At 39.6% G+C, this 72,089-nt stretch overlaps 1 protein-coding gene across 1 annotated transcript; it reads right to left on the bottom strand.

Annotated features, from left to right (window-relative positions):
* Positions 1–3,626: 3,626 nt before the first annotated feature.
* On the bottom strand, positions 3,627–58,282 carry LOC127643064 (calcium-binding protein 7-like). The gene is made up of 5 exons (XM_052125614.1): positions 58,019–58,282; positions 13,257–13,400; positions 12,576–12,688; positions 5,760–5,910; positions 3,627–3,776 (listed from the first exon to the last, which is right to left on the bottom strand). Exons 1-5 carry the CDS (start codon positions 58,125–58,127, stop codon positions 3,646–3,648), a joined length of 648 nt encoding a protein of 215 aa, XP_051981574.1. The 5' UTR covers positions 58,128–58,282; the 3' UTR covers positions 3,627–3,645.
* Between the last annotated feature and the right edge of the window lie 13,807 nt (positions 58,283–72,089).

Genomic DNA, 72,089 nt, shown 5'->3' on the forward strand with positions numbered 1-72,089 from the left:
ATTACTCAAGGCAGCATCTTTTTGCATTTTCTTTGACTTGGTTAATTTGTCAGCATCTCCCGAGTAACTCTGTTTTGTCAGTATCAAGTAGTTATATAGTCACCCAGAAAGTTGTTAAGTGCATAAGCCAATTTTGAAACTAAAAAAATTTCTTACAAATAAAGCTAGAGCATAAATCAATGCTGTGCTTGTAAACACTCTTTGCTACATGAGTTGTTTTGAATAAATAATCATGCGTGATCAGGTTTATAAAGAACAAATAAAACAGAGACAAGGTCACCTACCAATCTGGCTGTGATATAATGAGGATTCCCTTATTAGTTTGTGCTATGATATTCTGGACTGAGTTTTAAATAATAGGTAGATAACTTTGCAATAAGGTTGTATAAGTTAACTTAAGTTTCATAGTTAGCATGAACTAATAATGAACAATGGTTTTACAGTGTTTATTAATCTCAGTTAGGATTAGTGTATGTACTAACACATTAACGTTGTATACTGCTGTATACTTTATGTTAACATTAGTTAATGCATGTGAATCAGCTGATCAGCGAGAGAGCAAGATAAAGGGGAGCCGGAGGTGCCAGTTTGAGAGAGAGAGAGAGAGAGAGAGAGAGAGAGAGAGAGATGCACGCAGCACGTGTGTCTGTGTTCATTTATGTTTTATGTTGTTTTAAGTTAATTTTTATCATTAAACCTTTATGTTGACTGCTCAGCTGGTTCCCGCCTCCTCCTTGCCCGTCCTTATTTGTTACAGTGGTGCCGAAACCCTGGTTGGAGTAGGGATGTGCTGTCTTGGAGTCCTTACCACTGCCATCCACCAGGAGAGCAGCCTTGGCCATCTGCCTGGGGACAGAGTGGTCGCTGCTGGCCGTTGAGAGCCAGAGGAACCGCTGCTGTCCACTGAAGAAGGGGAGGAGCGATTCCATCTGCCAGGGGCCGGAGGACTGGCTACCGTCTCCCGGGGAGGAGCGAGTTGGCGTCTGCGAGAGGGCGGAGGAGCTGTTGTGGACCAGGCGGCAGTGTGTCCGTGAGCCGGCGAACAAGTTCTTCTCTCTCTCCTCTCTCTCTCTCTGTGTGTCTCCACTCACCCTCTCCCCACACCTCCCCTCTTCTCTCCCCCCATGTTCACAGGAGACGGGGTGGACCACTGCCGGAAGGGCAGCGTCTCCCCTCCAGAGATGGGAGGGAGAGTTGGTCAGACTGGTGGCGCCCCAGCCTGAATCGGAAGGGGGAGGAGTGTGACGAGGAGGAGGGCATGGCTGCGCCATGATGATGCATGGCCAGCGTGAATTAGCTTATCAGCAGGAGAGCAATATAAAGGGGAGCCGGAGGCACCAGTTAGAGAGAGAGAGAGAGACGGATGCGGCCGAGCTGCATGTGTGTCTGTTCGTTTATGTTTTATGTTGTTTTAAGTTTTCTTATATCATTACATTTTACATTAAAGGTTCAGCCAGTTCCCGCCTCCTCATTGCCCGTCATTTATCTGTTAAAATGCATTATTAACTAAGATGAACTATCCCATACAGAAATCTGATATATGCAACATACATTTCAAAGTAATACAAATGAAACAGCAGTCTATGTATAAATGAACATTAACCAAACATAATAAACACTGTAAAAATATTGTTCATTGTTAGTTAATGATACCTAATTCATTGAATAATTGTAGTGTATACAACCTTATTGTAAAGTGTTACAAAATAATATGCTCTCTTTTTAAAGATAAGACATGTTTGTGGCCTTCTTGTTGCTTCAGAACACATTGTTAACATTCCCATTTATATTAATGAACAAGGAATTATGCCTGTATTATATGAGAAACCTGTGCATTGTTGTCCTGTGACTCCTCTTTGACTGTCACTTGATTCTAGTGCTTATGTGTGCTCTGAGATGGGTGTTGCAATCCATTGCATATTTTAATAATACCTGGACTTTCAAATGGATGTGTTACATGATACTGTAACTAACAGCTAAATCAATTCAGGGCCTGGGCAGAGTTTAAACTTTATGTTATCCTGGACAATGCCGTTCAACAGAATGACACACTTACAGCTGTTAGATATTCAAACCTTGACATAATTTTGTTCAACATTTTTGCATTATTCACACTTTAAATGTTCCATTTGTGCTCAGCTAATCAAACTGCAAGCAAACTGCTATATATATTTTCTCAGGAAAACACTGAACATCAGCACAAATGGAAACACTCATATGAAGGAACACACTGATGTAGCACAGTGTAATCTTTAAGGTTATATTAATACACAAATTTCTTACACTGTAAATCAAATGAAAACATCATGATCATCTGTTTATGTTTGGTGATAAACTTAAATGGATATTGATTTGATTAAAAAGTAACCATTAAACCATTTTCTGATATGTCAAAAAGCGGTAACACTTTACAATAAGGTTCACTTAATGCATTAGGCATCATAAACAAACAATGAACATTACTTACAGCATTTATTACTCTTGGTGAATGTTAATTTATAGATATACTACTGTTCAATGTTCATGCATTTACTAAGGTTAACATATACAACATTTAATGTTAAAACGTATTAGTACATGTTAAAATTACCACCATTAAGATTAATTAATGCTGTTAAATTATTGTTTATTATTAGTTTTTGACAGCTATTGCATTAACTAATGTTAACATGCAACCCTATTTTAAAGTAGTACCCAGAAATATTCCTTTTATGATGTGTTTTACATAATCATTTGGTATCATTTAATGCCAGTCATGTCATTTAAATCCGAAAGCTCCTTTCAGTTACATTTGACCCAACGAACAGTGTTGATCATTCGAAAGTAAGCCTGAAAATGCATAGTACAGTATATTTCAGGTGAAAAGAAATTCAACATTATAACATCACTACCGATCCATGTAAACCCCTTAAGTTAATAGTTCACTAGTGGTAAAACATCATTTATGGGTTGTTTCACGCCCCTTTTGGCTATACAGGTAAGAACCCACAATAGTTACTCGACAACACAAGACAAACATGACATGAGCATGCCCTAAACAGCCCTTAATCTCATGCAAAGGAATCAGTAAATTGGATGTTGCATTTCAGAAATGGCCTCCTCTCCTCCTCCAATGTTTCAAATATATGAGACAGGTCTTTGTCTGCAAAATTTGTTGTGTGATCTATATATATTGTAGATTAATGGATGCACAGCTGAGCTCTACTGGTGCATCCAGACTATTGTAAATCCATGCATCATCATGCATCGAAAAGAAGAATTCTTGGCTGGAGATATCCATACAACAAAATTTGCCATACCATCCATTAGTCTGTAAAATTTTTACTAAACAAATGCTCTAATGAGTTTTGAAACTCCTTTTCTCCATTCTTATATTCTTTAGAAGTGTTTGAGGGATTTGTTTTGATTCTCTGTGGGTAGGAAGGGTCAGACATTGATACGTATGTGTGCATTACATTACAAAACAACTGTCTATGAAAAGTTTTTTCCAGAGGAAGCTGCAACTCATCTCCAAAGTATTTGAGTCATAACAATTGGAATTCATGTATAGAAAATGAACTGTTCTGCTTCTTCAGTATGTGGTCTTTGTTTTTTTGCATTTCTGTCATTGGTGTATGTTTGCTAGGCTGTGATTGGTCCACTCAGTTAATTCATGCCACTGCGAAGCACCTGATTGGCCGCAATGAGCATGACACTGATGATGAAAGCAATCGCAAAGGCGCAGATCAGACTCTTCCGTACGCAAGTTTGCTTCACCTGTTGGGTTGGACTCTCAGCTGAAAAAATGGAGAGAAACAAACAAATGAGGTGAGATAAAGTTTGGAGGGGATGAAATGGGGATGAATGGAGGATACATTTAAATTTTAGGTAACACTTTACAATATGGGTGCATTAATAAGCATTAATTCATGCTTAACTAATGCACAGATAATATTAAGTTAATATATGACTCATGATTAGCCAAGCCATTAATTAATGATTGCCACATCAGCAACTAATAAAGAGTAGGTCTGATTAATATATTAAGTCATATATGAATTGCTATTAATTAAATGTGTCATCATGGATTAATGCCCTAACAACTTATTATAAGAACTAATAGTGTTAATTAATGTGTTAATTACCACAATGAGCCAAAGCCATGTATTTGCACTTCCACCCAATACGGGTGCACTAATATGCATTAATACATGCTTAATAACTGCATTATTACTGAAATTCAATGCATTAATTACAACAATTACTTAATTATGAGTTAATATCCATGTGCCTCAACAAGTAAAGTCATAACATAATGATATATTTGCAAACCATTAGTTAATAATTCACTAAAACAAATGCTGATACAGCCAAAGTACTGCCTAAAAAGTCATGACTTGAGAACTCATTTATCATTAATGACCATCACTGGACTTTATAAAAGCTGTTTATTTAACATTGGTTTCCAAAAACATTGCCTCACTGAAGAAAATAAAAAACAGTGGGATGCAGAGATAAAAAAGAGATATACAAAATATCACATTTTACATATATGCGATATTTTGTATATCTCTTTTTTTATTATTGTAATTAACACATGAATTTGCAGTAATAATGCAGTAATTAAGCATGTATTAATGCATAATAGTGCACCCATATTGGGTGGAAGTTCAAATACATGGCTTTGGCTCATTGTGGTAATTAACACATTAATTAACACTATTAGTTCATATAATAAGTAGTTAGGAAATTAATCCATGATGACACATTTAATTAATATCAATTCATATATGACTTATTATATTAATCAGACCTACTCTTTATTAGTTGCTGATGTGGCAATCATTAATTAATGGCTTAGCTAATCATGAGTCATATATTAACTTAATATTATCTGTGCATTAGTTTAGAATGAATTAATGCTTATTAATGCACCCATATTGTAAAGTGTTACCAATTTTTTAAAGTTAATAGTATTGTAGATACTACAGGATGCACATCAAGATGCTTGGCAATGGTTGTAAGATGTTACTTAGACATTTAAGATATTAAAAAGTTCTATTCCAAAAAGTCATTTGTGCAGCTGTGTAAAATGTTAGTAATTATACTGACTTTTTGGATGCCGTGTGTTACACCAAAATTAAAGGAAACGTCTTCATCGTATAAATCTCAAAATGCATTATGCACCAACCAATATGATGAACATATTTGAGCAAAATGTTGATTATAAATGTAGGCCCACTTATTTTATTCAGAGCTGAAAAGTATAGAATAAAAACCCCATCTAATTACAAATTGACTATTTAACCCAATATTTGTGTGTGAAGTATTGAGTTGTAATATTAGCAGCATGCTAACATTCTACTATTTTAAATCAACTGTGACCGTCAGTGTCTCTTGTACATTTATAACAAGGATAAATGGCCTTTGATCGTGTTGCTTCTTATGATGATCATTTCAAACCATTCACTTAAAAGTTTCCATTTCAGTAAGGATGTTGCCTTAATAGGCAGCTGCCAAAGTAGGTAGTAAACAGCTTGGCTCACCAGGTTTGGGAGAAGTGCTCATGTCCCCTCTGCACCATAGAACTAATGTAAGAACCTGGTCCTATGTATTTTCGACAGTTTAAGTTACTTTTAAAAGATAATATAATGCTCGCAATTCTTAACATAAGTGATCATGATAATGGTATTTAATGATTATGACAAGGGAACATTAACTTAAGTTTAACTTGCATTTCAGTCAGAGCTGTGTATAAAAAGATGTGAAAATATTCTTACTGTCAATGTCAACCTGGCAGTCCTCAGGATTTTCAATGTGATTCTCCTCTGTCATGATGATATTCTCAATGTCCTTCATAGACAGATGGTCACAGAATGTGTCGTACAACAGTCTCTTCAGCTCTTCCACAGTCAGTTTCTGCATATCACACTAAAACAGAGAGACATAGCTGTACCGATAAGACCAAAAGTGCACAAATTGGCCACTAATTTCACATTTTAAGCCTACTTTGTGGCCACAACTTGGACAAACTCCCTTTAAATCATTTAAGTCAACACAAAATTGCATTTGCATCCCATTTAACTTCCACGATGTGATGTATTTCCAAGTAAAGCAGGGTCTTTAATGGGAAAACATGTATAGTGTGTCTTCATTTTATCCATCACTAATTGATTGAATTGTGTACACAAAATAAATAAATAGTAGTAATACTAGACTCAACAACCATAAAGCCTGAAAATAAATAGCTTATACTCAGAAACGTAGAACATTTTTAAGCTTTACTTAATTTGCATTAATGTGTGCACACAAAATATTACAATTAATTTTATTAATTATAAAGTGAAGTTAGAGTTATACATAAAGTAAAAGAGTAATCCAAAGATTTCCTTGAACTTCTTTTGCTTAAAAAATCATAAAATGAAGATGTTTAAATGCTACCAACTTCAAGCAATCAAGTACATTACTGAGGTTATGGGGAATCCCCACAAACGTTTTTTTATTTATTTATTTTTTTTTAAAGAAAGTTGCTTCAGGAGCAGAACAAGTTATTACATTTCAATTCAAGATTACAAAGACAAACATTTTGTTTCTTTGGAATAACATGCATTGATAAATTTCACACAGTAAGACCAGGAACATAGGGTCAATTTTGATTTCATCTTGACTTTACACATAGACACCAATGCATAAACATTAACGTCTCTGAACTCTTATTTGCAAAGTGGAATGTTTAAGACGGAGGTCCCTGTAATTATTTAAGGTCAAGAGCACAGCTCAAAACTGCACCAGCAGCAAGATGTGATTACAAGCTCAAAACCTTTGGGAGAATCACCATATCGTTCTTACAAATTATATTCAGCTCTACTCACTCAAAGACAAGCAGGGAAAGAGTATGTCATGAAATTATTAATGGCTGTTGCTTAAAGTTATTATCTGGAATTGCAACAAATCTATATTGAAAGGTATGTAGATGTGTAGATTTTTAGAAAAGATAAGAAGACCATTAGAGGTACTGTAAGACAAATTTAATCTGTTTTGTCTCCAAAACTCTGCCCTTCAAAAACATGTCAGCCAACCCAATGTCAGCAATCCTGAATGCTTAAAATCTGCCACTTGCAGCTGGACTTCCAACTTGGAAACAGGTGCATGATGTCACGCAACCATATTGGCATCCAGGGAGATGTATAGAGATAATGACAAACATTCACTTTTAATAAATAATATCCATCAATGAGCCAAAAATGCAACATTACAAGAAAACTGAACTTGTTTGTCAAACATTTGCAATGACAGGAGAGTAAAATATGTTACATTTGACATTATATTGATAATTGTACACCTGCAAAACAAATGCTAGCATGCAGAATTGTTTATTCATTTGGTTGGTACTGTAGGAGACATATCTGCTGACAATCGCATACCTGCTAAGTTAAAGGGAGCATTGCCATTAGTTTTTTTTTACTTGGGTGACATGTTTGATAGCAATCTGTCCTTTGAAAATTACACTGGGCACTGAAGACACAAATCTGTAAAGTTTAGAAAGTGGGATTTTCTCCCATTCATCCATTTTGTAGGTCTTTAGCTGCATAACTGTAAGGGGTCTTCGTTGCCATCTAATGCACATAATAATTCAACACACATTCTCAATTGGAGACTGGTCAGGGCTACAGGCATGCCAATCTAGCACCCACACTCTCTGCTTACACAGCCATGCACTTGTAATCTGAGCAAAATGTAGTTTGAAGTTGCAGGGACGTCCCTGAAAAATACGGTGCTGGATGGCAGTATATGTTGCTCCAAAATTTGTACTTGTCTGTCTGCATTCATGGTGTTCTCACAGATGTGCGAGTTACCCATGTCATGGGCACTGACACAGGTTATATTTCTCCATAAACTAACATCTTTCCACTGTCACGTTTAGCTTGCTCACTGGGGCAATAATTTTATGGCTTGATTTTCACTATACAAATAAAATGAGTTGAATTGATGTCATTTTTTTAGGCATCGGGCAATGCAATGCCTAATATGTCGGAGATCAGAGATTTCAAGTCAGAACATCTCACTTCCAACTTTGAATGGAATGCAGTATCTCAATAGCAAATACCCGGCTGGCCAATGACCCCTTAGAAGTATGCAAAAATTTGTAAATGGTAAAATATCTACTATAATATGATATCTGTAATTTATAGGTTGTTTACAAAAAAATAAAGTATTTCTTCTGAGTTTGTCAGAAAGAAAAAAAATGCTATTTAGAATGGATGACAATGGATAAAGATGCTTTTTGGCAGAAGAATGGTATAGTTATGGCATCTACAGTACCAGCAGGGGCTAACTGGACCATGCTAACTAGCCACACCTTGACTGCTGCCACAAAATGATGTAGGCCTATACAGAGCATTTCTGATTACATTTAGATTACATCATTTAGCAGATACTTTAATCCAAAGTGATTTACAACTAAGGAACATCTCAAGCAATTTATCATTCTAGAGCCAACAATATTTTCAGCAAAGGCGATGCTAGACCCTATTTAGGAGGGCTTCAGCCCCCCTAAATATTAATCTCAGCCTAGAGTGACCAGATGTCCCATTTTTCCCGGGACAGTCACGTATTTTCAACTTTTTCTAGCGTCCTGACTTATTCTGAAAAAATCGTGTTTTGTCCCGTATTTCCTCTCTCCCATCACCTCTGCGGCTTTCTCAGTCACATGAGTATTGTAATCAAGAGGATACGGCTTTTCAATCTCACACCATGTTATTTGACGTGCATGACTGGATTAAACTGTCCAATCACAATCCCCTATCAATAGATGTCCAGTTAGTGAACTAATTGAAGAGTCAGTTTGAAAAAGCACACAGGTGAAATTGTGGCTGGAAAAATGTCAAGGAAGCGTGAATGTACATTAATGTACAATAAAAGAGATAACATTTCTAAAAAAAAAAGGAGTCACAGACAGAGCCTAGTAAAGTGAGGTGAGAGATTTGTGGAGCTCGCTTTTCCATTGCCCACGGAGGCTGCACTGACATCACGCAGCATGTTCATACAAAAAAGCATGTGGATGCTGCTAAAAGTAAGTGTGACACACCAAGTGTTAGTTTTTTGTGAAGCAAAGTTAGGAATCTGACAAGGTTCATGCAAGTGAAGGACTTTTTGCTTATCATTCTGTTGTGCATAGTTTTCGGTCAGCTGACTGCACTGTGAAATTGATCAAGATATTGTATGATCCAAAATTTTCTTCTGCCCGCACCAAATCTGAAGCTATCATATGCAACGTACTCGCTTTTGTGCAGCTGGACTCTCAGAAATGACTGCAGCATGGCAAAACACGTTTCCTCTCTCTTGGTCCAGCTCTTGAAAGAACACTACACATTTTCAATGGTCTACATCAGGGGTGTCCACACTCTTTTGCGTGATGATCTACTTTTAAATTACCAACTCAATAAGATCTACCAACTAAAAAAAACACAGTTTTGTTTAAAAAAAATGCTTGTTGGGACTACTGCATTTATGCCTACATGGAATTCATCTTCTAATTAATTAAAAAAATATATAATAATGTTCAATGTTGATATAATTCAGTGTTAACACTAAACCCAAAACACCTACAGCACAACATAAACAATAGCCAGAATTGAATCAGAAAGTTTTGTATAATCCGGGCATTAGCTGCTGGTAGCTAGCCTCAAAAACTGCTTGCTTCGCAATTTCGCGCCGTTTAAAGAAGCCCTTGGAAGGCGCGAACCTAGTTGTCATGGCAACTGAATAAACAAAAATCTCACCTGGTCAAAATGTACTCGTCAAGTGCAAGTCAGACAGAAACAAAAATATGGAAAAACATGATATTTATTTGTATTAAAATTTAACGAAATACATTTACATTTTGTGCGATCTACCAGCATTGTCTTTGCGATCGACTGGTAGATCGCGATCGACGTATTGGGCACCCCTGGTCTACATGCATACTTTCTTTCTCAATAAAATATGCCCAAAGTTTCTGGGAGACATTTTCAGGGATCCTTGCACTAAACTATGGATTGGCTTTGCAGTCAAGCAAACAGCACATTCATGACCTTAGAAAAGTATTGTAGGCCAGGCTGGAGGAATCATTCATACCCTCTGACATTAAAAAGCAGTTGGATGCCCTGGTTGAAGCTGGTGACATGCGAGCGGATGATTTATTTTGTGCAGTGAGGATCTTTTATTCAGCATTGGTGGATTACCTCCTAAATTGGATCCACTCATTAGAGAACACAGAAAAACTTGAGTTGGCTCTACTGAGAGACATCCCAGAGTGGAAAGACATTCAGAGCAGCCTTGAACACTTCTACTCCAGAATCCCCGCTCTCAGTTTGATTGACGAAACCACGCTCTTTGATAAGTGGGCTTGTATGAAAAACATTGCCACTCATCACATCACTGAGTGAACATGAACAAGACGGCTGTGTCTGAGAGATAGACAGATGTTTTTCATGAGCTGGAGAGCAATACAATCACTTTCGGAGTCTTAGCCAAGGTCGTGAAGTTTGATTTATGCCTGCCTGGTACATCTGCATCTGTGGAGTGTGTGTTCTCATTAATGAACGCAGCATGGACACCGGATAAATCTTGACTCAGTGTAACAGTCATGAAGGCAATGCTTTTCGTACGTCTTAATTTTGGACTGGACTGCTCTGCATTTTATGATAAGCTCTTGAAAGACAAGCGCACACTGAGAAAAACTGCACCCTATAATTTGCATTGATCTTCGCCTAGGTTAGGATAGGTCAATTAGATTTTTGCTGGGAGTGGGCTGTATCGTTTTCCACAAGCAGGAGTCTGGTCACACTATCTCAGCCCCCCTTAAAAATCTGTGAGGTTCAACACGCAAGGGTTTTAAACAATGGCAGCCACAATGCTGCACTTGCTTTTCCCACCAGTAAAGACTGACTAAAGTACACACCAATAGCATTAGAGTGCGGGCTGTGAAGGAGGATATAATTGGTTTGACTCACTGAACGAATACACCACATTTCCTCATTCGATTCATGAATGAGCGAGGACCAGCGTGTTTTAACTGATTGAAGGAGAAGAGGGATGTTGTTCGTTTAGTTCGGTCAGCTCTTTTAACAAAGAGGGAAATGTGCTGGATAAATTAAGAGTAAAACAAGTGACTCATTTCATCTAAAAATCATGGGGACAGTGGTGGCTCAGTGGTTGAGGCTCAGTGGTTGAGGCTCAGGTTAATGACCAGAAGGTCAGGGGTTCAAGACCCAGCACCACCAAGATGCCACTGTTGGGCCCTTGAGCAAGGCACTTAACTCCAGGTTGCTCCGGGGGGATTGTCCCTGTAATAAGTGCACTGTAAGTCGCTTTGGATAAAAGCGTCTGCCAAATGCATAAACGTAAAAATGACAATGTGTAATCAATGCGCTATGAATAACTGAATTATAATTGTTATTCAATATGTTAGATATTTAATCATTAATTTATTGGTTTAATTATAATTTACTCAGTTTGATAATCAAAGTGCAAATCAATGGAAAAATGCAGCTGGTCTTCACTAGGGAAACTTACAGCCTCTTTCTGTTAAACTCTGAATGACTCTAAAGGAGATGTGTGTGAGGATACTAAAAGGATGATTTAATGTAAGAGACAGAAACTGCCTGGTGTCCAAAAAAGGCAGATGATATATGTGCGTTAATCAGTGCTAGAAATGAGATGGAATTTGTATGTGGGTGGACATACAACTCTCCATTTTATAAGAATGTGTGTAACCAATGACTGTAATAAGGTTTAATCTAATTTAATATATTAATCAAATGAATGTAGAAAGGAATGATAGTTAGTCAATATAAAATATGTAACCATATGAAGTGATAGTGTGTTTAATACATATAAAAGGAAATAGTAATGCTTTTGCCATCATTGAAGCAAGTTGGGGTCAAGGGTGACCAGCTAGAAGGGAGACGGGGAAGATGAAACTAGGGAGGCATAAGATGATTTCATTAGATAAAGAGGCCATCACTCAAAGTGATAAGAAGAACAGAAACTGCATAAAAAAATGCATGATTCTGAAGTGTAATTTTAGATGCTCCATGGAATACCTCTGCTTTTTTACTCTGTAATGAAAGTCTATTTTTGGAATCACACTATACATACATACAGTATATATAGTATAAGGCTTTTTTAAATGGTTTCAGTAATTTTTTATAACTTTGTGTGTATTTAATAGAAAATTACAATATTCTGAATGAATATTAGCTGGCTATCTTGAATAATGTAAAAACACTTATCTAATCTCTATCTAATGGTGTCATTGGGGGCTGAGCCCTGCTTAGATTGAAATCCTAGTATCGCCCCTGATTTGCAGTATCACAACACAAAGTTTTAGGAGTAAGCTAGAGTAGTGAATTAGAAGTGAAAAAGTAGAGAAAGAGATCAATTAATTTGTTATTGTTTTTACATGTTTAAAGACAGCAATCAACAGCAATTGGCTAAAACAGCAATCATATATCAGAATATATACCAGATTGAATCTCTGTGTAGCACAGACAGAGTCAGCAGACTTTGTGCCTCTTGTCACTTGAAATAACAGGGAAGTGGCTAATAATCACCTTCCAGAACACAGAGTCAAAATCGGTTCCGTTGAACTTGTCGGGCATTCCGGCAGCTGTGAGTTTGGGCCCCAGAAGGGTAACAAATTCCTCGAAATCCACCTGGCCATCTCCTGCAAGTATAAGCACAATATGAAGATCCTATTGTTGTAATTTGCTCTGGAATATAAAATAAGTCTCCATGCATGTCTAGACCAGGCTGGACTGGGAAGAGAAATCGGCACAGGATTTTACATGGCAACTGGCCAAAAGGTTCGTTGTCCTTTTCTGCATATCGCGGCTGTGTGGATTTTTGCTTATTGCGGCCCATTCTGCACGTTTCACGGCCGACCCACCAGCCTGCTCGGTTCTCCCGCTGGCCAGTCCGCCCCATATCGGCCCTAAAGTGCATCGGCCCACCGGGAAAATGCCTGGTGTGCCAGATTGCCAGTCCAGCCCAGGTCTAGACTAATCAGTTGAATTCTAAAGTGCCATTTAGAGAAAACGTGTTATTGCATTTAAAAAAAAAAAGCTAGATGCAGTTCAATGATTGGACATTTTTTTTTAAAGTTACAGTTCTTTAACTGACATGGCATCTTAAAATGTGTGAGGTGCTAAAAAACAGTGAGGGACAAACAAGAAAGTAGTCGGAATGGAACAGGCTCTAAGCCAAATTCAAGTCAAGTATGTGCCTCTCCTCACCATCCATGTCGAGTCTTTGAATGATGACCTCTAGCTCGACCTCATTGGGCATGTACCCTAAAGAGCGCATGGCCATGCCAAGTTCCTGCTTTGAGATGAATCCATTCCCATCTCTATCAAACACCTTGAATGCCTCCCGGATTTCTGAGGAAGAGCATCACACATAGCATCAACCACACACTCTCATAAATCCGTAAGTTTTATACTCCAAATATTGAAAACAGAGTAAGAAATAATTACTCTTCAACACTGTTAAAAGAGACAGATATTAAAATCATTACACCAAAGTGACACTGAAAGAAAAGAGATGAATATTGGTTTTCCCAACAATAACTCACTTCCTGCTCCTTAAATACTCTCAGCATAGAGCTGCTCCTTTGCATCTGTAGATTGCTGCAATGCATATGGTTGGTTGAGCCATATCGTTTAGCCATATATGCACTATACATCATCATTAAGTCATTTGCAATTTTCCACTTGTCATGCTATAATGTAATATTCCTAATTATGAAATATGAGCCACTCTGTCAGCTAGATATTACTATGAATCCAAATAATGTATTCAATACGGAGCGTGGATACGAGTATCCGTTACTGTGCCTCGCTAACTTCGCTCTAGGTTTGATAAATGGTTAATTGGCACAGAGTCCAAACAAAAACAGCACATTAAATCTATTGCTCCTCTGAGTAAAGGAAATTATACAGAAAATATGAGCAAAATACAACAAATGACATTACTGCTGTCCAAATAAGACTACTGCAACAGATTCCGAAAGCAACTTTATTCTCTAAATAATGAAGGAAGAAGATTTTGAATGGAAATATACAAATGCTCATTGTTAGTTCGTGTTACTTCATGTGCATTAATACAACATTTGATATGAAAAATCCTGCTTTGATTGACAATGTAGTAATTATTAAGCAAAGGTGATTATTTAAGAGTTTTAAATGGATGCCCATCATACAGAGACTAAACCCACATGTAAATGGAAGGTTTAATGCTTATCAACATGTGTTTGCAAATATGTAGCCTACCAAACCCTTGTATAGTGTTTAAATAACAAAATTAGAATTGAGTCAATTTTGAAGACTGAGATTTAAAGCCGAGTAATTTTTTAAATGATAAAATATTTCTCCTTTCTCAGCTTAATATGCAAAAGCTGTGATGTTAGAACACTGCGCTGTTTGTTTGAAGATTCCAATTTGTAGTGGTATTATAATACACTACAAAAGGGGGAAAGCTCTGGAAAGCTGTTTAAAAACAATATTTATATTTGTAATTCCATTTGGTGATGCTAGTGGCACAGATATAGCACACCAGCTTTAAGGACAATGCAGGAAATACCATAGTGTTATTATGTAATAAATACACAATACAGTACAGTGGGGATTTCTTTAAGACTGCAAAGGAAGCTCAGCTTCCCCTATAATGTCAAAAAAATAATGGTCAAATATGTACTATTGTGTAAACAATTTATTGACTAAAAATGCGTTAGAATACGTTCATCTCGAAGACGAGTTCGTTCAGAATCAGCTACATTACATATAGCAGGTCGGCTGACTCTATTTACTTCTCATACATTCCCGTAAGCGTCAGTGCATTTCCCTGTTGAAGCCGAGCGTCCATTGACTTCAATGGGGCTGCTCTGAACAGTTTTTTCAGTGCTCGAAAATAGACGGTCATTGGATAAATGCTGCGATTATGTCCCGCCCACGGACGCTCAGCGTCTCTGGGGGTGAATGAGGAGTGGGCTTCCGCATGATGATTGGAGGATCTGTCGAAAGACTGCATCTCCTTTTGATTGACAGCGAATCTGTACTATAAGAAGTCACTGAAGCTATTTCGCGCTCAGTCCCATCGCGGATTTCTCAAGTGTAGTCGAAAGACAAACTGCTGCAACCTATTTCTTTATATTTGTTTGGCGAAATTGCTAGTCAATTTGCATAATACATTTCACACAATTATACACCACATTCCTTGTTTCAGTTTTACCAAGTTTAATATATTTTGTTTTAGAGCGTTCGTTCGTTCGTTCGTTCATTCATTCATTCATACAGTAGGTTTAGGCTAGCGTCGTACGGGTGAAACTGCGCACGATGGCAGACGGTGCTAATATTGTCGACCTGATTTTGGCGAAGCCATTTGAAAGTCTTCCTTACGAGGAAAAAATTAGAATTAAACAGCAGGGCAGATCAACACCTAAGATTGATTTAGTGCAAAAAATAGGGTAAATAAGTTTGTAATGTAGGCCGAAAATGAGCTTCCGCTCTTTGAAAGACCAGCAGCCACCACTGATACAGTAGTACTTCTTTGGAAAAAAGAACAATGAACTCTGCACGAATAAGTAATTTTATGGCATTTCTGTCAAGTTTGAGCCAGTTGTTTTGACGATAAACATAGAAACACTTCTCAGCAGAGTTGAAAAGAATTTATAAGAAAATTGGATCTAAAGAACATGAAAGGTGGGGGAAATTGTGGAACACTCTAAACTACAGTTTAAACTAGCAGAGCTCTATACAGTGGACTCAATGTTCAATGTGCAGCATAGCTTTTGGGAAACCCACCTCTGCTTGTTGCTAGGCAACCGCACAACAGTATATAAAAAAGTTGTACCTGTTCCTAAAAGTAGCAATTTCTGAAAAAATAATGACCTTTTTGAAAGTCAAAAGTACCAGCTGCTATCATGCATTCCCTATTTGAAACACCTTTGATCTTTGAGAAAAGGCCAATGGAAATTGGCGAGTGGAATTTTCATGCCACTCCCCCAGACAGACGGGAATAAAAGGAGTTGGCTCGCAACAACTCATTCAGATTCTTTCTTTGGAGACAAGCGGTTAATTCGCAGAGAGATAAATTTGCCACTGCCTGTCCTGTCGCCACACGTCTTCATGAAAGTTGTGTAGGTAGCTCTTGCCCCATTAAGGGAAGTGGGCATTCGCATCCGCAACTACCTCGATGACTGGATGATTCTAGCTCAATCTCGAGATTTGATGTGTGCGCACAGGGATCTAGTGCTTCAGCACCTCAGCCGGTTGGGGCATCAGGTCAATTGAGAAAAGAGCAAGCTCTCCCCTGTTCAGAGCATCTCTTTTCTCGGGATGGAGTCGACTCAGTCTCTATAATAGCGTGCCTCACGAGCGAGTGCATGTGGATTAACAAACTGAAACAGTTTCAGAGGCTCCTGGCACATATGACGTCCTCGGCAGCGGCCGCATCACTTGGGTTGATGCATATGAGACTGCTCCAGCACCAGCTTCAGACTCAAGTCACGAGATGAGCATAGCACCGTGGCACACATCGCGTGGCCATCATGCCAATCTGCCGCCACTACTTCAGCCCTTGGACAGACCTTTCATTTTTATGGGCAGGGGTTCCCTTACAGCAAGTGTCCAGGCACGTCGTGGTTATGACAGAAGCCTCCAAGCAAGGCTGGGAGCCGTGTGCAATGGGCACGCAGCCGCTGGCTCCTGGACAGGACCGCAACTGTGTTGGCATATCAACTGCCTCATGTTGTTAGCGGTACTGCTTGCCCTGCGGAGGCTTTTGCCATTGATCCAAGGCACAGACCCGTTGGCAAACATCTGACCCCGGGGGCTGCGCAAATGTGCGTTCCCCCCAGTGAGACAGCATGCACAGACTTTGTGCAAGGTCAGGGAGGACGAGGAACAGGCCCACTCAGACTTGGTTCTCGGATCTCACGCTCCTCGCCACAGCCCTTTCCTTGCAAGTTACCCTGAGACAGGGCTTCCTCTCTCAGGGACGGGGCACCATTTGGCACCCGTGCCCAGACATCTGGAATCTCCATGTCTGGCCCCAGGACGGGACACGGAAGATCTAGGTGGCCTGCCACCAGTGGTGGTAGACACTGTCACTCAGGCCAGGTCTCCCTCTACAAGGCAGCCATATGCCTTGAAGTTGCATTTGTTCCCAAGTTGGTGTTGGTGTTCAGGCAGGATTTGGTCTCCGCAGTGTCTTTTCCTCCTGAAATAATAAAAGCATAAACGCGCATAAAAAGCATTAAAAGGCCCCAGCCGAAAATTGAAATGCTGCGATAGAAAACATTGGGAGAAAATGCCGGATCTGGTGTGGCCTGCTCCGATACTAGATATGTCTCCCCCACCCAGGAATGTGGGAAATTATACAAAGTTTTTTGGAGTGTTGGGGGTGGCTACTTGCAGGCCGAGTGCACCTGTTATTGCTCCTGCATCGGCAGTTCACATAACACAGTTCAGCTAGTTGTGGTGTTTTGTATAGGGAACCCTAGTGTCACTACATCGACACAACGTTGAGTGAGTGACAGATCGGAAACGTCTTGGTTACTGTCGGAACCTCCATTCCCTGATGGAGGTAATGAGACGTTGTGTCCCTCTTGCCACAACACTGTACTACCCACTGAAATGTCCGGTACCCTGTCTCGGCTCCTCAGCACAATACCTGAATGTGTGGTTGCGAGTCAGCTCCTTTTATACCCGTATGTCCGGGGGAGTGGCATGCAAATTTCACTCACCAATTCCCATTGGCCTTTTCTCAAAGATCAGAGGTGTTTGGGGCTCCCAAGAGCGACCCCTAGTGTCACTACATAGACACAACATCTTGTTCTCTCCATCAGGGAATGGAGGTTATGACAGTAACCAAGACGTTAATATAAAATGATCCACTTTATAATACATTTACAGAAGTGTGGCTTCCAAAATATTGCTTTTCATAATATCTGTATGTATTTAACAAGTGATTCTGTTTTCAAATTACTAGATTTTAAAATATTCATCATTCAACTCTGCCAACAAGGTAATTCCAAGCAGCTGATATTTTATTTAACATTTTGTTCAAATCAACCAAGAACCAACCTGCCTTAAACTACACCTGCTGTATAATTTACATATTTATAACTTTCAGCCCACTGCTCATGAAATGTTCATAAAAATAAAATTATACTTTCTTTTGTCTTTTAAATGACATGGAAGAGATTTTCTGTAGACAACTTTTTTCTTTTAATCTTATAAATTTTTCATAGTTTTGTAAAAATAATTGAGTTCAAGTTGAGCTTGGCTCAACAATTTTTTTTTTTTTACATATCTTGCCAGGAACAGATCTGATTAAAGAATTGCCACAGGTTTTCATTGAGTGACATTGAGATTTAGTGACATATGTTGTTTAAGAGAAGTCTATGCCAAAGCAAGATGCTTTTCCAGGCTGCTGGCGATGTTGAGATTCATTATAAACCATTTTATTTAATCTGCATTTATTTTTAAATGCATTCTTTTAGTGGAATCCTGGAGGTGAACATTTTAATTTCTTTATTTCCTGATCTCATTATTGTTTGTAATTCATACGTAGCATTTACATGTACATGTTTGTCTGAAACATAATATCTGGATTAAAGTATATTGCCAATGGAAACATCTGAAACTTGCCTGTTTTTTATATGTACAGTATCTCACAAAATGAGTACACACATCACATTTTTGTAAATATTTGATTATATCTTTTCTTGTGACAACACTGAAGAAATGACACTTTGCTGCAATGTAAAGTAGTGAGTGTACAGATTGCATAACAGTGTAAATTTGCTGTCCCCTCAAAATAACTCAACATCGCTGGCAACAAAAGTGAGTACACCCCTTAATGAAAATGTCCAAATTGGGCCCAAAGTGTCAATATTTTGTGTGGCCACCATTATTTTCCAGCACTTCTTTAACCCTCTTGGGCATGGAGTTCACCAGAGCTTCACAGGTTGCCACTGGAGTCCTCTTCCACTCCTCCATGACGACATCACGGAGCTGGTGGATGTTGGAGACCTTGTGCTACTCCACCTTCCATTTGAGGATGCCCCACAGATGCTCAATAGGGTTTAGGTCTGGAGACATGCTTGGCCAGTCCATCACCTTCACCCTCAGCTTCTTTAGCAAGACAGTGGTCATCTTGGAGGTGTGTTTGGGGTTGTTATCATGCTGGAATACTGCCCTGTGGCCCAATCTCCGAAGGGAGGGGATCATGCTCCACTTCAGTATGTCACAGTACATGTTGGCATTCATGGTTCCCTCACTACTTTACTACTTTTGTGTTGTGTTGTATAAATCTGTTGTTTATTGTAAATTGGTATATGTCTCGTCACTGTCATGACTGCTATGCTGCTCGGAACTCCACACAAGACTTTCACCTACTGTTGCACTTGTGTATATGGTCATGTGACAATAAAAGTGATTTGATTTGTTTTCAACTGTAGCTCCCCAGTGCCGGCAGCACTCATGCAGCCCCAGACCATGACACTCCCACCACCATGCTTGACTGTAGGCAAGACACACTTGTCTTTGTACTCCTCACCTGGTTTCTGCCACACATGCTTGACACCATCTGAACCAAATAAGTTTATCTCGGTCTCATCAGACCACAGGACATGGTTCCAGTCATCCATGTCCTTAGTCTGCTTGTCTTCAGCAAACTCTTTGCTGGCTTTCTTGTGCATCATAATTAGAAGAGGCTTCCTTCTGGGACGACAGCCATGCAGACCAATTTGATGCAGTGTGCGGTGTATGGTCTGAGCACTGACAGGCTGACCCCTCCACCCCTTCAACCTCTGCAGCAATGCTGGCAGCACTCACACATCTATTTCCCAAAGACAACCTTTGGATATGACGCTGAGCGCGTGCACTCAACTTCTTTGGTCGACCATGGCGAGGCCTGTTCTGAGTGGAACCTGTCCTGTTAAACCGCTGTATGGTCTTGGCCACCGTGCTGCAGGTCAGGGTCTTGGCAATCTTCTTATAGCCTAGGCCATCTTTATGTAGAGCAACAATTCTTTTTTCAGATCCTCAGAGAGTTCTTTGCCATGAGGTGCCATGTTGAACTTCCAGTGTTCAGTATGAGGGAGTGTGAGAGTGATGACACCAAATATAACACACCTGCTCCCCATTCACACCTGAGACCTTGTAACATTTACAATTAAGCATTTGGCAGACACTTTTATCCAAAGCAACTTACAGAGCCCTTATTACAGGGACAATCCCCCCGGAGCAACCTGGAGTTAAGTGCCTTGCTCAAGGACACAATGGTGGTGGCTGTGGGGATCGAACCAGTGACCTTCTAATTAGCAACATTAACGATTCACATTAAACCGGGGAGGGAAAATTGGGCTCATTGGGCCCAATTTGTACATTTTCACTTAGGGGTGTACTCACTTTTGTTGCCAGCGGTTTAGACATGAATGGCTGTGTGTTGAGTTATTTTTAGGGGACAGCAAATTTACACTGTTATACAAGCTGTACACTCACTATTTTACATTGTAGCAAAGTGTCATTTCTTCAGTGTTGTCACATGAAAATACAGTATATAATCAAATATTTACAAAAATGTGAAGTGTGTACTCACTTTTGTGAGATACTGTACATATACTGTACATACTGTAAATACAACAATATAAAAAAAAATTAACAGGCAGATAAATGTACAGTGACAATTATTTTAGTAACAAAATGCTACTGTTTAGATATGTATGAGCCTCTAATCCCACTCCAAACCCTGAACATAACCCTAACCATTACTTTATTATATAAAAAATGCAGATAAATGTAATCACAATTATTTATTGGGGGGAACAAAATAGCAAAAAACTGTACAATGACAACATGCTTCATTCAAAGTCCTCTTTAAGCTGCAGCATATTAAGAAAACTCCTTTTTTGTCACATCAATGTATAATTTTTAGTAAATAAATGTAATGGCATTGAACATTTAATTAATCTAATTGATTATATATGCAATCAATTCATCCAGTTAATTCCATTAATTCAAAATAAGGATTCATAAACATTTGTATGTCTCTAAAGGTGTTTATACGTAAAATTATACTTACTCTTTAGATGCTGTCAATAAGTTAATACTGTACATTTCATTGTCTATGCAAACTCAAACAGAGTGATAAGAGCCCCAACGTGAATTTGCACATTATACTGCTTATTACAGAGCTACTTACCAAATAATAAATATATGGACATGAAATATTGATTTGAGTTGAAAGTATTTTATTTTGTGAGAAGAAAGTGACCACAGGGTGACCAGACACATGAAACTAGCATAGCTACTGTATGTAGGAAATCAGTTACCTTGGACAACAAACAATTATACAGTTTAGCAGTCACTAAAAATAAATATTTGACAACACAATATCATGACTGACAATCAGAATAATTTACTCCAGAGAGCTGTGTAATAAGCATACTTAGCATATATTTCTATATTGTTGCTTTTTTTTACGTTTTCTCCGTTAGGGATTCTTTTTTCCCTTTATATTTTATCTCAAACAACACAAATTTATCAAGGACATCAAGGGACCTCCAAAAAAGGATTCCCTAGCTCTATATGGAAATTGTCAGTCCTTTGATGTTGTTTGCTTGCGAATTTGTGCTCTGACTTTATGGTAAAATATTAAATAAATAAAGTAGGCAATGTTTCCCTGAAGTTATAGTCAAAGCACTTTTTTTCTTTTTTCTTTTTGCTGATAGGAACAGATGGGTATTTCTTAGTCATTGACAAATAATAGGAAAGATAAGTTAAAAAGTTCTTCAAAGAGAGCTAGCTAATTAATCGTTTTCCAGTATTAACTGTCTCTTTGTGAGCTCCATATAGAGAGATTAAACTAACATGGTCATGACAGCCAGTATAAAACAGTGCTCTAAGAGAAATAGATAACACATCCATACTTTTTCTGTCCTACAGTGAGATAACGGATGAATCACATTAAAACTTCCTCTCACATGGCATTTATATCTGATGACCATATGCTCAGTGATTTGCCAAAGCATTATTACATAAGACACTTTCCATTGTAATTACAGTGTTTAATTTTGGAGCTTAATTTTAAAGAGCATATGTTTTTTAATAATACATCTGCAGTGATATACATTATACTTACAGTTATTTATTTTTATTTTTTTATATATATATAAATGGATTTACCATTTACACAGTTTCGCTCCAAAATTATTTAGCGTAATACAAAGGTACACTCAAAAAAAAATTATCATCCCATGTCCAAACACTTAGGATTAACCCTTTCTTCCGTGAAATACAAAATGAGACATTTTCAACACATGGGAGGTCGATATGTTGTTTTTGAGAGTTCTGGTACCCTAGGATCAGCCACAATATGCTTACTGACTGACAAGCAGCATCTCCTATAAGACTTTGCATCAGCTCCAGTGTGTTTACATTCCCCTATTTTGTGACCACAAGCTCTTTGCATCATCAGTGTGGGAGACCCGGGTTCGGATACCGAATTGAAACCACGAAGTAATCGCCTTTGCATAATCAATGAGGAGCGCAATTCGGAGGATGCATTTTTCCCTCTAACATTAAATTTTTGCTCCACTGATGGTTAGGTTTAGTGTACAGTTTATAAAGCATGCCTTCCTCTACACTGTATTACTGACCATGTTTACATGCACTTAAGAAAACTGTTTATTCCAGGGTTTTTGTAGAAAGCAACATTCTGAAACGTCACGTAAACAACAACGCTGTTTCGTTTACGCCACTTATTAAGAGTAAGTAATTCAACACACCTGGTTTCACCAACAGAATGGGGTTTATGTGATCATGTAAATGTATTAGCGCCATTCTAACAAGTGTTTAAGGAGTGCGCATGTGTGTGAACACACCGGATAACAAATGTCAAAGGATGGAGCACAACAACAAGTTAACACAGTGGAAAGAATTCAAAATTTTTGAGAGTACAGTCGAAAAAGCACATACAATGCAACACTTAAACATTTATACACACCAACGTAAAACATTAACTATATCTTACGTTTGCGTTTATGTGCTCAAGCAAATCCAGTTTTATGTAAGAGGGAAACCCCACTATTGAAGCGCAATTCCGCTGCAGGTCGTGATAGAAAATGAAGGAACAACACAGTAACAACTCTGGAATATTTGAAAATAAAGCGGAGCACCAGAGAAAATGTTTGTTATTTACACAAGCGTCACAGGAAATTGTGTTGCTGTGGAGAAAGTTGCTTACAGACTGAGCTGCATGTATATGGGAGTAAAGATTATGCCGCTTAAACAGTGCATGTAAACAGGAACACCACTTTCTCGCTTTCTGGTGTTCATGGAAACGTAGTCACTGCCTGTACAGCTGAAAACAATTTGCTTCACAACTTGCTATTGTTGCCCCTCCGTACACATAACACCTGGAAAATGGAGCTCATGTACCCATATACCAAACAACACTTACCTCTTTGGCCACAAGGTGCAGTGTTTCAAATTTCAGTAAACAGAGACCAATTTTAGCTAAAGAAATGTCAACTTACTGTTTCTGATTTCAATGTGAGATCTGACTAAAATAAATTGCTCTTTAAATTGAAAGTGAATAGGGACTGGCACTGTGAAGCTCCAAAAGGTCGAAAAAAGCAACTCAAATTCAAATATTGTATAATGTATTCAAATTGGGGCATTCACATTCAGTTACATGACATGACAGATATTTGTCATCACTGATCTCAAACATAGCATAATGCATCTTAATCTCTATATTTGAAAATATGCAAACACACATTACATTTGAGAACACAATTGACAAAAGTTTTGACCTTTTTGTAGCTTAAAAACACCTGTCCCCATTTACTCTGATTGTTTATAAAAGTACAAAAGCAATGTGAACAATCTGCCTAACATCTCCATTTGTGCTCAACAACAGAAAGAAAACCATTTGGGTTTGGAACAACATAAGAGTGAGTAAATAATGACAGAATTGTAATTTTGGGGTGAACTAACCCTTCTTAAGGTGTCTGCAATTTCACACCTAAGAAATGATTTTCATACTGTACATATTGCATTACAAATCATTATAACATCACGCTATCAACATATCACATATGGCTTGAATCATATTCTACAATTCTCTTCAAATGCCCTTTGCTGTCCCTTTGTTGTTATGGGATTTTAACTGTTATTGAACCTATGTGTTTAATCCCTGTGCTCCTTTCCTTTAAAAGTCCTAAGAGCTTGAAAGGGCTTGCAGGATCTCTATCATCTGAAGGCAGGGGGGCTTCTAATACACGCTGAAGCCCTGTTTGATGTGTGAAGGTGCAGTTGCACTTCAAAACTGTAATGTGCCACACAGTTCTCATAGAGATGCTATTGAAAGAGATAGACATCAAAGTGTACATGTGGGGTAAAAGAACTGTCAACCCTTCAACCCAAACCTCCTTCTTTCAAATGCATCCATCCGTCCGTCCGTCCGTCTCTCGATCTGTCTGTCTATTCTATATATTCTTATTCAGTAATAAGGCCAAATTGTTTTAAGCTAACATTGAAAAAAGCAATTACAAATACACCCATTTAGTCCATAAGATGGCCTGCAGAAAAGCACATGAATGTTTTCATTCAAAGCAATACTTTTAATGACACAACTCCCACACTTGCAAATTTCTGTCAGCTACATCCCATAATCTTTCATTTCCCCAGTGTAGATCTGTCAGCTGCACCCGTCCCCTTCCACAACAAGCTTCCCTCAAACACGCTCTTTATGTAAAACTCTTAAAAATCTATTTCTACAGAGACAATCTTCAACTTTGTGGGTTGACAAATGGAGTGTGTTTTATATGCATGTTTAAGTCTGTGTGTGTGTGTGTGTGTGTGTGTGTGTGTGTGTGTGCGTGTGTGTGCACTCTGGACTATTTTTAAACATCTGTGGCAGGCTTAATCCATCTTGTGTGGTGAGATAGCATGGCAGATCTGAATATTACAGTAACCGTATTTTAACAAGACTCTGGAATAGGCTATTCACATAAGTATTAAATACAGCAGTAGACCGCTGGGTTGTGGGGGACTCGCATTTTACTTTCTGATACTATACTGTACAGAATAAACCTCCAGAGGAGACAAAATCACATAGCAATTTTGGAGTTGTGGAAAAGCAGCTGCAGGTGCCTTCCATCCACCTGAATTAAGGTGTCTAAATACAGCAGTTAAGCAGAAAGACTGGCAGTAAAATTATTTAATTCTCTATTGATAGTGTTTTACAGTTTTTGTAATTCTTTGTAATTTCGTCTATTGCTTCAAGTTTTCATGGATGACTTAATACTATATCATCACATAAATTTGTCTGCACAAAATAGTCAAATTCAAATTGAATAAGTAAAGTATTATAAATACAAATTATTAAAGGGATTGGCCAGGTTCAACAAGTTAAGCTCAATTGACAGCATTTGTGCCATTATATTGATTACCACAAAAAATATGTTTTACTCAGCCCTCATTTATTTAAAAAAAGCAAAAATTGCAGTTACAGTAAAGCACTTACAATGGACGTGAATGGTGCTAGTTTATAAACGTTAAAATAAACAAATTTTCAAAAGTATTATGGGAGGCAGGTTCTGCCAATTTTAAATAAATAAATAAAAGGATAAATGAAAGTGAAAACCAGATTAACCATTTAATTATTAATTCATTAATAATTAATTATTGTCCTCCCATGAAGTCTAGAATCCATGATACAGCGCTTTTCGGGCCGCAAGAATTGTGATATAAAATTTACATTTAAAAATACCAAGTAAGCATGACAGAAAAATGCAGTAGTGGTTTTTGTTTCACTAGCCAGCTGAATAAATGAACATAGCGTTGGAATCACACTTGTAAATGTATGCATCATGCTTGCAGCAGGCATTATTTAGCAGATGCTTAAGGTAAAATAAATATGTTAATTTAGTCTAATTGGATTGTTTCCCATCACAGCAAATACATACACCCCAATATCCCCTCTATCATAGTATCAAAACTAGAAAAGGCATATATGAGTGATTTGTTTTATTGGCATAAGAGCAAGCTTAATAAGTAAGTTTTTCCTAACACAGCAAAATGAAAATGAAACGTCTGATCTGCTTGGATCTGGCATATGGTATAATCATAAGCGTTCTGCACCGACAATGTCATGCCACGATCCAGTAGTGAGAGAGAGTCTCAACTCATGGAAAGTGTCTCATGAATTTATTTTCACCAAAATGAACATTTCTCTTCAATGTTTTACAGATGAAAACAATTATTTTTACAACTTGCTTCTGGTGACCTCTCCTGGATATAAATGGATGTCACACTTGTATATATGCTCTGAAACACTTACCACTTTAGCCTCTGGAGGCAGTGTTTTCAAATTCGGTCAACGTATTCCGATTTCGACTAAAGAAAAATCAGCACACATTTGCCGATTTATTTTTTACATCAGGCTGTTGGTTCAGCGCTCCGGCCTTCCACTGCTCTGTGCACATTTTGAGGGAATCTCTGTGCACTTTTAAAATAAAAAAAGCATTATTCCCTCAACGGTGCTGCGGTATCGCGTCAGTAGAATGAAAAGTTATGGGTCAAAATCCTACTTCTTGTTTTGCCGGCCAAATAGGCTACGTATTATAACTCGTTTTAGATGAGTAAATGCATTATCCTAAGAAAGACAGGTGGGCATATGGCGTATGCTTGAGTATGCACTAGAGTACATTACTGTCCTCAATTGATATACTGCATTTGGCATACTATATAGTAGGGAAGTATGCATATCGGACGTTGGGAGTGTGATTTTTCAATACACTTAATTCAGTGATATGCTATCTGTCAGGTAGTAGAGAGTCAGGCATTTAATTCTTAATGCTGTGTCATGAAATATGTATAGAACAATTCATGTCTAAACTGATAAGTTTTAAGTTGTCATTTAGACATGCACTGTAACTCACATAGTAAGGATTAAAGCCACGTGGATTCATAGTAACATGCATCTGAGTCTGGAAGAACAGTGTTAAATGAGATTCTCTTTTGTTAGTTCTCATCCTTATAATTGCAGGATGACAGAAGTTTGACTCTGGATGGAAGGCGGATGTCTGCAGTCTTGTCAAACATTCACAAAGGACTGCTGATTTGTTGTCTGAAAAACTTCTCCTAAAATGTATCACATGATTTGAGAGAGAGAGATAAAAGCTTTTTGATTCCACAGATAGTTCTGTGTAACTTTCCCCTTTCTTTGACATCTTCTCATTGAGTGTACACTGAGCCCTTCAACCTTCCTACATTTGTAGACCTTATTCTGAAAATCCCAACAAAATCCCTTCCTCAGTGCTCTTTCTGTTATTGTGCTGTATTTTGGGGGGTTTTCACAGAAGCATATGTATTTAGAGACCTGTATCTGACCTATATGAACTAACGTCCCCATAACACCTACCCTCAGCATTGAGCCCTATCTTACAAGAGTGAACATTAATGACAAAGCTCATGCAGAAAATCTAGTCCTCTGGATTAGCCCCTAAAGCACCAATCACACTGCCAGTCAGGATTTTGGCTGATGCAGTAATAAATTATGTGAATTTGGGTCTTTCTCAATATTGTCATTCTCTATATTGAATTACAGGAAAGGTTCAGGTTCAATACAAGGTTTGCCCTATAAACAGCTTCTGTGGCATGCCGTTGATTCAGACTGATCTCACAGTGAATTCAGCAGCTGTAGGTCAAAAGTTCTTCTTTACTTTCTGAAATTTGAATCACTGCTCCCACCAAAGCTGGTAGTGTTGTTGAACGTACTGTATGGGCATGTGTAAGCCCCAGTTTCTGAGTGAAACGTTCACAGAGTGGTGCCAAAAGCAAATTGTATTTTTAGTTGAAAATGACTTAACAGTCAACAGGAATGTATATTTTATTAACTCTTCCCCCTAACATAAACCTGACCCTAAACATTGCCATCAGTGGAGCTAAAATATAGGGCTGGGAATTGCCACAGACCTCCCTGTTTGATATTCCAATGATATTTCTAACCGATTTTATATGTATTGCGATATTGCGATTCTGTATGTTTTGATGTTAATCATAAAAAGATTAAGATTAAGTCCCTTTTCTCAGAAAGAAATGTCTATTGATGAACAGTTGTGTCTGAAATGACAAAAAAAAAGGATTGTTTTCACTCTGTAATATATAATTTGCAGGTGAAAGGTAGGGATGTGCAAAACTACTCATTTAAAACTACCATTCAACCAGTCAATGCATTGTCTGAGCTAGGCGACTAGTTAATGCACATGAACCCATTTATAAGCCTGCATTATGTCCATTTGTATTCAAAAATACATATTTAAGGTATATTATTTTAACTTATCAAACTAATTTCGTTTTTTCGAATTTGAAATATAACATATTTTACCATAGGCTATTACTATTATAATAATGATAATTTAGCAATATACAAATGGAGGCTAAAGAGTAAACTTGTTCAAAAAACATTTCTGGGGCTTTACTGAATTATGATACATAAGAATTCACCTGTAGTCCCAATGCCATGCATGTTATTTACATTTTCATCCTGAGATCCTATGCAGCAGTGGTGTAGTCCTACCAAAAATAGTGATTTACTATTACCAGTCCCTGTTCATCTGACTGATCACAGCAGAGGATTTTTACATCTGACAGTGAACAAACAGTGCTTTGATGGCTGTAGCAGTGAATTAAAGGACTCCTCCACCAGTGCCTTCAGTTGTCCATATACGTGGTCATCAGCCGGGAGCCCATTAATCTTGGAACGTCTCCTGGTGGTGGGCAGTGGTCAGGGATATTTCCCAGCCACCCCCCACAGCTGGAAACCGGATCCTTTCAATTGACCCTTGTTCTTGCTTTCCCATCAAGACATTCCTCTTTTCCCATAGAGACATACCACACAACCAGGGTTAAGTACTATATAAATAAATGATTCCTCCCCACCCCTTTCCTCTTCTCACCACATATCGCAGTTGTTCCTTATTTCTACTCTCTCACTTCTGCACACCCCACTTTTCATACTTCTTTCTTAACCATAGCCAGAAGCTCCCTTTTCTTGCTACTTTTGTCTTTTCTTTTAGAGACTTCTTCAATGCTGATCCAGAGAAACCAGTGTTTTTTAACAGGTGCTGCACTGATGTTCCAAAAAACCTCGGCACCCGACCTCCACAGGATATGAGGCAGTCCTCCATCCAATTTCTCTGCACTCATCAACCAGATCAGCATATTTTAGTTTCTTCCTCTCATAGACTGTCTCCAGTCCCTCTTCCCATGGGACAGTAAATTCAATCAAATAGTATTTAGATAAACATGATTTTTTATCATTATTATTAAATAAAAAAATGTCATCAGGTAGACAATTTAAAAAATTTTGGCTCAAGAATCACTTTTTGTAACACAATAATTTTTTTTACAGCCTTAATAAAATGTAATTTTAGGCAGAGAATGCGCCCTCCGCAACCTCCTTGGTGAACACAATTACTTCCTGGTTCCCATGCCACCAGAACCCGTGTCTCAGAGTTTGCTTAAGCAACTCTATATCAGTAGAATTAGAGGAAAATATGTTCTATTAAGAAGACACAGAGAAATTTAAGATGACATTTATTTTATGAATATAAAACAGAAAAGTAATGTCTCTCTTTGGCGTAAGCCCTGTCTGGCAGTCCAAAGAAGTTGTACTCTGAACCGTCATATCCTGCCGGAGAGTGGAGGCAGGGGTAAGGACCCTACCCCCATGCAGGATGGGACTCAACTGGTGGTGGTGGGGTGGTGGAGGTTGCTGTGTTTGCAGACTGAAACAGCAATGTGATAGATTGTGAGCAGACTTATAAAACAATGGCTTACATGTGATTGGCTATGAGTTACCCAGCTAATGATGCGATGATGTACAGCATATATTCCTATCTCTAGAACAATGCTGCGCTTAAAGTTCATGCTTTAATCGATGCAAAAATGTCTGATGGTGGATTCCACTTGTTAGTAACTCAGCTGAATGAGGTTGATTTGAGGGTACATGAATTTTCTGAAGCAACACGTAATTTTCTCATAAAATCATGCTGTTTGATTACAACATACAATCATTTTGTCTCATCCCTCCATTTTATGTGTGTGTGTATATATAGCCCTACATCAGCCCTGCTGTGATTCGGCCGACTGCCATAGGTAATCAGTGCTGATGTAGGGCCATATAGCATGATTGCGAGTGTGATATTGCTTATATACAACAGTTCAAAGAACAATTACATTTAAAAAAATTAGGAAAAATTGAGTATGTCATAAAAATGCATTTGTGCATGGAACTACTTTCTTACACTACAGATCAGAATCTGCCGTTGCTGGTTCAAAACAAATGATGCGTCCAAGCCTCCGTTAGTAATTCCAAAAGTTCACTTCAGAAATAGTATCACAGCTTGTGCTGTTTCTGACAAGTCATTGGACAAACAAGGATGAATGTGTGTGTGTGTCTGTATGTGTTTGCCTTTGTGTGTGTGTGTGTGTGTGTGTGTGTGTGAGAGAGAGAGAGAGAGAGAGAGTGAGAGAGAGAGAGAGAGAGAGAGATATGGAGCATGTGCGATCACCTGTTGCCACACCCAAGCAGAGATGCTGTCAGCTTTCTCAGTGGAAAATAGATGTTCAAGCGGGTTATTCCTCTCTATTTCGTGGTAGCGGGTGCGCAAGAGTACCATAGAAACAGCAATGTCCTCCGTCATTTTAAACAGTATGTATCCCATATGGAAACTCTGATATAAGGTAAGCACCTTGAGTTCTGTAATAAATCAGTCTGTTGTGTCTCTCAGCTGTGATGAGCCATAATGCTGAAGTTGTCTGTTTAAGGCTGTTTAAAGCTATTTCCTAGCTTTGGTAATGTATTAGTAAAACGAACGATCACGGAGCGCTATTCTATGTTAACAATGAAACGGATTCACTTTACGTCACCAACTGGCTCATATTACACACAAAAATGATCTTTTGCCACCACCTGCTGGCTAACATATGTTATTTCAAAAATAAAGACAGTAAATCCTAACAGATATGCACTACTCTTACACACGAACAGCATGAACACAAGCAGAGTGATACACACACAGTGAAGCGTCCGAGTGGAACTTCTCTCGTCCAATCAGATTTGAGGACTGGAACTAATTGTTGTATATATATATATATATATATATATATATAAAATGTATAATGAAAGTCTGTGGGCAAGACAATCTACAGGGTTTAAAAGTTTTTTTTTAATTATTGCATTAGATTACTTCATTAATGAATTCTTCAGATTCTCCTAAAAAGAAATCAATGCGGAAAATGTTAATAAAGTCAGAAGATTCCATATAGTCCCAACTTATGCATTACCATCATTAAATTCCTATAAGTGGGGTTTGCTCTATGTAAACCAAACATTTTGTTTGTTACATCACGTCCATTTCCGGTAATCTTATGTGTATCATGGCGAATGTTGCCAAGTTTACAGGCTTGACATGGTCATGATAGGAGTTTAAATACTGGATGCAACTTTGCACTGACAAAGTTAATAAATTAATCTGTTGACACATATATGTTTAGGATACTATTTGAAAATTAACAACATCAAAGATTAATTTGTGTTGAAACCAGAACCTTCTTCTAAAAGCCTCTTCTCAAAAGCAGAATGTGAATGACAACACACACACACACACACACACACACACACATATATATATACACACACACACACACACACACACACGTACATCACTATATATTGATAGGGCTTTGCACTTTGCTTCTGTAATTTGTAACTATATGGTCTTGCCTTATCTTTACTCTGACATGTGGTCACAATGTAAAGAGCAAATTAGTTGCTACTAGTTTAAATAAATCAGGCAAGCATTACACTGTAGCATTTAACAGGTGTAGGATTAGCTTGCAACTGCTGATGTATTTTAGATGTTATCATAAGCAAGCAATTCTGCAATGCTATGATTCCATTACTGCTGTTTTTAACAGCTAATTATCAATGTCTTTGATATGAGCACATCAATAACATTGCAAGTTTGATCTTTACTACAGAACAGAACAACTGCCTGGACATGGCTGTACGCGATCCATATTTTACACCTCCCATTAGAATAGAAACATAACACAAATAAACGTAGCACCCTATCTATCAACAGTAGGCTATTTTCTCACTAACCGCTCTACCGTTAAATTACACTCCAAGTGTACAAATCACAGATTGGTGCACATTCCAGAGGGCCAGTGTTGAAAGTACAGTTCCTTCACGTAAATGTCATGCTTCTTGTTTGAGGTTGGATATGATCGTTGATTAATAGTATAGGTCAGAGTCAGGTTTTTGTATTTAATTGAACATACATTCAATAATAAAAAGTGACACTGCAAGCGTGTCACACAAATACACACACACACACACACACATATGTGGCGTGGCCACGGGTGTGCCACTGTGTGCAAATGTCACTCAAAATGTAATCTTGGCAACCTAAAGGAAATTATGTTTTTTTTAATGCTTAATGATAGGATGCAGGGGCGTAAAAGCATCAATATTATGCTGAAACTTCAAAGCATCAATTACAGAATTTAAAAATAAATTATAATGACTATAACAACACCAAATATGTTACAGATTACATGTTACTCTCATAGATGCTGAGTGCGTAACTGAGGAAACAAGTGTGCATTTTTAATAAAAAAAAGTGCATGCCACTGATTTCTGTCTCATTGTTCACAATTGCATGTGTACATATAAGCAAAACAAGTTAATTACAATATGTTTTGCATATTGTGGAATATTTGGAGAATATGCTTGAAAGGCAGCCTATACTGTACTGTGCTTTTACCCGCGATCATTAGCCTATTGGTCCTTAACGAGTTATACTGCGTTAAGTTGTTAATTTTGTGACCCTGCTTGGTTTAAAGATCAGAATGACTGGTTCAGTAAATGTTACCATGATGATATGCAAATCATATTCTGTGCTCTACTTACACTCTGTTTGCATCATGTCAGACATGCTGTTTTTTCTTTTTTTTCCATTTTTAACAGCCGTCAGATAAAAACCCCCAACAATAGTTTTATATCCTGTGTTGTTTATTTACAACCCACCGGCTACATTATAATGAACCAAACCACCCTGTACTTTTATTTTAAATCTTCTTACTGTTGTGCATTCTTCTGTTCAACACAATGCATTATTGATTTATTTCTTATCCACAATTTAGTTTCGTATAAAAACGTGGTGTGTTTATGTACATTTTCCTGTATAGTGCAAATTGTCTGACTATTTATAGTTGTGTCATTAGCATATTTTGGAAAATAATGATGAATCATTCCAAAACATTTTGTTTAAATGACAAATTATTAAGTCTAATATTTTGATATAGTAACAGGCCTACCTACTATTTAGATTTTTTAAAAGTGGTTGTTAATGGTCACTTTATTATATGTCACTTAACTTTGCTATAATTTTTGAACACCCAGTTTTCTTTTGGTACGCCCAAAGTCTTGTTTCTGGGCATGCCGCTGACACACATTCTTCCAATCCAGGTTGTTCTTGTTAGCTGTAATATTTACTGTATTTGTACCTAAACTGTTTGAAAACTTTTTTTCATATTTGGACAGACACTGAAATGTGCAATATCAACATACTGACAGTACAACTTGACAGTATGTACTACTGAAGATGTGTTTTCAACAAATTCAGTCATGTAAAATGATTCAGGTAATTGAACTTAGTAAAGTAAATGTAAGGCCATAATATTTTGTATTTATCTCACTTGTTATAAATAAAAATGAAATCAATCAAGAAATGTTACAAATTCAATATATCTTTATATTGTAGAACTACTGTAGTTAATTGAATTAACTGTGTAAAAGAAATTGGTCCCTTAAAAAGTGGGAGGCACATATACAAACTGTTGTAATTCCTTCACCTGATTTGTAAATACCCTCAAATTAAAGCTGAAAGTCTGCAGTTAAAGCACATCTTGTTCATTTCATTTCAAATCCATTGTGGTGGTGTATAGAGCCAAAAAGATTAGAATTGTGTCGATGTCCCAATATTTATGGACCTGACTGTATGTGTGCTAGTACCACACTTTACATATGAGTGCCTATGAATATCACGTTTTTTTTACAATAATTTTCACACATTTCTCAATACTGAGGACACATTTTCAAAGCACAACATCGATATCTGTGGACTAAACTGTGGGTCAGTTTTCATTGCTTTAATACAAAATCCATCTATCAAAAATCATGAAATCTTTTGTCACTCACTATAAACAACCAGCAAAACTTTGTGTAAAAGCAGCTTTTTTTTTTGCACTTATTTGCATACTGTTTTAAATACTGTTAAACTTCAGTTCAAAACCTCACACAAAACTACATTTGACAGATTTTACTTAATTCTATCATGATAGTATGCTGAAATATATCCACAATCAAGATAAATAAATAATACAAATATAAACATTATAAAAAACAGCTGATTCACATTTTAGCTGAAGACCTACCCTGGTGTTTTGTCTTCTAAGCCATTACCATCTCTACAAAGAACATTTTTGGAACAGTTCCTTTTGTGAGTATGGATTAACAAGTAGGTAACAGAGAAAGAGGAGCTGGCAAGAGAAGAAGAGGAGAGCAAATGTGTGGTAGAAGACCATGAGTAAGACCAAGAATTGTAGTCTCTGATTAGATAAGGGCTACTATTATGAATAATTTGATAAACCATGGTCTATCTTTGAGAGAGGCTGGCCTGAGAGTGCAGCCAAATCTCCCACGCTCAACAGTGAGCCATTGTGTGAATACTTCATAAAAAAACAAAAAACAGGTAAGGTATGCATTCTGCAAGTGAACCTAACTGACCTACATTACAGTGGCCAGTATGATCTACTGTAAATTGAGATTGCAGAACTACTTGCGTGTATTTTTCTGACTGTGAATTAGTAACTTTTTTCATTTTGAGATTTTTAGTTATTTATGAATTTATGTGCCACATGCACATTTGAGATGCATTCCAATATAGATCCACAGGCCCGGTTCCATATCAAAATCACTGAGGGTGCTTCTGAAAATAGTGAGGGTGCTCTGTATAAAGTGGAGATTTATCGTAACTAAAAAAAATGTTTATAGATTAAATCCTGTTTAAATGCTACTAAAACAATATAAAGAAATGGTTGGGGTTCCCCGTCTGTCGCTCACTTCGACGTTGTGTCGAAGAAGCGACACTAGGGGTCTCTCTTGAGCGGCGAATATACCTCTGAACTTTGAAAAAGGCCAATTAGAAGTTGGCACACAGAATTTGCTTGTCCCGCCCACGGACATATGGGTATAAAGGCGGGTAAATTCTTTGGAGCCGATGGTCGTGTATGCAGCGAGCTGCGAGTCACACACCTGTTCCTCTATCTCTAAGTGATACTGCTGTTGGATCTATGGCGCACTTCAGCGGCTTTCTTCTTCTCTGCATGGCAGTGCAGTTTGCCCCTGGGAGCTTCGACAGCGCAAAACCTAAAAAGAGTGCTTTGTTGAAAGAGTGATTTTCTCTAAAAGAGTAACTTCCTCTTAAAGAGCAATACACAGCGGCGTTGAACGATCCTTTTCAGGACGCGTCTTTATAAAGATGCCTTTCTGCTGCCTAGTTCCTGGATGCGGTAGAGTGCTCTCCACTTCAGACGGTCACAGGCGCTGTCTCGTGTGTCTGGGCTGCGGTCACACCGAGGCAGAGTTTTTGGATGGTTGATGTTCTCACTGCGAGAACATCAACCATCATGCATCAACCAGCCCTTTGCATCAACAGCGTTGCTGTGTCTGGTACGTGCTTTGTAAAACTTTTTGAACCACACGCAGAGCTTTAGATGTTCTGAGCAGCTCTTTGTCTGCTTTGGTGGACAGCGGAAAGGGAACGATGTCTCCAAACAGAGGCTCTCCCACTGGGTGGTGGACACCATTTCATTGGCCTATCACACCCAGGCCGTACCCCCCTCTTGCGGGTCTGAGCACACTCAAAAAGGAGAGTTGCATCCTCATGGGCACTGGCAGACATATGCAGAGCAGCGGGTTGGGCAACACCTAATACTTTGTGAGATTTTACACTCTCATGATAGTGTCAGTTTCTTCCCATGTTTTCTCAGGTCCGAGCCAGTAGAACTCGGTAACACGCTGATGGACTGACCGGGTGGATCGCTTGCACCTAGCACCCTTTCCCTCAGTTGAGGTAAAACCGTGCACTTTTTCTCCCAGGCGATCCCAATTACTTGGCTCCCTGGTTGACTCCTCCCTAGCCCTCTGGGTCCGCAATTCAGTGGAGGAATTCGCCGACCCAATCCACTGTATGAACTCAGATCTACCCTGTACTGGAATAGGTGCTCCACAGGTCGGGGCTCCTAGGTGGACTTTCCCCCTGTGTATTTTCCATGGTACGGTCCCTTTATGAGCGGACCCTATCTCCCTTGGGCAGTTCCTACTGCCTCCTGGTCGCCGTGTCTGTAGCAACTCCTCCCTCCAAAGAGGCAGATCTACCACCATGCAACTTCCCACATGTGACCTAAAAGCCCATGTGGTGTATGTCACCACTCTTACCTCCCCCTCTCTGGGCAGGTGTGGTCTCCGCAGGGTCTTTTCCCCCTGAAAGAATAGGAAACTGGGTAAGACCCCCTTCCCCGATGCGTGTAAGGGCCCCAGCCGTTGACTCTATGCAAGAAACATAGAGAGAAAAGAGGCCCGGCTAGGCTCGGCCCGTTCCCAGGTTGGCAAGTGTCGCCTTGTTCCCCTGTCTAGGGTAACTATAAGGATTCCGCCGACTTTATGGGGCATTGGGGGAAGGAAGGGTACGTGCAGTCTGATACAGCTGGTCGTTTTGGCACGTCAAGTACCTGCCCGCTCCTGTGTCAGCAGTACACGTAAAATTGGACCCCTAGTGTCGCTTCTTCGACACAACGTTGAAGTGAGCGACAGACGGGGAATGTCTAGGTTACGGATGTAACCTCCGTTGTGTTCTCCCGGTCACATCGCTGAGTCGAGCCACTGTTGTGGCCGGACCATTTCCGGCTACTCAGAAAAATCCTGAATGAAACAGATGCATTTGCCTGCCTTTATACGCGTATATCCGGGGGCGGGACATGCAACACAATCAAGATAAATAAATATACACATTTTGTCTGCCAACTTCTCATTGGCCTTTTTCATAGTTCAGAGGTATATTCGGCGCTCAAGAGAGACCCCTAGTCTATTAGGACATACGGATTTGCAAAATCATACACCTTTATACGTTTTGATGCACCATTTTGCGTGTTCATAAAATGCAGGGATTTTTGTGTGTTTGCTGGGATACAAGGAAATCTGCTTGCCAGATTACAGTATTAGTCTTGCATATTCAATTGAGCAGAGGTGTGCAATTATTTTGGTACAGGGTCCAAATCAGCCATTAAGTAGAACATGGAAGAGAAAAGATAAAAATGTCTGCATATTTATATTTTTTAAGCCCAGAAGTAGTAGTGCACTCATGGACTCACTGAATGATGCACAATATTCTGAAGTATGTACCGACTGATGGGACCATTCAAGTTTTGCTGCTACTTTTCAATCATGTATTATAAACCTGAATAAAGAGTATAATTATTAATGGATTATTTTACCATACTTCAATGCAGTGGTAATTCAGTATTCAATTTAACACTCTACATCAGGAGTCTGGTTTAATAGTAAAATAAAATATTGGGAAATTATAGATTCTAAAAGCATATTTTAATGTTTGCCATCAAGTGGATGTGGCAGCGGGGGCATGGTCAAGTGCCCGTCCGGGAGAGAAAAGCGGTAAGGGCGCTCACACCTGAGCTAAATTATGTCTAACACCTGTCTCTAATTGCAGTAGAGCGAGGAGAGCGGATAAAAAGCCAGCAGCCACAGAGCAGAGGGGGACCGACCTACAGCAACCCAGCGTTTCTGTGTTGATGTGTGTGTGTGTGCACATTATAAAAGACAATAAAAAGGCTTACCTTGTGCCGGAGACCTGTTTTCCTGTCCTCTTTTGGAGAAAGTTACTACACTGGTGCTGAAACCCGGAACTTTGATAATGGAACAGAGTCGCCCCATAGAGTCCTCCCAGCTGGCAGAAGTCCTCCAGTCCCTCACGACACTCCATCAGAGCCACCAACAATCCCTGCTTGAGCTCCGCAAGACCAGGACCGCCGGTTCTTCGAAATCATGCGGGCTCAGGCAGAGGACCGGCACGCCATCCGAGCCTCCTCAGCCAGGAGGCCGCCCAGCCGCAGCCGCACTCGACACCGCCACATTGCCCCCACCCGCTACAGAAGATGGGGCCGGCAGATGATCCAGAGGCGCTCATCGATCTGTTTGAACGAACGGCGGAAATTTGGGGTGGCCCCAAGACCAGTGGGCAGCCCGCCTAGTCCCTCTCTTGTCCGGGAAGCACAGCTCAGGGCGCAACAACTGCCGGCAACAAGCCTCCTGGCTTACCATGATCTGAGGAAAGCCATCTTGCAACGGGTTGGTCGGAGCCCGGAAGAAAGTCGCCAGCTCTTCCGGGCCTTGAAGCTCGAAAAGCCGACCGCCCGCTTATGCTCAGCTCAGCTGCTCCGCGGATGCCTGTCGGAGGTGGCTGCTCAGCTGGACCGCGACGCCGAGGAACTAGTCGACCAGGTGGTACTGGAGCAGTTTGTCCAGCGCTTGCCCCGAAGACGGCCGAAGTGGGTCCAGTGCCACCGCCCGGCGCCGCTGGAGGAAGCCGTCCGACTCGCTGGAGGACCACATGGCAGCGATTCCCAGGGCGGATGAGCCCTCTCTCTCTGTCTCCCCTTCCCCTGTGTCTTCCCCTGTTTTTTTTCCCTCCCTCTTCCCTCTCGCTCTGCTCTCTCCCCAGGGTCCGTTCCTGCCCCGCAGGCGCTGAGCGCTTGTAAGACCAGCTTCCCGCCTTGGGAACATCCGCCTAGCCCTTCCCCATCCTTCAGCCGCCTCCTCCTCAGGTGGGGGCACCCGCCAGCACGGGTGCGCCGCAGCGCCTGGGCCGGTCTGCTGGAGGTGCGGAGACCCGACCACTTCCGGATCAGTGTCCGCTGATGGAAATAGGGGCAGTGGTGCTGGTCTCCGATGTTCCACAGGCTGCCCCCGATCGGGTTGGAGCGCATCGGATTCGGTAAGAATCTAGGGTACATACCAAGCTTTGTTGGATACCGGCTGTAACCAGACCACCATCCACCAACGCTTGGTTCAACCCGGGCTTTGGGCTCAGCTAAACTGGTGAGGGTAAGGTGTGTGCATGGGGATATTCACAAGTATCCCGTGGTGACTCTGGCGATCAAATTCAGGGAGAAAAACATAGTGTGGAGGCAGCGGTTAGTTCTCGCCTCACCCATCCGCTAATTTTGGGTACGGATTGGCCGAATTTTAGAAAGTTATTGGAGGGAGTTTGTGCGGATGGGTCCTGCGTGAAAGTGAAGGGGTGTGTGATGTGCGATGCTTTGGCGGGAGGCGGAGCCAGGGCCGCCCTCTGCTGCTCCGAGTGACGTGGGAAGGGGCGAGGTGGACGTCCTCCTCTCCGGAATTCTCGGAGGGGACTTCCCTTGGAGCAGTCGCGGATGAAACCCTTAAGCACGCTTTGACCAAGTGAGAGTAATCGATGGTCAACATCTCCGCCGGGTGTCGCCGTTTCATACCCGTGATTTTTCACTTATTAAAGATCGGTTATACAGGGTGACGAGGACGCTCAAACAAAGGAGGAAGTAACCCAATTATTGATTCCACGGAGCCGCCGGAAATGGTTTTCCAGGCGCTCACTATAATCCCATGGCCGGTCACCTAGGGGAACGGAAAACACTTCTCCGCCTAATAGCCCGCTTCTATTGGCCGGGCATTGGCGGTGACGCCCGCGAGGTGGTGTGCGGCGTGCCGTGAATGTCAGTTGGTAAACCCACCGCCACCCCAAAAGCTCATTGGCGCTTCTACCGCTAATCGAGGTCCCCTTCGAAGAATTGGGATGGACCTCGCCGGGCCATTAGAACGGTCAGCACGCCGGACATCGCTTCATGTTAGTCCTAGTGGATTACGCGACGCGATATCCGGAAGCAGTGCCTCTGAGCAACATCTCCGCGACGTAGTGTTGCAGGGGCACTCTTCAAGATAATCTCCCGGTGGGGATTCCGAAAGAAATCCTCACCCGATCAAGGCACCGACTTTTATGTCACTTAACACTTCGCTGAACTTTACGAGCTCTTGGGCATCAAATCGATTCAAGACTAGCTGCTTACTCATCCTCAGACAGATGGCCTAGTGGAACGATTTAATAAAACGCCAAGAACATGATTCGTGAAATTGCATACACGATGACGCTTAGGAATTGGGATAAGTGGCTAGACCCCTGTTGCTTGCAGTACGAGAGGTCCCGCAAGCCTCCACCGGTTCTCCCCGCTTGAGCTGCTGTACGGGCGACGCCCGCGGTGTCCTTGACGCCATCCGCAAGCGCGGGAGGAGGGACCTTCTAACAGTAAAAATGAAATTCAGTTTGTTCTCGATCTTAGAGCAAAACTCCACACACTGGGGCAACTAACACAGGAGAATTTGCTCCAAGCTCAAGAACGCCAACGCCGGCTGTATGACAGGGGTGCTCGGCTACGGAATTTGCACCGGAGACAAGGTACTCAGATTACTCCCAACATCGAAGCTCTAAATTACTCGCCAAGTGGCAAGGACCCTTTGAGGTCACACGACGAGTGGGGATCTCGATTATGAGGTTAGACGCACCGATAGAGGGGCGCTAGCCAAATTTATCACCTCAACCTCCTGAAATTATGGAGGGAGGAGGCGCCTCTGTGACGCTGGCCACGGTAGTTCCGAGAGGGCGGAGCTCGGACCGAGATAAACAAAAACTACAATCTCAACACTCGGTTCCTTGTGGAGACCAACTCTCACCGCGGCAGCTCACAGAGGTTTCTGAATTACAAAAAGAATTTGCGGACGTGTTTTCCCTCTACCGGGCCGCATAAACATCATACAGCACCACATCGAGACCGAGCCGGGCGCTGTGGTGCGTTGTCGCCTCTATCGCTATCCGAACATAAAAAGAAAATAGTACGGGAGGAATTAGATGCGATGCTTGATATGGGCGTAATAGAGGAATCCCACAGTGATTGGTCCAGCCCGGTTGTTCTTGTTCCCAAGAGTGATGGGTCTGTTCGATTCTGTGTGGATTACAGAAAAGTCAACGCAGTGTCTAAATTTGACGCTGCACTCAATGCCCCGTGTTGATGAACTGCTCGATCGGGTTAGGTACTGCTCGATTTTATTCGACCTTGGATTTAACGAAGGGTTATTGGCAGATCCCCTTGACACCAATGTCCCGCGGAGAAAACAGCCTTCACTACGCCGCTTGGATTACACCAATTTGTGACGCTTCTTTCGGTTTGTTTGGGGCACCAGCCACGCTTCAGCTGACTCATGGATCGGATCCTCAGACCGCGACACCGCGCACGCCGCTGCCTATTTAGATGATATTATCATTTACAGCAATGATTGGCAGCGCACATGCAACATCTGAGGGCCGTCCTGAGATCGCTGCGGCGGGCGGGCTCACCGCGAAACCCCAAGAAGTGCGCGGTTGGGCGGTGGAGGTACGGTATCTGGGGTTCCACTTGGGTCATGGCCAGGTGCGCCCCCAAATTGATAAGACCGCGGCGACATGCGACTTGCCCTAGACCTAAGACCAAAAAGGGGTGAGGCAGTTCCTGGGGCTGGCTGGCTATTACAGAAGATTTGTACCCAATTATTCGGACGCCACCAGCCCGCTGACTGACCTCACTAAAAAGGGGCTCCAGATCCGGTCCAATGGTCAGAGCAGTGCCAACAGGCGTTACGCAGGTTAAAGCTGCACTTTGTGGGGGCCGCTTTTGCATGCACCTGACTTCTCTCTCCCTTTGTATTGCAGACGGACGCTTCAGACAGAGGGCTGGGGGCCGTACTCGCAGGTGGTGGAGGGAGAGGAGCCCGGTGCTGTACATTAGCCGGAAGCTCTCCTTAAGGGAGACTAAGTACAGCACCATAGAGAAGGAGTGTCTGGCCATCAAGTGGGCGGTCCTCACCCTCCGATACTACCTGCTGGGGCGGGCCTTCACCCTCTGCTCGGATCATGCCCCACTGCAGTGGCTCCACCGCATGAAAGATACTAACGCCCGGATCACCCGCTGGTATCTGGCCCTCCAGCCTTTTAAGTTCAAGGTGGTCCACAGACCGGGGTGCAGATGGCTGCCGCTGACTTCCTCTCCAGAAATGGGGGAGTGGTAGGCAGGTCGGATGACGCCTCGCCTGAGTCGGGCGGTGGGGGTATGTGGCAGCGGGGCATGGTCAAGCGCCCGTCCGGAGAGAAAAGCGGTAAGGGCTCACACCTGAGCTAAATTATGTCTAACACCTGTCTCTAATTGCAGTAGAGCGAGGAGAGCGGATAAAAAGCCAGCAGCCACAGAGCAGAGGGGGACCGACCTACAGCAACCCAGCGTTTCTGTGTTGATGTGTGTGTGTGTGCACATTATAAAAGACAATAAAAAAGGCTTACCTTGTGCCGGAGACCTGTTTTCCTGTCCTCTTTTGGAGAAAGTTATTACAGTGGACAAAGTTGTTTTATTCATGGGTCATGATGTGGGTCTTGTCAATAATTTGTTGGCAGATTATGGCATCCCATTCAGCATACGTCTGAACAAAACAGGCTGCATGACACTGATAAATGATTATTGCCAGAGTAAGATTAAAATACAGGTGTGAGGGACATTTTACAAATAAAACAAAGAACAGTCCTTATCCTCTCTCACTTGGTTATGCTCGTGTGTCCCCTCCGTGTGTGAATGATGTGAAGATCTATTGGGATTTTACTAAAGTTCATCACTGAAAAGGTTTGTTTGCAGATTGGCACTAAACAACACTGCGTAGCCTCACGAATGGACATGGAGTGACTGCATCTTTGAGCAGAATATTGCACTATTGAGCGCCAAGTAATTCATTTTAATTTTTCGATTGAGCGTGCTTAGCACCCCTGTAGGACCGGGCCTGTTGATCTATATTGTTAGTCTATAAAGGAGTACACTCTACACAGTAATGTGCCTCTCTTGCTTTGAAACAGAATATTGGTTTAATATTGGTTTACATGTGTAAAAAATCAAGCATACCGTAAGCCAAAATGAAACATCTTGTAACAGGGCTGGACTAGGTAGAGAAATCAGCCCGGGGGGGTGACTAGTGTGAAGGGTCTGCTCGTAAATGTTGGTAGAGTTGACTGTGTGAAGCGTTTTGAAGATGCGTCCTCAGTATTGAGAATTGCATGAAAATTATTGTAAAAAAACGAATGATATCAAGTTGTCCGCAGCACAGTCAAAATATACCTTAAAAATGTTATCAAATGCTTCAGTGGTGCCTTATTGACTTTCAATTGCCATTTTCTGAAAAGGCTTTGTACATTAACCACTGAAAAAAACAAGTTATTTCTGTAATACAAATACACTTTTACACGTGTATACTCATTAAGGCCACTGCAGAATTAATATCATGGATTGGTTAAATTCAGTGTGCAGAAGAGAAGGTAAAAATCTTGTTCCTTCTCAGAGCACAAGTAAAGAGAGATCAAATAACATTATGGCAGGTAGACTGGATTAGAAACAGACTCACAAACAGAGTGATTCACTGGAAGGTGTCTCACAAACAGAGAGGAACAACAGAGCAAACAAGCCCTATACAAGCCGTGTTCAGCTCCCTGTGTCTTTTCCCTCCATTATTTTCCCCTACCTCGCTGCCCGTTTCAGTTTACAGCAATGTAAATGTAAAGGGGACAACAGATTTTCTAGTGTTTGGATCTTTCTTTTGATGAAAACAAAGAATAACTTCATCTTTCTTAACTTCATTTCCCTTTTGTGATCTGATTAGCTTGCAGAGCATATACATATTTTAGAAACAAAACAGCTAGAGCACACTGTAAAACACATTTGAGGTCTTAGAAATTCTGATATTCTCCATTTAAATTTTTTTGGTACATGAAAAGGAAATAATTGGGTTACATTTTCAATATGCTTAAATGTATGTGGATCTCCACTAAGTATTGTGTAGTACATATTACATTTGATTATATAATTAAATACTGTTACACAGTGTTATTGGAAGATTATTTTATGTCTGATAAATTTTGACTTCAGGTAAACATACAAATTAAAGATAGAAAATTTGATACAGCTCTCATAGTCTAACATTAGACTATGTCCTGTCGTACCCTTCTGAGACCCGAGCGTGATTGTTATGTGTGTATATATATATATATATATATATGTATACATATATATATACATATATATATATATATATATAAAATGAGGAGCAAATAGCTTTCCTAAAAACTGATATCCTCATCTGGGGACGTTACAGATATTACAGCTGATTTACTGTAAAGCGTCTTTGGAACAGTGTGTATTGGGAAAAAAATATATACAAATACAAATGTATTGAATTGATTTGACTTTTATGTTTTTTCTATTACGGCTACAAAATCTCAATGTTCTCCCTTTGCTCTGTCAAACCAACAACTGATAGCCAATGCTGAAGCAATTTACCCACAAAATTAGCCCACTTAATTCTCATACAAGTAATGGCCAGCATCATCCAATCACTGCCAACCATGTTAAAATAAAATTATACATTCTAAATTCTAAATTCTGAATCCATGCACTGATTACGTTGGACCATCTCTACCAACCAAGTTGAGTGGTGCAAACATCATCTGCAGCCTGAAACTAAACTTTTGTCCTGATGATAGGAGTGAATGCACTTGGCAGCATAGAAAAGCTATAGGATGCTCCCTATTTAGTGAATGACTTAACCTCTATTGTGCTGTCTGTCTGCACTGTCTCAGAATAGTTCGAAATGCATCTTATTTTCATCCTAACTCCATATAAAGTCCCTGAAAGCAACATATAACTGTCAGTGTGATAATGCACAGTTATTATAGGATTTCTAAGGGAAAAGTTCACATCAGTGATCATTGTGTTTAACAGTGTGCAACTTTTGACTAATATAGGTTTCAATGTATAAGCTTAATGAGGTTTCTCACTATACCATATGACTGAGATCAGCGCCACGTTGTTTTGTCAAATGACAAGATGTGTCAAAAGTTTAACCCATTACTGACAGCCCAGCCTATCCTGAACTAAGATCGGTTGGTTTAAATTCAATTAAAATGATGCATAGCATATAGTGAAGACAAAACAGTCTACGCAGAAGGAGGCATGGTGCATGAGGAAACGGACACTTTCAGTTAAATACCCATTGCTAATGTCCACAAATGTTTTAATGGCTTTTCATAGCCAATTGTTATAGCCTATCTTGATGTGATATTTGTGGTATATTGAACTGTTTTTAGTTACAATTTCTATTACTCACACTTAGGGTTAGAAATTTTACTTAATTTACATTTATGCATTTGGCAGACGCTTTTATCCAAAACGAATTACAGTGCAATTATTACAGGGACAATCCTCCGAGCAACCAGGAGTTAAGTGAATTGCTCAAGGGCAAAATGGTGGTGGCTGTGGGGTTCGAACCAACAACCTTCTGGTTAACAGCCCTATCTAGGGATCAGAATATCATAGATACTTGGGGGTGTTTTAGTAAGAAATCACCTATAATCCTCCCAGATCATCTAGTAAAATATAAAATAGCATAATAAAAATGCATCATAATTATTCATTTACATTATAAATAGAGCAATTTTGTCCTTCAGTGCATTTAAAGCTGCTCAGGCATTTCAGTGTAAGAGCAGCTTGTTTCATTGAGTATGTGTAGGACAGGATGCTCAATACACACAAAAGGGGTTCACGCATAATACACTTCACAAAACACACTGTGGTTGGCACAAAAGATGCATAAATCAAAGATTGGATGGCTAGAAATTTTCTTCAATCAATTCCGACAAAAAAGAGGAACTGCTGTAAATATTGGTACAAAAACCTCTAAAAATGAGCAGCTAAAATACAATTTGACTCTTGATGGATGTACTGTTATGTCGTCTTCAACAGCGAAGAACTAAGGTGTTGTATTTGATACCAATCTGTCCTTTGAATATCTAATTTCCCATGTTTGTTGAACAGTATTCTTCCACCTCAGAAATATTGCTAAGTTACGACACATGCTCTCTATTGCTGATGATGATGATGCGTTCATGACCTCAAGACTAGATTATTGTAATGCATTAATAAGGTCCTGCAAGTTCAATAAATAAACTTAAATTGTTTAAATTTATTTATTGAAATAAAGAAATGTGATTATATTAGATCCATTTTATCATCGTTACATTGGCTACACGTAAAATTTCATATAAATTGTAAAATTCTGTTAAATACATACAAAGCTTTGATTGGTTTAGCTCCACAGTATTTAAGTGACCTTCTATCATGCTAAATTCCATCATGTTCTTTACAATCACTAAATTCTGGCCTGTTAATAGTTCCTAGAATATAAAAATCCACAAAAGGAGGTAGATCCTTTTCCTATTTGGCTCCTAAACTATGAAATTGTCTTCCTAACACTGTTCGGGATTCAGACACACTCTCTCAATTTAAGTCTAGATAAAATACTCATCTATTCAGCTGGGCCAGGGCAGTGTGGGCAGCCTCCCATGGGCCCAGGGGGAGAGGGGTCGACCAAAAGAAACCATAAACATTACAGTGGGCCTGAGAGGTAATGGAAAAACAACCAAGGCCCCCCAACGAGGGGGCCGGACAGTTTCTTTGAACTGGGGCCTGCAAGATCCAAGTTACGCCACTGAGCCAGGCATACACCGAAATGTATCAATCAACTCACAATTAGGCTGCTTTAGTTAGGTCTGCCGGAACCAGAAACATTTCTCATAATCTATAACTCTGCAATAAATTGAATGGCATCTATGCTAATATTATTCTATTTGTTTCCCTGTCTCAACCTTGTGATTCATATACCGAGGTTACCAGAGCCAGTCAGATCCAGCTCCGTTCTTACTTATTGTTGGACTCCACTGCTACATGTCGCTGAGTGATGATGACTAATTGCAGCCGGTTCAAGCCAGACATCATTACAGTCTACTACAATTGACTTCAGAGGATGAACTGATACCAATTCTAACAGTAAGACATAGAATACTTTATGTGCCACTGTAGGAACCTTGGACTGCACCGAACCTCAACGATATGACCTGCTGGTTGAACTGCGACGCACCTCACTGATCTCTGGCTGAATCACCTTAGTCTAATGATGGACTACACTCTTAAAATGGAATACATAGGTGTGGCAGGGCGGAGGGCGGGGCTGGGTCGTGATCCTACACACCCAGTCCTGTATTAGGCTAATCAAGCCTTCCGAGAGGGATAAAGGTCGACTGCAGAGGATCGTGTGGGAGAGAGAGATAGTTTACGGACATGTCCGTTATGTGTGTTTGTGTCCTTTTTTTAAGTTTCTCATTAAAATATTATTAATATCGTCAAGCTGGTTCTCGCCTCCTCCTTTCCATTGAATCCTTTACACTGGTGCCGGAAACCCGGGAAGGAGGAGGGATATGGCGTAGTAGAGTTCTCGCCACTACCGTCCACCCAAACGGAGCAGCCGTTTGGACGATGGCCGCCGACCGCAAGGGGAGAAGGGGCTCCTAACCGACCGCCTGGAGCAGTCAGGACCGCTGCCAGGGGCGGAGGAGTCCCCTACCAGCCGCTGAAACGTGGCAGGGTTTGAAACCGCCGACCGCAAGCGGGGAGGGGCTCGCTGCCGACCGCATGGAGAAGACAAATTGAGAACCGCTGCAGAAGACAAATTGAGGTTTTTAGAAGAATATCTCAGCTCTGTTCTTCCTCACAATGCAAGTGATTGGTGGCCAGAACTCAGAATGTCCAAAAAATGACATAAAGGAAGCATAAAAGTAACGCATATGATGCCAGTGGTTAAATCCATGCCTTCAGAAGTGACATGATAGGTGAGGGTGTGAAACGCATCCATATTTAAAAGTCCTTTTTTTTTTTTTTACTATAAACCCTGCCTTTGACCAGCTCCAATCAGTAGGTGGCTGAGTGTGAAAGTGAAAGTGTAGATTTACAGTAAATAAAATCACTTAAATTTGGATCTGTTTCTTATCATATCACTTCAGAAGATATGGATTTAACCACTGGACCTACAGAGCTAAAATATTCTTCTAAAAATATTTGTGTTCTGCAGAAGAGAGAAAGTCATACAAATCTGGGGTGCCATTAAGGTGAGAAAATGATGTGATCATTTTCATTTTTGGGTGAACTATCCCTTTAAGGAAATGTCAAAGAAAAATTCTGGTTACTCAGTCCATTTCAGTATGTAGTACATATGACTGATATATGTTAATAACCTGTAATATGCTTTCCTTGTCTAGTACACAAACTTTATTTCCTATTAAATTTATGGTTTGATTTAGGGTTTGAGTAAAGGGTTAACAAAACCAAAGTAACTTGTTTTTGCAGTTGTTGTAGTTTTTCGTAATATGAGACAATTCTCACATTTTCAGATGAAGTTTTTTCCAAAACAAATGTCATACTCCTCACCAGCATGCCTAAAGAACATACTTTAATTTCTGGCTGAGAAGTACATCATCAAATGCATTACATATTCTGACAGTGTGCGAATTTGGATGCAACCATAGTGAGTCAAATTTGTGACAATTACATGGTCTTCTTAGTATGCAAATTAACCTGTACTTGTGTTAATCAAAAGAAAAGTAGTCCTCATTAGTGAGAATCGTGTTTGTTACCATTATGGGCAATTTTAATGAGCAGAAACTTCCTATTCTATTATGATCGTAGATCATTGGAAAATTGGTTGAATTTCCCCCAGTACAGATTACATCTGTTAGATTATCCAGCTGGTTACACTGCTGTCAGCTGAATCTGATAGATCTGCATCCTTCAGTAGATCAAATCGCATGTCAATGGTACAACACATTCTTTCTGAGATACATCATTTAAATCCAACATCTAAAATGCTGAAACTTCAAAGCTGACAGCAATAAATTCAGTACTGTAACATAGATTAAAATTTTAGTTCGTATGCTGTGCGTCAGACGTTTTTAGTTTCAGTTTTATAGGGGCAATATTTCACACTTCTGCAGCATTTAATTTTTTCCCCTGAAGTCTGCTTATAATATGCAGCAATAAAAGCAAAAATTCCTGCTTTCCATGGTAGGAATAACTCACCCAAATTGCTCTTTTTCTTTCCATTTACATGTTGTTCCAAACCCGTATGAACCCGTCATTCTTTCATGGAACACAAAAGGAGTTATTTTGCAGCTTTCAAATCTCATTCGTTCTCATGTATATTCAAATTTGGTCAATGACTTTATAAATCTTCTTGCGTGTTTAGTTACTGATTGTCATTCACATTAAACTTGGTGTGATAATTCTTGGCGAACCATATTTAAATGTAAGCAAAAGGGATTAGAGAACTTCACTGGAGGAGAATAATTTCAGTGAATATCAATTGAAATTTCAGTCTGTTTATCACACAAAGCTATTTTATGACATCAGAAGAATTGGAATATAGTGGATGGGTCATTTGGACTACTTTATTGTGCTTTTTGTCATTATTGAGATAATAAAAGATATATGTTAAAAAAAAGTTTTGGGGGTGAGCAATTTCTTTACAATTGGCTGACGCAATTGGTTTTCATTAAAAAAAAAGGGGATTTGAAACCGCTTTTGTACCCTGAGACAAGGGCCGGAGTGCTAATCAGGAGGACCGGGAGAATTCCCGGTGGGCTGCTCAAACATTTGGCCAGCGTGTTCGCATGTTTCTGTCATGAGTCGCATAACAGTTGCCAACTGTCCATATAAATGGTATGTAAAGGATCAGAAATGTGTTTCTTATGTAGTTTCTTGCAGACACTTTCTACCATATTTTATCATCTCACACCCAAATAAATGAGAGAGGGCTGTGAGATGGGATGACTTGTACATTAAATTCCTGGGCTGAATATAACTGAACCTGCCTGAGACTGAACCTGACTTCATGTGTAAAATATCAGTACACCATCTGCTGTTCGTGTGCCTGTGATAAAGTGGGACTGGCATGCTCTCAGGGACAGCAAGTGGCACCTTAACTATCCCTGTGACAATGGGCTATAAGATGAGTGGAGAAATCCATCAGTAGTACCACATTTAATTTTTGATTTATTTGCTATCAACAATTCTGCCAACCACTTCAACCAACAAGCTTGATATCTGATTGCCAAGCAGTGTCATAAAATACCATGTGGTGATTGACATTGCAGGCTGCTAACAGCTGAGTAATTCCCTCAGCACTGAGAACCCTGGTCGGTAACTGGATTTTATTATCACATTGTTGTGCATCTGCTGGTTTTTAGTGAATTTGCCTGCAATGAAAGCCTTCAATGGGAGGCATGTGAACCATATGGGTGACTGGCTAAATAGAATGCATTAGTGACCACCCACTTTTTCAGTGGTCTTACTTTTGACATTTGTATTTTTTTATTTATTTTCCCATTTAAGAAATGTTTCAATAAATTCAAAGCCATGGACCAAACTAACCAATTCCAGGGTTAATAACAAGAATGCAAAATTAGATTTTAAACAAAAAATTATATGAATTTCGGTTAAAAAGACAAAGGTACACAACTGTGTACTTAATGTACTTCATTTAGAAAGGAACTATATAGCTTATATATTAAACTTATTGCAAAATATAAATCATTATAGAGTTTCGAAAGGCAGCTCGATTACATAATTTGCTATGCTTCACGAGAGTAAGTGCTGAGCACTTTTGGTGTGATTTACATTTCCATGACAACAGCGACTTGATTGATTAATTGTCTCTCTCATCAGGATTATGGGTAGTGTAGTGGTTCTGGGAATTTGAATATCAGACATGATTTTTCTTTTTTTTTTTAATCACTGACTTAGAGGTAGTTCACCTAAAAATGAAAATGCTCTCATCGTTTACTCAACCTCATGCCATCCCAGATCTGTATGACTTTCTATCTCTCCAGAATACAAACAAAGAGTTTTAGGAGAATATTTCAGCTCTGTAGACCCATACAATGCAAGGGAATGTGTGCCAAAAGTTTGAAGCTTCAAAATGTACATAAAGTCAGCATAAAAGTAATACAAAAGACTCTAGTGGTTAAATCGATATCTTCTGAAGCGATATGACAGGTGTGGGTGAGAAACAGATCAATATTTAAGTCCGTTTTTACCATAGAGTCTCCTCCCTTCCCAGTAGGGGGCAATATACACAAAGAATGCAAATTACCAAAAACAAAAGAAGAAAGGCTTAAATATTCACCTATCATATTTCTTCAGAAGATGTAACCACTGGAAACGTATGGATTACTTTTTTGTTGAATTTATGTGCATAATTTTTGGGTGAACAATCCCTTTAAGGCTTCTTCAGAAGCATTTATCATAGTTTAACAAAAAAGTCCTTCAAAAAAATGGTAGGTCTGTCTTGAAAGGTTTATGGGTCGTTGACAAATAAGGTTATCCGGAATGGCATTAATAAGAAGTTTTCTTTTGGTTCCTCCATTTGAACTTATCAAAATGTGCTTTCTAAAAATACTTGTCACATAACAAAAAAAATAGCATAAATATTAATGATATTTTAAAACAAAATCGTTTCACTGCTTATTTTTTCAGATACATTAATACAATTCCTGTTTTATTATTATTATTCTTTTTATAATTCTTTTTGTTTATAATTTATCAATTAATTATCCTTTTTTATACTGTCTCCAGATGGTTATCACTTTTTTACATTTAAGCCATAGAAATAATTTAAAAATAACTTTGAACTTAGAAATTGAAGGCATTGTCATTATAGCAGAGGTGCTGTAAATGTTGTGTGTTGTGTGTTAATTGCATATTTCATGCATTTTTGAATAACTTCGATCCGGACAAAATAAATGTAAGCGCAGCGTTGTTCTAGCGGGAAGACTAGCAGCTGTACATCATCGCACCATTAGCTGGGTGATTCCCAACCAATCACATGTAAGCCATTTCTTTATATGTCTGCTCACAATTTATCACATTGATGTTTCAGTGTGCTAACACGGCAACCTCCACCACCCCACCACCACCACCAGTTGAGTCCTGTCCTGCACGGGGTAGGCTCCTCGCTCCTGCCTCCTATCTCCTTATATTCATCAAATAAATGTCATCTTAAATTTCACTCAAGTCTGCGAGTCTTCCTGATTGAACTGTTATGCCACTGATCTTTATACATTATCGTTAAAAATGTTCTTATATATGGAGACAATAAATATGAGTTTTACATCTGAAACCGACTTTTTAGGCTCTACGGTGAAACAGTCCAATATAAAATGTCTTTTCAGTTCAGATGTGTAAAAGAAGTAATTATTTTTCTTTTAAATAAAAACGGATCTTGGGTTAAGGGGTGTATATCAGGGGCTTAATATTTCCAGTGTTAGAAAATGCAGTCAGGAGATAATGTCTTTAGATTATCCCACACCTCAAACAGTCTTCAACTGACTATGATAATTAATTCCTCGAGCTTTGTCTGGGCTGTAATCTACATTTGGCAATTTGATGGATTTAAAATTAAATATGAATTCATAACTAAAATAAAGATGCTTGGATCTAGCTCACAGATCATGACTCAGTTTCTGCCTCTAGCATGCACATCAACAACTTCAAAGTGAAAATAAAATAAAAAAAATCATCACAAATAAACAACTAAACACCTTTAGGATGAGGATAAACATGGCCTATTTTATCAGTGTAAGGTAATGAAAGACCAATATATCAGCCAAGCTGATTTCTGGCCTTTTTGAAATAATTGGCCAATTAAAGGGAATTTAAATATAATTCATTAATTATTTACTCCCCCTGATCTAGTTCTAAACCAGTATGTCTTTTTTTTTTGGTACACAAAGGAAAAAATTTGGAGTAAATGTTCTGCTCAATTATGTCATACAATGGCAGTGGTTGGTGACCACCACCTCTTCAAGCTTCAAAGCGGACGCAACAGTATAATTCAGAAATCTAACACATTGTTCAATGTGACTCAAGCCTTGTTCTGAAGACATATGATAACGTTTGGTTAGAATCAAACTGAAATCTAATTTACAATATAGTAAAAAGTTGGGGGCCTTCAAAGGAGGGGCATATAAATGCAGTTCCTCTTTGACTAAACTCTTCAGACATGTCTTGCAGTTTAGTTCTCTGCTTTGTTTGCAGCTGTGTTATGTTTTTTGTGGTGGTCCGATTACCAAACAAGCAAGTTTTTGCTTGAACACCCCATATTGTGAGTGGGGGCTGCATTACTACTCAGCAAAGTTTGGTCCAATTTTTCATTAAATAATAAATTCGATTTCAGTTTGTTTCTCAGCATAAATTGTCGTTTGTCTTCAGAACAAGGAAAGAGTCACAGTGAATAATTTATTAGACTTCTGCATTACATATTAGCATCTGTTTTGAAGCTTGAAGATGTGGTCACCATCCACTGCCATTGTATAACATTATTGAGCAGAAATGTAAGCGCAGTGTAGTTCTAGTGTGAAGACTAGCAGCTGTACATCATCACATCATTAGCTGGGTAATTCCCAGCCAATCACATGTTAGCCATTGCTTTATAAGTCTGCTCACAATCTATCACATTGCTGTTTCAGTGTGCTAAAACAGCAACCTCCACCACCCCACCTCCACCAGTTGAGTCCCGTCCTGCACAGGGATAGGCTCCTCGGCCCTGGCTCCTATCTCCGGCAGGATATGACGGTTCCGAGGACAACTACTTTGAACCTCTAGACGGGGCCTACGCCAAAGACAGACATTACTTTTCTGTTTTATATTCATCAAATAAATGTCATCTTAAATTTCACTCAAGTCTGCAAGTCTTTTCTCAGTGTACTGAAAAAGAAAGAAAGTCAAAGTGGTTTATAACCAGAGGAGGGTGAGTAAATAATAATAAAAATATATATATTTTTAGGTGAACTTTCCCTAATGTGAGTTCCAAAATCTAACAACGTTGTTGAATAATAAACATTGTCTGTTTTCAAATACTGTAAAGTACATTTTGAGTGACTTTTTTTTTATAATAAATATGTAATTAAATTAAAATATCTGTAATTGTAAAATAAGTGTTGTTTAAATGTAGAACTTTGTATACAATCCATATTGGTTGACCACAAACGTGAGACAGCTGTATCATCTCTGTCCAATAGCAAGACCAATTTAGTCCATTATATATTCCTGTCTTGTCTTTGTAAACTATATGCTGTGCAAATGTGTGCAAAAGCGGAACGGGTGTGGGTTTGATACCCTATGCAGTTCTTAGGTTTGTGTATATTTACCCTCCTGGTAAGGGGTCTGGAAATGCCAACAGTATACAGTATACAATCTGGGATGACCCCCTATGACACACATTTTCCTACTGAATGTACAAACACATTTGCAAATAGATTGATTTCCACATTAACTCATGCACACATGTATAGTTATGCTCCCTGTCATTTACTGCATGTACAGAGCTGGCAAACAACCATATGACCTTCCCTTTTCTCCATTATCTTCAATTTTCCACACATTATCATCATTTTAGTTCATGCCTGCTCAGGATAAGAGTACTCTAGGATTAGGTAATTTTTTAAAGAGAATATGAGGATATGTGGATATAAGTTTTATAATTTACTGTGTTTCCTAATAGAAAGCATCCCTTAATGAATGGAATTGCAATGGAGCGCTAGAATTCTCATTTAGATAATAACCACAATGTCACAAAGGATTAATCTTGACAGACAATTTGCACTGAGCCACCAATCAAATTATTCTTCAGCCCAGTCAATATACTGTACAAATAATTGTACTTAAATACTAATTTGACTGGCTATGTTTAATCAATACCGTCACATCTTTCCTGTTTGAGGACATCCACAATTACAGACCTATAGACTATATTTATTTATACATATACACGTAGAAATCAATATCTTTTTCGAATTTTGAGAATGTGTTCAAATACGGTCATGTCTGGTTGGACAGTGCATATACAAACTGAGATATATACAGTATATATATATATATATATATATATATATATATATATGATAATCTGTGTAATATTTTTTTCAGATAATTTACTCTGATAACCAGCTAAATGTCCAAGTCTTTTAGTACCTTTTAGTAAAAATAGCCTTTTAATAATTCTGGTAATATCAGAATAATCAGATATAATCTTTGTATATATTAATTATCAGAAAAGTCATTTAATAAATTATAGTATCAAACATTTAGACATTAAGCTAGTTACTCTTCAGAATAAACAGAGAAAAAAAATTATATATATATACACTCACCTAAAGGATTATTAGGAACGCCTGTTCAATTTCTCATTAATGCAATTATCTAATCAACCAATCACACGGCAGTTGCTTCAATGCATTTAGGGGTGTGGTCCTGGTCAAGACAATCTCCTGAGCTCCAAACTGAATGTCAGAATGGGAAAGAAAGGTGATTTAAGCAATTTTGAGCGTGGCATGGTTGTTGGTGCCAGACGGGCCGGTCTGAGTATTTCACAATCTGCTCAGTTACTGGGATTTTCACGCACAACCATTTCTAGGGTTTACAAAGAATGGTGTGAAAAGGAAAAACATCCAGTATGCGGCAGTCCTGTGGGCTGAAAATGCCTTGTTGATGCTAGAGGTCAGAGGAGAATGGGCCGACTGATTCAAGCTGATAGAAGAGCAACTTTGCCTGAAATAACCACTGGTTACAACCGAGGTATGCAGCAAAGCATTTGTGAAGCCACAACACGCACAACCTTGAGGCGGATGGGCTACAACAGCAGAAGACCCCACCGGTACCACTCATCTCCACTACAAATAGGAAAAAGAGGCTACAATTTGCAAGAGCTCACCAAAATTGGACAGTTGAAGACTGGAAAAATGTTGCCTGGTCTGATGAGTCTCGATTTCTGTTGAGACATTCAGATGGTAGAGTCAGAATTTGGTGTAAACAGAATGAGAACATGGATCCATCATGCCTTGGTACCACTGTGCAGGCTGGTGGTGGTGGTGTAATGGTGTGGGGGATGTTTCTTGGCACACTTTAGGCCCCTTAGTGCCAATTGGGCATCGTTTAAATGCCACGGCCTACCTGAGCATTGTTTCTGACCATGTCCATCCCTTTATGGCCACCATGTACCCATCCTCTGATGGCTACTTCCAGCAGGATAATGCACCATGTCACAAAGCTTGAATCATTTCAAATTGGTTTCTTGAACATGACAATGAGTTCACTGTACTAAAATGGCCCCCACAGTCACCAGATCTCAACCCAATAGAGCATCTTTGGGATGTGGTGGAACGGGAGCTTCGTGCCCTGGATGTGCATCCCACAAATCTCCATCAACTGCAAGATGCTATCCTATCAATATGGGCCAACATTTCTAAAGAATGCTTTCAGCACCTTGTTGAATCAATGCCACATAGAATTAAGGCAGTTCTGAAGGCGAAAGGGGGTCAAACACAGTATTAGTATGGTGTTCCTAATAATCCTTTAGGTGAGTGTATATATCAACAAAGAAACCATATTAGTAAGATCATGGAAATATACAATTGAATTCGGCATATATAGTGTTATATATTTCTTATTCATATTATAAAAATAAACGCAGTGTTTGTTTTATGTCTGCTTAAAAAAAGTTAATCAAAAGTTAAACACCGATTCATAAAATAAAAAAAAACAAAAAAAAACTTGACGTCATCATGGAGCAACCTAAAAGTCTTAATTGCCGCTTAGCATTCGCATTTCTTTCTCTTTGCTTATAATAGACCTGCTCATACATCAAGTTTATCCACTTATACCCTCGCGCAAATTAGGCGCAGATACAAGCTTTCCATTCGTTTTTTGTCGCTGTCCGTGGTGCTGAACCACAGCAACAGTATTTCGACAAGATAACATTTCATAACCAAAGGCAAAGAAGATCACTGATTTCTGTTCACTTACAGTCATCTTTTGCTCGAAATTGGGCCATTCATTTGAAGACAAAAGACACCAAACAGGTGCGCAAAACATGAATTAATTTAAAATACAGTAATGCAACCCAGTAGTCAGGGTTGGGGAGTAACGAAATACATGTAACAGGATTACGTATTTAAAATAAAAAATATAAGTAACTGTATTCCACTACAGTTACAACTTAATCATTGGTAATTAGAATACAGTTACATTCAAAAAGTATTTTGATTACTGAAGAGATTACTTTGCATTTTATTTGTTTCATTTAATATTTAGTCATTTCAGATTGAAAACATTTATACATATAAATGATGCGATCCAACGTGTGAAACACTTTCTGTTTGTGTTACATTCATACGAGCAGACAGAGAAGTAAGTTTGAAGTAAGTTTGGAGCAAGAAATAGCAATAAACCTTGTATAAATTGTCTGCTTTGCGCTAAGCTAAAATGCTATTTCTAGCCATTTTACATGCTACCAGGCACAATCATATTTTTATCAAGAAATAAAAAAAATTTTCTAGTAAGACCTTTGATATTAGGGCAAAAATGTTATTTTTTATAAAAAATGTTTTATTGTTTTTCGGTAAAAATATCTAAAAATCCATAAAACATGATATAGATGTATAGCTTGTTGTAGAAACAACACTGCATGAGTTATTTCGTTTTTTCAGAGAATGTATTTGTAACGTGTATTTTGTCTTAGTGTACTGGCAGAGTTTTTATAGTCAAACAAGTGAAAAAATCTACCAGTGCTGAAGAAGTAATCCAAAGTATTTAGAATACGTTACTGACCTTGAGTAATCTAACAGGATACGTTACAAATGACATTTTTCAGCAAGTATTCTATAATATGTAAATGTAACCCTTCCAACCGTGTCAGTAGTAGCCTAATGACCGGTTATTTTCATGCTCATATTGGCCTATATAACATAATCTCACAGAACTAATTCTTAAAACGCCATCTGAACCCTCACACTCACCTTCCACTTCATCTTCAGGCAGGTTGACCGGTGCATGGTATGACAGGATATCGGGAATCGTGCAGATCCCCCGGTACATCAAAGTGGAAGTCACCGGATGCATAGGCATTTTTGCGGTCTGTTTTGGACAGCACCTGTGTAGTGATCCACATATATGTTTTCACTGTCCACACGGCAACTTTTAACCCCACTTTTCAGAGTGGCTGCAGAAGCCCGGGTCCATTAGATCGGACTGAACCCTCAGAGAAAGACGAGTGGAGAAAAGTGATGTGATCCAAGCAGAGAGAGAGATTGGATTCCATTGAAAAGTCTGACAGTAGTGTTGCGCTCTCGCAGCATGCGCAATTGCGCAGTCCTTTCCAAGAAACCAGGTGTGGGAATGTGCAAGTATTCGCAGGTGGCGGGTGGTCCAGGTCGTTTTGGAGAATTCCGTTTACCTTCATATAGTAGTCTTTGCGCAAACGGACAGGACTCTGATTTGTTTTAACTGCGCAAAGCTACGCGTAAATTGATAGAGGAACGCATTACGGCGGTTCCATCGGTAGGAGAACTAGCAAAGCCACATAATCCGCCAGCTCACACGACACGAGTGAAACAAACACGCATTTTATCACCGCGACAAAGTATGTGCGTGTTTACGAGGCAGGGGAACAGACGGTGCGTGCATTGATTCGAGCTCCTGTTCGTTACGCAGACATCTCCAATCTGATTGTTTTCTCTTAAATCGCACAGTCGCGCTTCGACAGTGCACTTGTTGGATAGCGAGTGCCCAGCACTGTTCATCAGTCTGCAGCCTAACAAAATTCGTTCAGAATTGCGAAGATAACAAAAATTCAGATATTTTTCTCTGGAGGAAATACAAATGATTGAAAAGGAATAATTTTAATAGATGCCACCTCGATTAAACTTGCAGGTAATCAAAAGATGGCAATGAGCTGTGCGTGGGGAGGTGCGGTGTCCGGATTCCATCTTGATGGATCTATATACAAATTTTTCGTGTAAACAGCTCCTTTCTTCAAGGTATTTCCCACCGAGTTGCCTTTCGCGCCTCCGCAGTCGTTAGGGGCCGTTCAGACCGAACGCGGTTTTGCGCTAAAAGCTAAGACGCAGCGCAACGCATAGACCTATATGTCAGAATGCAGGTTTCGAGAGACGCGCTTTTAAAAGTTGAAGTTCTTTTTTCCCCCTGTCATTGCGTCAAAAAACGCGGCGCTCCTGGGCGAGACGCTGGAAAAACAGCTGGACGCGAAGCAATTAACGGACGTCCATCTAGCGCATGTTGACATAGAAAAACAGTGGGGAAAGAGCGCAGACGGAAACGCCCCTGAAAATGTTCAAACAAGTTAGACGCAGCGCCGGAATGGAACAGAACATTTTCTTCACAAAGCAAAAGTTTACTCCGAAATGAAAATTCTGTAATTGGGCTACTTCTTGATGTAGCCTAAATGATTAGGCTACACCTTAAAGTTAAACATGTAAAAGTTGAATTGATTTTTAACTTGACGCGCCGTCTTTAAAACGTGATTCCCATTGTTCAAAACGTGACGCAACAGCCAAAAATAAATAATAAAAAATATTTAAAAAAATATATATAAAAAATGCGGGACGCAAGAACGTGTGCCGTGTGAACGCCCCCTCACGCTGTCGAGCTCGTAAAACTCCTCTCTATTTGACACTGCGTTCATTCTTTTTCATTTCAGAGCTCGTCTACCTCCTCGGGCTACTATGATAGACACTGGTTCCAGGACCCTTAAACAAGATGAGATGTGATTAATGATCTTGCCATATAGAGACAGATCATTTCCCCTTTGGCATTTATTTAATGGAACCCCATCTTTTAAAAATAACATTCTGTTTGATAACAGAGTTACTGCTGCTCTTAAACGTAAATGCTTTTTTCAGATTTGTCCAAACAAGAGAGACTGAATGCATCTAAAACCCTAATGTGAGACATCACCAAACCAGGACAAATTCATGCATTCATTTGCATGTGTAAAATCATTGTGGTAAAAATACAAACACTTTGCATTGCAAACATGTTAAACAAAAGGTGATTGGCATATTGTGCATGAAAGTCATCCATTGCGTAGTAATCTGTCTCAGTGTGAATGGATTTGTTTTCTTCTGTTCTAAATGTCTGTATCGTATTTGTAACATATTTGTTATGCAGATTCCCTGACATGGAGATTTTGCGTGCATCCTTCGTGAAATGTCAAAACATGCACATTCTCACAGATACAGTCTCATTATGGGTTATCTGGGGCCGTGATGAATTCGGGAAGGGTAATGACACTATTGTCTCTTCCAGCTGTGAACCAGAGTTCTTGTGACAGGACCCAGGTGCATGCATCAAAACCTGATGGCCTATTATGACCAGGGCTCTCCAAAAACGCCCACACCCATAGTCCCAGAAAGCATTATTTTTCACCAACTGTTTTGTAACAGGTGTCATATTTTCTTGTTATGCACACACTTAGTGTCATGAAGTAAATAACTTAAAGTAGCAATGCTTCAAACTTAAAATGATATTCAGTCAAAAATTAAAATTCTGTCATAATTTAGGCTACTCACCCTCATGAGGTTCCAAGCCAGTATATCTTTCTTTGTTTCTTGGAACACAAAAGGAGATGTTAGACAAAATTTTATCCTCAGAGACTAGCATTCTGCCTAGCATCACTGTGTTCCATAGAGGAAAAAAAGTAATATGGGTTTGGAACAACATGAGGATGAGTAAATGATGACAGAATGTTATTTTTTTTGGTGAACCATCACTTTAATTGCATTTTTCAATAATGTACAGTTACATGATATGACAGCTGTTTGCAAAACAGTAAAGCTTTTCCAGTAACTAGTAAATGCTTTTTCAACAAGTGCATTAGATGTGTAATGTGACAAAATGTGACATTGCTGTTTTTGTTACATTGTATTGAGGTAGTAATCAAATGCTAAATGGCATGATACTTGATAACATTAGTTTTAGTGTGATAAAATCACTTACCTGATATGTGTAAAGTTATACCCAATTTACAACTTTCTTGCCATGACAACGAAACCCTGCAATACCAACATTGGATATAATTGTACACAGATAAACGTATAAGGTGTTAACATGTATAAGGGTTACATCTTATAGCTATACTTATGTTTATGAACCCCTGTTGACTTCCATTGTAAGTCCCTTACTGTAACTGTCAAAGTCAAAATGATATTGTGGCAAACAATATTATGGCACAATTGCTGTTGATTAATCTTAAAGGAATATTCAGAGTCCAATACAAGTTAAGTAAGCTCAGTCAACAGCATTTGTGTCATGATGTTGATTACCACAAAATATTTTCGACTCGTCCCTCCTTTTCTTTAAAAAAAAAAAAGCTACCGTTTCAAGTAGTTCCCCCAACACCTCAGGCACACACACACATCTCAGTGGGAGAGCATAAACTTTTCAGAGTGTCATCCAACACTGAGAGCGAAGCAGATGGAGGGTATTTCTCTCTGTCTTCTCCCTCCTGACAGTGAGTAGTTTCTCTTCGCTGCTCATGAGGCTTTCTTGGGTGCGTGACCCTCTGTGACAAGAGGGGTGTAAGGGGAGGAGGTGAGGAGATTCAAGAAAGAGAGAGACAAAAGAAACATCCTCCAATCGTATTCTCCTGCAGTCTTGATGTCAGAGGTTAAGGCAATACCCATGATGCATCACTCTTTCTTAGCGTGATCAGAGCTGATAAACATGGTAGAAATTATGCATTACCTTATCTTGACAATTTAAAGCTCTGTTTTGAAAATCTAATATCAACTTGCGCTTTTATGTGGCTTTCGTTTGTTCTACTGCCTCTCTTTTTCTCATAAATAACAAAGACTAAAATGCCAAACTGGTTTTATAGAGGAAATCCATAGATGGTAAATGTAACAAAAACATGTCAAGGTCACATTTCACCCCAACTAAAACCAACATGGACACAAAGATTTAATTTCTATAAAATTGGCGCCAGTTTTTACCGCTCAGGCAACCTCATTTGTCATTAACCAAATTGCAAAAATACTCACTTTCAAACAGATTTCCTGAACACGATCCCTATCGTCCATTGGTCCGACAATAAGATGGCCCCATCCAAAACTCACTAAATTGAGCCAGCATTTTTTACTCTAAATCTCCACTTTCACTTTTACATCTGAAAGTCACATGTGGTGCCTGTTTAGTTTCACTTTCATTTTCACAAATTGAAAGTTAAATTAGATATTTATAGAAAAAAAGGACATAAATATTGTTCTATTTCTCACCCACACCCATTATGTCACTTTTGAAGATACAGATTTAACCACTGGAGTCATATGGATTACTTTTATGTTTTCTTTATGTGATTTTTTTGGAGCTACAAAGTTAATTACTATTCACTTGATTTATATGGACCTACAGAACTTAGATATTTTTCAAAAAATATTTGATTGTGTTCTGTTGAAGAAAGAAAGTCATACACATCTGGGATGGCATGAGGGTGAGTAAATTATGAGAGAATTTTAATTATTTGGGTGAAAAATCCTTTAAGCTGAGATGGGAGAAAATATTTTAACTTAAAACAAATGGCAGACATTTCTGTTAAGCAAAATACACTTCTTATTTCTTTTTCATTTTAGGCTGAAATATGGCCTAGGGCATATTATGAGAGTTTTTATGAGATTCACCATTGTAAATCATGGCTGCAAAAGCATTTCAATGAAATTTGTCCAAGAAAGCATACATTACAATGCCTTCAGGGAGAGTCAGACATGACCCTGCATGGGTCTCCTTTTACTCCGGTCCATATTGATTTCTGTATTGGCATAGCCCACTCAGATAAACACAAAAAGAAAATGCCACCTCTTAGTAAACTTCCCCTCCATTCAAACATCTGCACAAAAAGTCAAAGGCATGGGGAGGCATCCAAAAGATCACTCAGTAGCATCCACTGGGCCCATACTGACAGGTCTGTTGTTCATAGAGCATGTGTCATTCATGTATATTGCACAGAATCTAATGGCACTCCAGAAAGAATTTCTGTACTGATTTTATCCCATCCTCGTACTGATTTTTATGTCCAACTCTTAAGGGAAAAATCTAGTGTCAGTGGCCCTTGCAGTGGCAGAAAATGAGCACTGGCTTTCGACAATTTTTTGGGCAAATTAGATAACCAGCATGGGCTGCCTGTTTGCATATTTTATTCATCACTTCAAGTTTACAGTCTGCTTTCTGAAAGTTAAAAACTGCTAAAGATTGAGTTAGTTATTTGGCATTTAGTGGATAAAATTTTTATCCAAAGCCACTTATGTTAAGGACAAGGACACATCCTCTGAGGCAACTTCAGTGTTAAGTGGGTCACTTAGGGGCTTTAAAGCAATAAAGTAGGATTGCGGATTCTATTTCTCCAGTTCTTGTAAAACCCCTACGAGTGTCAGGAATTAACTTTACAAATATGCTGCAATATAGTTCAAATGACGTAATCTCATGTTCTCCACTCAGTTGAGACATTCAGGATAAGCACACAAATGCACTATTGAGAGTAAAGAAACAGATAAATACAGATCTAAACCAAAAACAACCAAGCAAGTAACTGTAAAGATTTCTTCCTTCTCACTTGTGAGTGCTTTATCATTTAAAGGCTGGTGTCGTATGGATGACATTTATGCTGACTGTATGTGATTTTTGTAGCTTCAAAAGAGAAATTTTCATTCGTTTTTGGGAAAAAATGCATAACCAGGCTTAGAAAAGCATGTTAAGACCTATATCAGATGTTTAAGAAAAATGTAAATAAAAACATTTTGATGGCATTTTTTCCACAATATAAAAAATTATTTGGTGTTTTTATCACTTTCAGACAGTTGCGTTTTTGCCCAGAGCCCCTTAATGTCTGACCCTACTTAAGTATAAGGCCAAATCCACACAATTGCGTATTTGTTTGAAAAGTAAATTTTTGGTTTCCTAAGTCTTAGTTTTTCAAAGTAGGTGGTAACGGAGTGCCCCGGAGACGGGCGACCCAGGGACCAGGAGCTGGTGAACAGACCAGGGCCGGTAGGAGAATCTTAGTTCCTCTCTCATTTAATTTTGCTGCACGCTCAAGTAGCTGTGGTACCCAAGGAACAGTTTCCTCAGTCCCTGGGTCACATAACCGGTGTGTATGGCTGTCACCCCGACCACCATCTCTATCTCTCTTTGGCAGGTCCAGCACCCCAGCGGCAGTTTCCCTGCACCAAGCTGTGGCACAAACATATTCAAACCCAGACGGTTTTGACAGACCGTGGGGAGGAAACACCCCCTCGATCCACTGGTAAGTGTTTGAGTCAGGTAAGTGCTTCGATGTCTCTCGACTCAGCACCGCCACAGGGCTCAAACACCGTCAATGTGGCCTCCCTGGCTCCGCCCCACCACGAGGCCCCACCCGCTGGTATGTCAGACGAAATTGTTCCCCTGGTCCCCCTCGCCCGGAGTTTGGAAATGTGGCTCGTGCTAACCAACCATGCTGAAGGGCGAGAACGTCCATGGCTTGATTCTACCTCGACACAGACCCTTTCTGTGGTTTGCAATCGAGGGTTGGGCATAGCAGTACACATTAAGGGAAGTGGGCATCCGCATTTTGAACTACCTCGACAACTGGCTAATCTTAGCTCACTCCGGGACGTGTTGTGTGCACACAGGGACCTGGTGCTCCTGCACCACAGCCGGCTAGGGCTTTGTGTAAACTGGGAAAATTGCATGCTCCTCCCGGTTTAGAGCATCTCTTTTCTCGGTTTGGAGTTGGTCTCAGTCTCGATGACAGCGTGCCTCACGAACAAGTGTGCCCAGTCGGTGCTGACCTGTCTGAAGGCATTCAGACAGAAGACCACAGTCCCATTGAAACTACTTCAGAGGCTCCTGGCATATGGCATCCTTGGCGGTGGCCACAACACTCGGGTTGATGCATATGAGACCGCTTCAGCACTGGCTCCGGACTCAAGTCGCAAGATGGGCATGGTGCCGCGGGACATATCCCGTGGCCAGCACGCCAATCTGTCGCTGCCTTTTCAGCCCTTGGAACGACCTAGTATTTCCCTAGAACAGGTCTCCAGGTGCATCGTGGTTACAACCATCGCCTCCAAAACGGGCTGGGGCACTGTATGCAATGGGCACACGGCCGCCGGTCCGTGGACAGGCCCACGGCTATGTTGGCACATCAACTGCCTCGAGTTGTTGACAATTTCTCTCGCCCTGTGGAGGTTCCGGGCATTGATCCAGGGCAAGCACATGTCGGTTCAAACAGACAACACGGCAACGGTCACATATATCAACCACCAAGGTGGGTTCAACTCGCATGTCACAACTCGCCCGCCATCACCTCCTCTGGAGTCAGCAGTACCTCAAGTCGCTGCGAGCAACTCACATCCTGGGCGACCTCAACACCACGGTGGACGCGCTGTCATGACAAGTCACCCGCAAAGGAGAGTGGAGACTCCACCCTCAGGTGGTTCAGCTAATCTGGAGTCGATACGGTCAGGCACAGGTAGATCTGTTCGCCTCCCCGGACCTCCCGCTCCTCGCGTTTGTGTTAGAAAAACTTAAAAGGGCAGCATTCACCAAACCCAGTTTAATTGACAGCACCGCTGGCTGAAAGCTCTGTGTGAACGGATGGGGTTCCAAAAGCAGTGATCCACTCAACAAGATTTAGATTAAGCTGCCAATCCGCTCAGATGTGAAGCATATGGTCGAAGATAAAGTTTACAAAGGAAGAAATAACCTTGGTGTGTTTTAGAGAGAAACAAAGAGACTTTTTATTTGTCTGAGATCAATAGACAGTCAAAGAAAGAACGTCCATTCGAGAGGTTGAGACCTTGAAGGTTTCTTCTCAAACATTTTTGGAAAAATGTCTGCGCTTGATCGAGCACACAGTTTGTATCTCTGTTCTGCACTTCCTACATACTGGCCAGATGTTCAGGAGAGACGCTGGGAGATAAAACACATGAAAGTGCAGCCGTAGAAGATGCATGGAGTTGCCGAGCTGTGCTCAACTGGCCGTGAGCCTGCACAATCCATTGATATCCATGCATCCATTCAGAATGATTTCAAACTTCCACTTAATCTTGACATGGTCATCCACTTTCCCGAGAGAAACAGTGTACTGTTAGCTGCTATTACGCGCTTTTTGAAGCATTGCATTGCTGTTTTGGGATCTCCACAAAGGGAAAAAGAAAGCAAAAAAGAGAGAGAGCAAAGTCAGAGAGAGAAGGGACAAATTTAAGGTTGACTTGAGCATTTATGGGTGTTTCTCCAACTTCAGCCATTTTTAGGCTTTTTCAATGGCTGAACTTTTTTTGTTTATTTCTAGAAAGTAAATTCTATCAGGCAGACTTGAGTGAGATTTAGAATGACATTTATTTGATGAATATAAAACAGAAAAATAATGTCTCTCTTTGGCATAGGCCCCGTCTGGCAGTCCGAAGAATTTGTACTCGGAACCGTCATATCCTGCTGGAGGTGGAAGGCAAGGGCGAGGACTATCCCCGTGCAGGACGGGACTCAACTGGTGGTGGTGGGGTGGTGGAGGTTGTCGTGTTAGCACTCTGAAACAGCAATGTAATAGATTGTGAGCAGACTTATAAAGCAATGGCTTACATGTGATTGGCTAGGAATTACCCAGCTAATGGTGCGATGATGTACAGCTGCTAGTCTTCCCGCTAGAACTACGCTGCACTTACATGTCTCGTTAAAACATTTTTCACACTTTTTTAATTTGTCTACTAACAATGCCCAATGTGAGGAATGTCCATACGTACCTAAATCACAGGAGATTTAGGTAATTTAGGTAATTTCTTCTGAAAGTTATGAAAATTCCCACCAGAATGTAACTGTCAGCACATCTCAAATTCTGTATTGTGTTTAACAGAATTCTGTTACGAGTTAAAAGTTGTTCAGAAAGTCAAGTCCAAAGTCCAAATTCCAAGTTTTTAAATGACACCTATTTTTCAAATGAGCTAGCAGTTCCAGGTTTAACGATTAAAAATTAATAGGCCTACTTAATATTTAAATACTAAAGGTCTGGTTCATGGACAAGTCTAAAATAATCAATTCTGTCCATAAAAGGCAATTGAAAAGTACTGAAAAGGCCTGGTAAAAAGTTTCCCATTCATTTTTATTGAGACCTTCGTATAACAAAATAACAAAGTGGAAATCTGTTAGTTTTAACCCTTAAATATATACATAGGGTCTTTAGTGACCCAGGACCTCATTCCATATTCCTCCAAAACATTTTTTTCAATTTTGCCTTTTATATTTATACAGTGCCTTGTGAAAGTATTCGGCCCCCTTGAACTTTTTGACCTTTTGCCACATTTCAGGCTTCAAACGTAAAGATATAAAACTGTAATTTTTTGTGAAGAATCAACAACAAGTGGGACACAATCATGAAGTGGAACGAAATTTATTGGATATTTCAAACTTTTTTAACAAATAAAAAACGGAAAAATTGGGCGTGCAATATTATTCAGCCCCCTTAAGTTGTAGCGCCACCTTTTGCTGCGATTACAGCTGTAAGTCGCTTGGGGTATTTCTCTATCAGTTTTGCACATCGAGAGACTGAAATGTTTTGCCCATTCCTCCTTGCAAAACAGCTCAAGCTCAGTGAGGTTGGATGGAGAGCGTTTGTGAACAGCAGTTTTCAGTTCTTTCCACAGATTCTCGATTGGATTCAGGTCTGGACTTTGACTTGGCCATTCTAACACCTGGATATGTTTATTTGTGAACCATTCCACTGTAGATTTTGCTTTATGTTTTGGATCATTGTCTTGTTGGAAGACAAATCTCCGTCCCAGTCTCAGGTCTTTTGCAGACTCCATCAGGTTTTCTTCCAGAATGGTCCTGTATTTGGCTCCATCCATCTTCCCATAAATTTTAACCATCTTCCCTGTCCCTGCTGAAGAAAAGCAGGCCCAAACCATGATGCTGCCACCACCATGTTTGACAGTGGGGATGGTGTGTTCAGGGTGATGAGCTGTGTTGCTTTTACACCAAACATAACGTTTTGCATTGTTGCCAAAAAGTTCGATTTTGGTTTCATCTGACCAGAGCACCTTCTTCCACATGTTTGGTGTGTCTCCCAGGTGGTTTAGAGTTACGCCCGGGTCTTGGTAGATTTGCAGTGGTCTGATACTCCTTCCATTTCAATATTATCGCTTGCACAGTGCTCCTTGGGATGCTTAAAGCTTGGGAAATCTTTCTGTATCCAAATCCGGCTTTAAACTTCTCCACAACAGTATCTCGGACCTGCCTGGTGTGTTCCTTGTTCTTCATGATGCTCTCTGTGCTTTAAACGGACCTCTGAGACTATCACAGAGCAGGTGCATTTATACGGAGACATAATTACACACAGGTGGATTCTATTTATCATCATTAGTCATTTAGGTCAACATTGGATCATTCAGAGATCCTCACTGAACTTCTGGAGAGAGTTTGCTGCACTGAAAGTAAAGGGGCTGAATAATTTTGCACGCCCAATTTTTCAGATTTATTTGTTAAAAAAGTTTGAAATATCCAACAAATTTCGTTCCATTTCATGATTGTGTCCCACTTGTTGTTGATTCTGCACAAAAAATTACAGTTTTATATCTTTATGTTTGAAGCCTGAAATGTGGCAAAAGGTCGAAAAGTTCAAGGGGGCCGAATACTTTCGCAAGGCACTGTATGTGTGTGTGTGTGTGTGTGTGTGTGTGTATGTTTAATGCACTTCCATAAATTATGTATTTATGATTATTTCATGTCTATATAAGTTTGCTGTCACAGGATATCTATTTATATCTAGGATACACATTTTTTTATTACAAGAGAAATTAGTACTATATTCATACAAATAAATAATATATTATTCTTTGCAACAATGGTGACTGTTTCTCATATGCGTGTACACATACAAATTAAACATGCTATTTTTTACTCAAGGTGGCACTGATGTTTCAATTATTGACTTGATTTACATTTCATATTGCTATTTGATGGAGAATCAACATGGAAGTAAACTATATATGTTCCTCTATTTACACTCAATAAGTGCCTGAGAAAATACATATTTGTAGTTTATGTGTATCTTATATGTTATGTGTAGCTCAATATTGTATGTGTTTGACAGCAAGTTGCGTCATATGCAATTTCAGTGTGAAAGTAATGAATCCTGTTCAAGATTTGTCTTGAAAATAATTAGAAATTGTTACACTATCTGGGCATTTTATAGATCCGTTTGTGATAAATATACATGTCAAAAGAGTGTTTTAATTTAGATTAAATGCCCATGCATTTAATGGTTAATAAAAATCAACCCTTGGGTCAACAAAGTGCCCGAAGTTGAAGAAACACCTATGTACGCATTTAAAATTTGCTGTCTTCTGGGAAAACGGACAAAAAATATTAACGACTTATGTTAAACTACACAGACTTTTGTCCAATGAAATGCTCTCTAGAATGAGAATGCCCAGTGTCTTTTTTCCATATAATAAATGTCAAAGCTGACATCCTGCCTAACATCTCCTTTTGTGTTCCACAGAAGGAAGAAAGTCAAACTGGTTTGGAACAGCATGAAGAATATTTAATGATGAAATAAATATATATATTTTTTGTGATCTATCCCTTTAACAAAAGCATTACAAATCTCCATGTTCTATGCTATGTTCCTGCAAAATACTCAAAATGAGTATCATCTATCATGCTTTGTAGAGTTTTTATTAGGAACAACTGGCCATGAAGCCAAGTTTTATCCTCATCATAAATCTACGTGCAGTCCATCAAACCAATAAACCTGCCACTACGCCAGTGACCAATAACTGAGTGCAGAACTCACAGCTTTGCGGCTCTAATGGGATTCTGATACTGTAGATCAATCTCTCTTGTTCTCTTCCAACGGCTCATTAATGCTCATCTTCCCACATTAGTAATGGCGTAAGTGTCTGCTTCCTGCAATGCTCTCACCTGCAAGCCATTTCTAGCCCTGCCTCTGCATCTATCAGCCCACCATTGAGATGCTGCTACCCACCGAACTCCTTCATGCTGTACACCCTCGCTGCAAAATGTTGGAAAATATTTGAACCAGCTGTCCCAGGGAAGGGAACACCGAAATTACCATAATGCACGGCGGCTGGCTCACAAGGCTTAGATGGTACTGTAGGAATAGTTCACACATAAACGTATGTCATCATTTACTCAACCTCATGTAGTTTCAAAACATATATGAGTTTTATTCCTCCGGGACACAAAGGGATATATAGTGAAGAATGTACATGATGAGTGTATGAGAATGATTAAAAGATGATATAATTTTCATTTTTGAGTGTCCATTAGATAGGATATATTCCATGAATAGGATAGATACAAAAAGGATAACAGTTGAAGAGGTGGAAGGAAACAGAGAAAGAGTATGACAGAACAAGAGATGGTGTAGCATAGAGCAATCTGTGTGTTTGTAAATATAACCTGCATATCTGCACTCCTGGGCATCCTCAGCAGAAAGCTGCACTTGTTCCGGAATATTAATCAAGCAAGGGAAAAAAGTGTTTCTTCACATCAAAGTGAGAGAGAAAATGAGACGGACTCATATGCGCTCTCTCTCTCTCTCTCTCTCTCTCTCTCTCTCTCTCTCTCTCTCTCTCTCTCTTTCTCTCTCTCCATCTCACTGCATCTCTCCTTTCATCCATCCGCCATAACTCTATCCACTGGCTTCACTATGTTATTAGATGTTGTAGAGCAAATGGTTGATAATTTTTTTCTGTGGAAAAGTCAAATAAAAAAACTTTATATTCAAGTCATATTTTTGCTATATAATATGTACTTTATCTCTATGAATAAACGCTGTCAAAAGTGTAGGTATAACTACATTATATATTTAGTGGGGTAATGTCTGAGACCACATTAGTCACTTTCACTCATACAGACTTTTCTGGAAAATTAACACTTATTTTCCATTTAAACGTCATGTGTGAACAGAACCTGTTCGGAAATACCAGGAAATCAGCTCTGGCAATTTCCCGGAATGAGTTGCAACATGACCAGAGAAGTTTTGATTGATGCAATGTGTGCAAAAAGACGAAATATTAACTAGTTTGAACAAGCCTGCTTTAGGCCAGTCGTAAAGTTCTGATGGAGATGATGCAATTTCTCTGCGCCGTTTAAAGGCTGTGACTTGGGAGTCAAAAAGATGCTGGGATAACATGATTATTGGGATTTGAACAAACTTGAGAGTTCATGCTCTCAGTTCAGAATCAATTCATGGTTCATTCAAATCACAAATTGGGACATAATTGCTACATAGAAAATGTATGCAACCCACAGTGGAATCTTGAAAACATGTGTTTAATTAGTTAGCTTAGTCATGTTCTATAGATTTGTAGAGACTTGCTGATGTGTATCTAATCGATGTGTCTGTTTGTGTTTGCAGATCAACCCCTCTTAGGCTTTGACCTCTGCCAAAAATCTGTGATGCTACCAGATAGAAAGAAACAGCCACGCCGTCTCTGTCCTGTCACATCCTGTAAGCACCTCCTCCCAGTTTCATTCACCTCCATGTGGAGACTAAAAGTTGTCCTTGCCTATGGCTAGGTGCAATGTTAAAAAGTATGAACTGATTGGTCAAACAAATTACAGTCCCACCCCAAACTCATGCCATGATGTGCCGGGCTGGTGAGATGCTTGAGAAAACAGAGCAATGTTTTGATAGTGCCACAGAGCCTCATTCTCTACACTTATTGGAGAAATCAACCTACGGATGGACTACTTATGGTTGATTTTGCACATTAAATTGTGATTGAAAAAGTATTTAAACTTTGAAAAAATTGCACACTACTACTGTTTATCACTGTTTTCGATTATGCATGTATAGAAAATAATGCATGTATTTACACTACTCACTTTGCTCTTCAATCAGGTGCCCATCATATCTTTTGGGTGCAGTTTGGGTTGAATTAGGCTCAGTGAAGCATGAAAAGAGAGAGGAAAGAGGTGTGTATGTGTTTGTGTGTGTTTGTGTGTGTGTGAGAGAGAGAGAGAGAGAGAGAGCAAGAGAGAGAGGCCCAAAGTTGCTACATCTCAGTCTGT

This window comes from Xyrauchen texanus, chromosome 4, assembly GCF_025860055.1.
Source record: "Xyrauchen texanus isolate HMW12.3.18 chromosome 4, RBS_HiC_50CHRs, whole genome shotgun sequence".
NCBI classification, from domain to species: domain Eukaryota; kingdom Metazoa; phylum Chordata; class Actinopteri; order Cypriniformes; family Catostomidae; genus Xyrauchen; species Xyrauchen texanus.

Coding starts and splice junctions, on each gene's coding strand:
- LOC127643064 (XM_052125614.1), bottom strand. CDS start 58,127: ATGCCTATGCATCCGGTGACTTCCACTTTGATGTACCGGGGGATCTGC. Junction 13,401..58,018: donor GCCTGAAGATGAAGTGGAAG/GTGAGTGTGAGG, acceptor GCTCTTCCTCAG/AAATCCGGGAGGCATTCAAG. Junction 3,777..5,759: donor CTGCCAGGTTGACATTGACA/GTAAGAATATTT, acceptor CCATTTTTTCAG/CTGAGAGTCCAACCCAACAG.